This window comes from Scyliorhinus torazame, chromosome 13, assembly GCF_047496885.1.
Source record: "Scyliorhinus torazame isolate Kashiwa2021f chromosome 13, sScyTor2.1, whole genome shotgun sequence".
In the NCBI taxonomy this organism is placed as follows: Eukaryota; Metazoa; Chordata; class Chondrichthyes; order Carcharhiniformes; family Scyliorhinidae; genus Scyliorhinus; species Scyliorhinus torazame.
The window spans coordinates 108916530-108988618 of record NC_092719.1 but is presented as its reverse complement, the minus strand read 5'-3'; the positions used below and the strand labels follow the sequence as shown (position 1 = coordinate 108988618).

Sequence of the window (72089 nt, the reverse complement as noted above, 5' to 3'; positions counted from 1 at the left end):
GTCTGTGTGGATACTGGCCCTGCTCCCTGTGTGTGGATACTGACCCTGATCCCTGTGTGTGGATACTCACCCTGCTGTCTGTGTGTGGATACTGACCATGCTGGCTGTGCGTGGATCCTGACCCTCCTCCCTGTGTGTGGATACTGACCCTGCTGTCTGTGTGTGGATACTGGCCCTGCTGTCTGTGTGTGGATACTGACCCTGCTGTCTGTGTGTGGATACTGACCCTACTGTCTGTGTGGATACTGGCCCTGCTGTCTGTGTGTGGATACTGACCCTGCTGTCTGTGTGTGGATACTGACCCTACTGTCTGTGTGGATACTGGCCCTGCTGTCTGTGTGTGGATACTGACCCTGCTGTCTGTGTGTGGATACTGACCCTACTGTCTGTGTGGATACTGGCCCTGCTCCCTGTGTGTGGATACTGACCCTGCTCCCAGTGTGTGGATACAGACCCTGCCGTCTGTGTGTGGATCCTGATCCTGCTCCCTGTGTGTGGATCCTGATCCTGCTCCCTGTGTGTGGATACTGACCCTTCTCCCTGTGTGTGGATACTGACCCTGCTGTCTGTGTGTGGATCCTGATCCTGCTCCCTGTGTGTGGATACTGACCCTGCTCCCTGTGTGTGGATACTGACCCTGCTCCCAGTGTGTGGATACTGACCCTGCTCCCAGTGTGTGGATACAGACCCTGCCGTCTGTGTGTGGATCCTGATCCTGCTCCCTGTGTGTGGATCCTGATCCTGCTCCCTGTGTGTGGATCCTGATCCTGCTCCCTGTGTGTGGATACTGACCCTGCTGTCTGTGTGTGGATACTGACCCTGCTGTCTGTGTGTGGATACTGACCCTGCTCCCTGTGTGTGGATACTGACCCTGCTGTCTGTGTGTGGATACTGACCCTGCTCCCTGTGTGTGGATACTGACCCTGCTGTCTGTGTGTGGATACTGACCCTGCTCCCTGTGTGTGGATACTGACCCTGCTCCCTGTGTGTGGATACTGACCCTGCTCCCAGTGTGTGGATACAGACCCTGCCGTCTGTGTGTGGATCCTGATCCTGCTCCCTGTGTGTGGATCCTGATCCTGCTCCCTGTGTGTGGATCCTGATCCTGCTGTCTGTGTGTGGATACTGACCCTGCTGTCTGTGTGTGGATACTGACCCTGCTCCCTGTGTGTGGATACTGACCCTGCTCCCTGTGTGTGGATACTGACCCTGCTCCCTGTGTGTGGATACTGACCCTGCTCCCTGTGTGTGGATACTGACCCTGCTGTCTGTGTGTAGATACTGATACTGCTTGTGGTGTTCTTTATGATGCTGAATTCCGGATGGTTGACCTGATGTTCACAATGACGACAAAATAGCTTGAACTTGAACAAAGCTATACGTGTATTAACACTACTAATTTGGATTTGACACATACTTCTAAATAATATACCAATGCTTATTAACATATAAACTACACTCATCTACAACTAATCTCTATACTGTTAGAAACTATGATCTGCTCTTACTCACTATCTTTACCTCAGTCTGTCTCTAGCTAACTCCTGCACTACTCTCTCCCACAAGGCTTAGCATCAATGCCTGTAGCTCACTCTAGTGGCCATTCTAGACATTTCATTAAGCCTTCCAGTTCTTCCATTTATGATAATACCACATCCTCCTTTCTTTGCCAAAGAAAAGTTATTATAAACTTTGGTTGTGACATTTTTCTTTGAACATTACATTAGCTAGTATTGATCATAAACTTGTTATCAGTTTGCACATTCATTTGCAAATAACTATTACATCACTTTGTTTATGAAATGAATAATTATTACTGTCATCACAAATTTAATCTGTCTGGTGGTCTTCTCTTTCTTGTTGATCTTCTCAACGGTGTCTTCAAAGTAGTCCATAACTCTTCCATATCTTCTTGCTGTATTGGTGTCAAGCAAGGATTGGGAAAGGCAATGTCCTTGAAGATGTTATCTGGATCAATAACATTCTGAGGTTTCGACTTAGCATGATGTTTGATGCGCAACAGTGCTCTTCTGATTCGTCTGAACATAGGACCTTGTTCAGTCTGAACTAAGTACGATCTGGGCATGTCTAGTCTTAGAACTTTGGCTGTGTGTTGCCATCCACCATCAGGATTCTGAAAACGGCCAAAGTCTCCTTCTTTCAATCTCGACAGAGGTTTTGTTCGTTTGTCAGAGTCCTTTTTTGTTTTTGTTTTCTTGATATGATTCAGTTGTATATCTCTTGACGATCCATTTCTGGAATGGTTAACTCAGGTAATGTGGTGCAAATTCGTCTACCCATTAGCACCTGAGCAGGTGATAATCCAGATGACTGTGGTGTTGCTCTGTATATCAACAACGCCAATGATAGATCTTTATTATCATCGATTGCTTTATGGAACAAGTCCTACTCCCTTTTCTGCTTTGCCATTTGATTGAGGATAGCAAGGGCTTGATGTTTTGTGATTAAAGTTGATTTTCTCAGAGACAACATGTAAAGGTATCTCATGGCATGCAAAATGGATTTTGCTGCACATATGACAGACCTTGCTGTCGAATCATTCAGTGTCATCACCTCGGGGTAGTTGGAGTAATACTCTATGATGACTAGATAGTCATGACCTTGAAAGTAAAACAAATCCATACCAATTTTGATCCATGGATTGGTGATGAGTGCAGATTCTTCCATACTTTCTCTGCACTGCATAGGCTGATGCATCTGACAGATTATGCATTCTTGTACATATTGATCAACATCTCTGTTGATTCCAGGCCAATATACTGGTCGTCTAGCCTGTCTACGACACTTTTCGATACCCTGAAGACCCTCATGAATCTGTTGCAGAATTCCTTGACGACGACTTGCAGGAATCACTGTCCTATCTCCCATGAGTACGAAACCATCTATTACAGTAAGATCATCTTTTATACTTCGAAAGGCAGATCGACATCCATTGGGCCATTCTTCTTTGAGGGCAGCACGGTAGCACGTGGGCAGCACGGTAGCATAAGTGATTAGCACTGTGGCTTCACAGCGCCAGGGTCCCAGGTTCGATTCCCTGCTGGGTCACTGTCTGTGCGGAGTCTGCACGTTCTCCCTATGTCTGCGTGGGTTTCCTCCGGGTGCTCAGTTTCCTCCCACAGTCCAAAGACGTGCAGGCTAGGTGGATTGGCCATGAAAAATTCCCCTTAGTGACCAAATATATTAGGAGGGGTTATTGGGTTATGGGGATGGGGTGGAAGTGAGTGCTTAAGTGGGTCGGTGCAGACTCAATGGGCCAAATGGCCTCCTTCTGCACTGTATGTTCTATGTATTTCATCATCCCCTGGAGCGTCAAATCCTTTTCTGTTTAGGCTTTGATGATTCGTAGTTCTCGGTCAGACACTGGAAGTATCTCGGCAATGAACGAGGCTTGAGATCCCACTATTTGTGTCTGATGTGTCAACATCAGTGGTCGTCTCTGTGTCTGATGTGTCAGCATCAGTGGTAGCTCTGGATAAGGTATCCTCAACAACTAACGCTTCCCTTGGCTCTTCACATTGGTCAGTCGAAGTCTTGGTTGAGTAAAGCCTTTCAACTAGGCTTAATCTTTCGCAAGCATCCACCCCTATTAGTGATGACTTATCATCTTCCACTATCTCAAAATCGATTGGCATTTCGATGTCACGGCAGGATCCTCTTGTGATTATAGTGTTACCATTGTAATCGGTCAGCCGACAAGTACAAGCCTATAAGCTTGTCTTACATTTTTTTCTGTGATAACATTTGCGTGTGCTCCTGTATCAATTTTAAATGGTATATCTGTGCCATTAATTTCTAATAATACAGTCTACTCCTTAATTATCTGTAAGAGCTGTTGTACTGGTCTGTCATTGCGATCCAGCAAATTAATCCTCGTGACAGATCAATCATGAAATTATCCTTTAGCGTGTACGGTGAGCAATCCTCTCTTATCAGTCAAGATATTAGATTTTTTGTCTTCACTCTGAACACGTTGGATCGTTCTGTAGTCATTGTAGGACTTTTAAAATTTGGTTACTGGAGAAGCTGTTCAAAAACGGCACTGCTGCAAAGCGGTTGAACTTGCAACAATTGGAACAATGTTTGTCTTTTGCTGGACAATTTTGTTTACTGTGGGCATGGCTACAGCGTGTGCACGTCATCACGTTCTTGATGTCACTTTCAAAATGGCCACCATCTGTTGTACACAGTTTTCTTTGATGTGACACATTTCACGTTCTTTTCACTTGCCACGAACTCAGCATATTCAGACGATGCCTGTTCACTGGCTTTGCACATATTAATCGCGTCTTCTAGCGGTTGTGTTATTCCTTGTGTCTGAATAAAGCTCGTAGTCTTACAGTTGAAGTAGATGTTTTATTGTGAGTTTGTTCTCGCTCCAGCGCTTATACTATGTTACATCTGAGCTGCCTGTCTGTGTCCTGCTCACCAGCTGCCGTTCCTGTAAAGAGTCCCTGACTTCCTGTTTGTCTGTCTTTATACATCTCCCGTGCTCCCTCTAGTGATTGCTTAGTTGTAGTGCATCTACATTGACCCCTGATATATATTATACACAGATATGCAGATCACTACACCCCCCCTTTTTCCTTTTACATACTTTCTGTACAGTGGTAAAGAAAATTGTACTAAACAATGAGATTAATTATGATGTGTATATCTGTACAAGTGGCGATGATATTGGTTATTATACAAAGCCAATTAATATTTATGATTCCAATCTTAATAAAAACATTTATGAGTCCAAACTTTATGCACACCCTGTATGTCGATTGTGATCACATTGTCACTGTTTTCACATACAGTGGGTAGACTTACATTGTCTTCTTCTGATTGCTCAGATACGGTGGGTAGACCTTCATGGCCTTGATCATGCATGGCGTTCGCTATGGAGTGTGTGACTGCTTCCATTTTGGAGTCTGTCAACGAGCTGTCTGTGGCTTGCATTGCTCTCTCTGTGGAGTTGTGCAGTGTTCTCTCTGTGGAGTCGTGCAGTGTTCTCTCTGTGGAGTCGCTCTGTGCTCTCTCAATGGAGTCGGTCAGTACTCTCTGTGTGGCGTCGTTTTCTTCTTTGGTATTTGACAGGTTGCTGTCATCCAATGTATCGACGATCTGCCATTGCATCATGGTGTTGGATTCACCTACCATGAGTAGAGTCGTGTTGAGCTTTGCAACTGATGCTGTGATCAGCATATCCGAATAACTCAGCCATGTCTGAGTAGTATTGTTCGATAAACAAATCATCTTTTTTTATTTTGGATTTGTTATCGTTCTCTTCATGTTCAATGAACAAATCATCTTCTTTGGTTTTGGATTTGTCATTGCGCTCTTCACTTTGGATGCTGCAAACTGCTTGTTCCAGGGTGCTGCAAAAGTTATTTTCAACTGCTGGTAGAAGTTCAGGCAATGTTGTACCTTTTGAGGTTGAATTTGGTGGTTTTGTGCCTTTAAAAATCTTGATTGTGATTTTCAGGCATTTCCCCTTTCAGGGGAAATTTGCATGCGCAAATCAATTTTCCTTTACTGTGCGCTTTTTAATAAACTGCCCATGCGCAGATCGATCGGCGAACGGTGTTCGATGTTCTGCTGACTGCGCATGTGCGGCTTGCGCATGTACAGATCGATCTGCGCCCAAAACTTCTTTTTTAAACTGCGCATGCGCATCTTGCGCATGCGTTGAATGGTCTTCGCGCAAACCGGCTGATTTCAACTGCGCATGCGCGGCTGCGATTGCCTGCGCCTGCGCAGACCCAGATTTGCGGCTTTTGTTCCGCGGGCAGTTTAAAATGTGCTCAGATGCCATTTTAACTGCTTTTGACCCGTGGAAAAGAACTTTATCGTCGTTTCTTCTCGGTAAGCACTTAAAGTTACTTTTGTCTTGTGATCTGCACTTGTCATTCGCAATTTCCAGCGTTAAACCTTTCTGTTCTGGTAATGATTGGTTGAGATTCGCATCACTCATTCCCTGTGCAATTTGGTCTCCAAGCACTGAATGTCTTAAAGCAGCATTGTTACTGGTGTTACAGTACTCTTCAAATTTTTTAAGTATTACTTCTAATTTGGTGTTGTCTTCACCTTTTAAGTATTTAAAGTCGTTGTATATTTCTCTGGCTTCATGTCCTGCGAGGAGCAGTGCTATTTTCATTTCTTCTGAGGCTGCTTTCAAATAATAAGCTCTGATATATATGTCGAACATTTGTTGAAAATGAAAATCTTTAAATGTTTAAAACCTTTCCAGCTATGGGAGACTTACCGGTGACGGCGGCTCCCGTTCGGGAACAGCATTTTCGGGGTTTAATGCCCGGTCCCAAGGGCAACAGAGGCGGCAAAAGCAGGGAGAAGGCACACTGAAGGAAAATGTTGAAAATAAGTTTTAAAAATGGCCGTGAAAAAAGCAGCTGAAGGTCTGTCGGGGAGTGGAAAGGTGACCGTGGGGACGGCAAGAAAAGTGGAGGCTGGGGCACCAGGGGAGGCTGCATTGCCCATGGCTGAAGAAGTGACTAAGGTGATGGCCGCGGAACTCGAAAGGCAGTTCACAAAACATATGGAGGCGATGAGGAAGGAGATGGGGGCGGTATTGAAAATGCTGGTGGAGGAGGCAATTGTCCTGGTGACGGCGGCGGTTTTGAGCGCAGTGGCGGAGGTGCGGGAGCAAGATGAGGTGCTGAAGGAAGTGGAAGAGACATTATTGCAGCACGGTGATCAACTTGCCTCGATGGGGAAGGAGATGCGGAAGGTGATAGAGATCAACAAGGGTCTGCGAGCCAAAATGGACGACTTGGAGAACAGATCCAGGCGACAGAATCTGAGGATTGTGAGTCTGTCCGAAATACTGAGTATTTTGCCACAATGTTGGCGAAGCTATTGGGGGAGGGGGATGATCCCTCCCGATATGAACTGGATCGAGCTCATCGGTCGTGGAGGCCTGTACTAAAAGAGAAGCGGGTGGTGCAGTGGGCTGGAGCTGGTATACGCATATATCAGGACTTTACGGTGGAACTGGCGAGGAGGCGGGCTGCCTTCAGCCGGGTGAAGAAGGCACTGTACATCAGTAAGGTGCAGTGCGGCATGATATATCCAGATAAGTTGAGGGTGACCTACAAATCCAAGGACTTTTATTTCGGGACGGCGGAAGCAGCGGAGGAGTTTGCGAAGGCAGAAGGACTGTGGCTGAATTGAGAAATGGTCATGTACCGATGTAGCCTCATGTAACTGTATTTTTTCACTGCGTGCTGGTGTATGTGCGAAATGAGCCAACGTATATATTTGTACAATCGAAGAGGTGGGACTTTCGCTTGCAATGATGATTCTTTGGGGCTTGGGTGTGTATGCGGGGTTTGTGCGCTAAAGGGGATTTCTTGGTTTTCCTGGGACCGGGCAAGGGGGAAGGAGACCCGGGCGGGGGGCTCCACGCTGGCCGGTATAAGCTGGCCAGTGAATGGGAGTGAGGTGGGGGAGCGGCTGCAGCCATCGGAGCCTAGCAGTACGGGTGCCGATGAGTCTAGCCGGGGGGGGGGGGGAATGAACAGAGGTTGGGGGAGGAGTTTTGTAAGAGGAAGTAGAGGGGAGGAGTCGGAGGGGGGGGGGGTTTACAATTCATGGGTGTCATTTACGGTACTCTTTCGGGGATTGGATGACATTGAATGTTAGGGGGAGGTGGGGTGGACTCTATAGGTCAATGGTGACCATAGGCGATTCCTGATTCCTTTTTCTTTTTTTTCCTTTGTTTTTCCCACCGTGGGAGGGTTTGTTTTATTTGATGTTTATATTGTCAGGTGGGCCGTTGTTTGGGGTGGTGGGGGGATGGGATCGTTGTTGTTGATAAGGGGATGGACTTTGTATTTGTTACTGATTACTGCTTGTTGGTGGGGTGTAAATTGTGAAGAAAATGTGGAAATGGAGAATAAAAATATTTTACAAAAAAAAAACACTTTTCCACCTATGACTTAAACTACCGGTTGTGTTCAGCTGCGGTGGAGTTCCAACAAATTCCATTAAGTCAGCGAAGTCTTCCCACGTTGAATGTCCGGTACAGGTTTTCTTGTCATTTCGATCATTCTTTGTCTGCATCTTGTGTAATCTTATAGTAAGCGTTCTGACGTCTCCTGGTACCATGTGTTATTCCTTGTGTCTGAATAAAGCTCGTAGTCTTACAGTTGAAGTAGATGCTTTATTGTGAGTTTGTTCTCTCTCCATCGCTTATACTATGTTACATCTGAGCTGCCTGTCTGTGTCCTGCTCACCAGCTTCCGTTCCTGTGAAGAGTCCCTGACTTCCTGTTTGTCTGTCTTTATACATCTCCCGTGCTCCCTCTAGTGATTGCTTAGTTGTAGTGCATCTACATTGACCCCTGATATATATATATATATATATACACACAGATATGCAGATTACTACAGCGGTAAAATTGGTCATTTTAGCATTTTTTCATGCAAGCGTTCATCATTTATCCCAAATACAACTTGATTGAATCGGAAGCTAACGAAAAGTTACAAAACTGCGCTCTTAACTTTAAAGCTGTTATAAAAGAACCTACCGACTCCCCTCTTAACTGCAGCCTTTTTCTGAACATGTTGCGCTCATAGGTCTCAACCACCTGCTTTATGCAGTGTGTATCGAACTTCTGTAGTACTATGTTATATTTAGTTTTTATCCTCATCAGCAGAAAATTCGAAGGAATTATAGAGTTCTAAAGCTTGCGTTACAGCCAAATTTAATAGGAGTGTTATTTTTCTTTGATCGGAAGCATCTTCTAGTGCGGAGGCAGATAGAAAAACTTCAAACTGCTGTTTAAAGAATGTCCAGTTTTGACATAGTTTACCATTTGTCCTGAAGTGGCCAGGCGTCTTGAGAGTTTCCATCTTCCGATTTGTCTTCGATGTAGATTTTCAGAGTGTTGTAGCGTCTTGATTGTTTTCTTCAATCTTCTTATGCTAATCTTTTCTAATCTAACTGCTTCTTACTTGTAGAAATAAACTCCAGGTACCATGTGGTGTTCTTTGTGTTGCTGAATTCAGGATGGTTGGCCTAGTGTTCACGAAGACCACAAAATAGCTTGAACTTGAACAACACTATAAATTTATTAACACTAATTTGGATTCAACATATATTTTTAAATAATACTGTTGATTTTTAACATATAAAGTACACTGATCTACAACTAATCTCTATATTGTAATACACTATGATCTGCTCTTCTCACACTATCTTTACTTCAGTCTGTCTCGAACTAGCTCCTGCACTACTCTCTCCCACAAGGCGTAGCATCTATGCCTTACATACTTGTAACTGTAGCTCCTTCTAGTGGCTATTCTGGACACTTCATTAACCCTTGCAGTTCTAATATTTATGATAATACCACACTGCAGTCTGTGTGTGGATACTGACCCTGGAGTCTGTGTGTGGATACTGACCCTGTTCCCTGTGTGTGGATACTGACCCTGCTGTCTGTGTGTCGATGCTGACCTTTCTGTCTGTGTGTGGATACTGACCCTGCTGTCTGTGTGTGGATACTGACCTTTCTGTCTGTGTGTGGTTACTGACCCTGCAGTCTGTGTGTGGATACTGACCCTGCTGTCTGTGTGTGGATACTGACCCTGCCGTCTGTGTGCAGATAATGACCCTGCAGCCTGTGTGTGGATACTGACCCTGCTGTCTGTGTGTGGATACTGATCCTGCTGTCTGTGTGTGGATACTAACCTTTCTGTCTGTGTGTGGATACTGACCCTGCTGTCTGTGTGTGGATACTGACCATGCTGGCTGTGCGTGGATCCTGACCCTCCTCCCTGTGTGTGGATACTGACCTTGCTCCCTGTTTGTGGATACTGGCCCTGCTGTCTGTGTGCGGATACTAACCTTTCTGTCTGTGTGTGGATACTGACCCTGCTGTCTGTGTGTGGATACTGACCCTGCAGTCTGTGTGTGGATACTGACCCTGCTGTCTGTGTGTGGATACTGACCTTTCTGTCTGTGTGTGGATACTGACCCTGCTGTCTGTGTGTGGATACTGACCTTTCTGTCTGTGTGTGGATACTGACCCTGCTGTCTGTGTGTGGATACTGACCCTGCTGTCTGTGTGTGGCTACTGACCCTGCCGTCTGTGTGCAGATAATGACCCTGCTGCCTGTGTGTGGATACTGACCCTGCTGTCTGTGTGTGGATACTGATCCTGCTGTCTGTGTGTGGATACTAACCTTTCTGTCTGTGTGTGGATACTGACCCTGCTGTCTGTGTGTGGATACTGACCATGCTGGCTGTGCGTGGATCCTGACCCTCCTCCCTGTGTGTGGATACTGACCTTGCTCCCTGTTTGTGGATACTGGCCCTGCTGTCTGTGTGTGGATACTGACCCTGCTGTCTGTGTGCGGATACTAACCTTTCTGTCTGTGTGTGGATACTGACCCTGCTGTCTGTGTGTGGATACTGACCCTGCAGTCTGTGTGTGGATACTGACCCTGCTGTCTGTGTGTGGATACTGACCTTTCTGTCTGTGTGTGGATACTGACCCTGCTGTCTGTGTGTGGATACTGACCTTTCTGTCTGTGTGTGGATACTGACCCTGCTGTCTGTGTGTGGATACTGACCCTGCTGTCTGTGTGTGGCTACTGACCCTGCCGTCTGTGTGCAGATAATGACTCTGCTGCCTGTGTGCGGATACTGACCTTGCTCTGTATGAGGATACTGACCAGCATGGGTGACAAAGGTCGGACGGTTGGCAGCAGTGGGTCCTGGGAAAACAAGTTTGAAAAACACTGATCTGGAAGGGCAATGGAAACACCACCACCTGCATTTTCCCCTCCAAGCCGCAGTGGGCTGCAGTGCTTCAAGACGGCAGCTCACCACTATCTGACATCTTTTGATGGGCTTTCTATGCGAGAATTTTGCAGCTGGAACATGTCCTGACTCCATCCTGTCTGTCCTCTTTACCTGAGGTACTCGCCAAGCATAAACTTATAGCTAAGTTCCGCACACATGAGTGCGGCCTCAACCGGGACCTGGGATTCATGTCACATTACATTCATCCCCCACCATCTGGCCTGCGAAATCCTACCAACTGTCCTGGCTTGACACAATTCACACCTCTTTAACCTGGGGTTACCCCATCTCTGGATCTGTAAAGATTTAATCACCTGCTAATGCTCGCATTCCAAGCATTGTCTGGCATCTTTGAATCTGTCTATATATATGTTTCTGGAACATACCTCTTCATTTACCTGAGGAAGGAGCAGCGCTCCGAAAGCTAGTGACATCGAAACAAACCTGTTGGACTTTAAACTAATAATGATTGTTTGCAGGGTCCGGAACCATTGCCTCGGTCTTTACTCTCCAGGGGACTCACAACCAGCGTAACACTGATAGAGCGTCTGCTGATTGATCAATCAGCTGGACGAATCAGGTAGCAGCAAGGCAGGCGAGAGCGCCTTGCTGCTGTCTGAGGTAGCGAGGCAGGGGGGGGAACACTGAATGCTGATGAGGGGCGGAAGGAGGACGTTGATTGGTGAAGAGGTGGGGAGAGCGCTGATTGGTGTAGCGGGGAGGAGGCCGCTGATTGGTGGACGGGAACCGCTCGGGTTGCAGTGTGCGCCAGTTGCCATGCGGATCGGGGAGACTGGGATGGCGGCGACAGGATCGTTCTTCGTCCGGAAGAAGAAGAAGGCGGCTGAGGGCCGAGGCCGCAAACGGAAGGTGAGCGGGCGGGGATGGAGCATTTGCCTGGGTTGGTGTCGGGTGTCTGATCCCCGTGTCCAGCCCGAGCAGGAGATAACCCCCCCCCCCCCCCCCCCCCCAAAAACTGGAGTCAGCCTCATTAAGGTGATCTCCCCCCATAGCCCTACCCCCCCCCAATAACCCTACCCCCCCCCAATAACCCTACCCCCCCCCATATCCACCTCCACCCCCCCCATATCCACCTCCACCCCCCCCCATATCCACCTCCACCCCCCCCCATATCCACCTCCACCCCCCCCATAACCACCTCCACCCCCCCCCCATAACCACCTCCACCTCCACCCCCTCCCATAACCACCTCCACCCCCCCTCCCATAACCACCTCCACCCCCCCTCCCATAACCACCTCCACCCCCCCTCCCATAACCACCTCCACCCCCCCTCCCATAACCACCTCCACCCCCCCTCCCATAACCACCTCCACCCCCCCCCCATAACCACCTCCACCCCCCCATAACCACCTCCACCCCCCCCCCATAACCACCTCCACCCCCCCCATAACCACCTCCACCCCCCCCATATCCACCTCCACCCCCCCCCCCATATCCACCTCCACCCCCCCCCCATATCCACCTCCACCCCCCCCCCATATCCACCTCCACCCCCCCCATATCCACCTCCACCCCCCCCCCATATCCACCTCCACCCCCCCCCATATCCACCTCCACCCCCCCCCCATATCCACCTCCACCCCCCCCCCATATCCACCTCCACCCCCCCCCATATCCACCTCCACCCCCCCCCCATATCCACCTCCACCCCCCCCCATATCCACCTCCACCCCCCCCCATATCCACCTCCACCCCCCCCCCCCATAACCACCTCCACCCCCCCCATAACCACCTCCACCCCCCCCCCATAACCACCTCCACCCCCCCCATAACCACCTCCACCCCCCCATAACCACCTCCACCCCCCCATAACCACCTCCACCCCCCCCATAACCACCTCCACCCCCCCATAACCACCTACACCCCCCCCATAACCACCTACACCCCCCCCCCCCATAACCACCTACACCCCCCCATAACCACCTACACCCCCCCATAACCACCTACACCCCCCCATAACCACCTCCACCCCCCCCCCCATAACCACCTCCACCCCCCCCCATAACCACCTCCACCCCCCCCCATAACCACCTCCACCCCCCCATAACCACCTCCACCCCCCCATAACCACCTCCACCCCCCCATAACCACCTCCACCCCCCCATAACCACCTCCACCCCCATATCCACCTCCACCCCGCCACATCCACCTCCACCCTGCCCCATAACCACCTCCACCCCCCCCCCCCATAACCACCTCCACCCCCCCCATAACCACCTCCACCCCCCACCATAACCACCCCCACCATAACCACCTCCACCCCCCCATAACCACCTCCACCCCCCCCATAACCACCTCCACCCCCCCCCCCATAACCATCTCCACCCCCCCCCCCATAACCACCTCCACCCCCCCCCCATAACCACCTCCACCCCCCCCCCATAACCACCTCCACCCCCCCATAACCACCTCCACCCCCCCATAACCACCTCCACCCCCCCATAACCACCTCCACCCCCCCATAACCACCTCCACCCCCCCATAACCACCTCCACCCCCCCATAACCACCTCCACCCCCCCCATAACCACCTCCACCCCCCCATAACCACCTCCACCCCCCCATAACCACCTCCACCCCCCCATAACCACCTCCACCCCCCCATAACCACCTCCACCCCCCCCATAACCACCTCCACCCCCCCATAACCACCTCCACCCCCCCATAACCACCTCCACCCCCCCATAACCACCTCCACCCCCCCATAACCACCTCCACCCCCCCATAACCACCTCACCCCCCCCATTACCACCACCACACCCCCATAACCACCACCCCCCCCCATAACCACCACCACCCCCCCCATAACCACCCCCCCCCCCATAACCACCCCCCCCCCCCCATAACCACCACCACCCCCCCCATAACCACCACCACCCCCCCCCCCATAACCACCACCCCCCCCCCATAACCACCACCACCCCCCCCATAACCACCTCCACCCCCCCATAACCACCTCCACCCCCCCATAACCACCTCCACCCCCCCATAACCACCTCCACCCCCCCATAACCACCTCCACCCCCCCATAACCACCTCCACCCCCCCATAACCACCTCCACCCCCCCATAACCACCTCCACCCCCCCATAACCACCTCCACCCCCCCATAACCACCTCCACCCCCCCATAACCACCTCCACCCCCCCATAACCACCTCCACCCCCCCATAACCACCTCCACCCCAACCTGTAGAGCCAACCGCATACCCCCCCATAACTTCCCCAACAATCATCTCCAACCCCTGTAACCACCTCCGCCCATCACAGACACCCAGCCCCCCACAGCCATCAATCCACACATGCCCCACCTCACATCCAATATCCCGATATGTCCACAATATTATAATGACAGAAGTTGACATTCCAGACCAGTTTAGTATCTGAAGAGAGTATCTTTGTAAAGTGCAGGTTGTTTTAGCTTTCACTAATAGGATTAATTTGTATTTATATGATGTGGAGCTGTCAGCGTTGGACTGGGGTGAGCTCAGTAAGAAGTCTTACAACACCAGATTAAAGTCCAACAGGTTTGTTTCAAATCACTAGCTTTCGGAGCACTGCTTCGTTCACCTGTGGAAGGAGCAGTGCTCTGAAATCAGTGATTTGAAATAAACCTGTTGGACTTTAACCTGGTGTTGTAAGACTTCTTATTGTATTTATATGATGTCTTTAAAAACCTCAAGATGCCTAAAATGCTGCACAGTCAAGTACTTGGGTCACTGTTTGTGCCGAGTCTGCACATTCTCCCCATGCCTGCGTGGATTTCCTCCGGGTGCTCCGGTTTCCTCCCACAAGTCCCCAAAGACGTGCTTGTTAGGTGAATTGGACATTTGGAATTCTCCCAGTGCACCCGAAGAGGCACCGGAGTGTGGCGACTGGGGGATTTTCATAGTAACTTCATTGCAGTGTAAAGGTTAAGGTAGCCTGCCTCAATGACTACTGACTGGTGGCCCTGACGTCTGTTATCATGAAATGCTTTGAGTAGCTAGTCATGAGACCGAGCAACGCCAGCCTCCCAGATGGTCTTGATCCACTGCAGTTTGCCTATCACCGCAACCGGTCCACAGCAGATGCTATCTCCCTGGCTCTACAATCAACACTCGAACACCTTGACAACAAGGACACCTATGTAAGACTGCTCCGCCTTCAACACCATTATCCCGACAAGACTAATAACCAAACTCTGCAATCTTGGACTTGACCCCTCCCTGTGCAGTTGGATACTTGACTTCCTCATCAACAGACCGCAATCTGTCCTCCACAATAGTCTTCAACACCAGGGCCCCGCAAGGATGTGTGCTCAGTCCTCTACTGTACTCCCTATACACGCATGACTGTGTGGCAAGATTTAACTCCCAACTCAATCGATACGTTTGCGGATGACACAATTGTGATGGGCCGTATCTCAAACAACGATGAATCAGACTACAGAAGGGAGATGTATCACTTGGTTGCATGATATACCGAAAACAACCTCTCTAAATGTCGGAAAGACCAAGGAACTGATTATCAACTTCAGGAAGTATAGCGCAACTCTCTCCCTGCAATCGATTGTCTGCATCAATCAAGTGGAGGCTGTTGATAGCTTTAAGTTCTGTGGGGTTACCATCACCAACAGTCTGTCCTGGTCCACTCGCATTGATACAACAGTCAAGAAAGCCCAACAGCATCTCTACTTCCTGAGGAAGCTAAAGAAATTCCGCATGTCTGCATCAACTCTCTCAAACGTCCACAGATGTGCCATAGAGAGCATCCTAACCGGCTGCATCACAGCCTGGTATGGCAACTGCTCGGTCCAAGATCGCAAGAAACTGCAGAGTGTGGTGAACTCAGCCCAACACGTCACACAAGCTTGCCACCCTCACATTGATTCTGTATACACCTCCCGCTGCCTCAGGAAGGCAGACAGCATTATCAGAGATCCCTCCCACCCAGGCATTGCCTTCTTCCACACCCTTCCATCAGGCAGAAGGTACAGAAGTCTGAAGACCTGCACATCCAGACATAGGAATAGCTACTTCCCTACAGCTACAAGATTCCTCAACGACTCACCCTCGGACTGATCTGTTCCCTGTAAGAACACTATTCACGACGCCCTATGGTGCTCTTGCTCATGTATTTGCTTTGTTTGGCCCCTTGTTCTGCACTGCAACCAATCACTTGTTTGTCGATGTACCATTTGTCAATGTTCTCTGTTGATTATTCTTTTTGTCTACTATGTACGTACTGTGTACGTTCCCTTGGCTGCAGAAAAATACTTTCCACTATATGTTGTACATGTGACAATAAAAAAAAAAATCAAATCATCAATCATCAAATCATGTAAGCCTACTTGTGACACTAATAAAGATCATGACTTTTGAAGTGGTCATTTGGTCATTTTTGTAATGTAGGAAATGCAGAGGCCAAACTGCGCACAACTAGATTTCCCCTCCCAAAACAGTAACATGTGAATCATAGAATTTGCAGTGCAGAAGGAGACCATTCGGCCCATTGAGTCTGCACCGGCCCTTGGAAGGAGCACCCTTCCTAAGCCCACACCTGCACCCTTTTCCCTAACCCAGTAACTCAACCTAACATTTTTGGACACCAAGGGGCAATTTATCGTGGCCAATCCACCTCACCACATCTTTGGACTTTGGGAGGAAACCGGAGCACCCAGAGGAAACCCACGCAGACGCTGGGAGAACGTGCAGACTGCACACAGACAATGGCCCAAGCCGGGAATCGAACCAGGGACATTGGAGCTGTGAAGCAACTGTGCTAACCACTATGCTACCATGCTGCCCTTGTGTGGATAATCGATTTTAGTGATGTACGTTGAGGAATAAATATTGGTCAAGATGTCTGCTCCGTCGCTCGTCATTGAAATTGTGATATGAGATTTTCTACCTTGCCTGAGAAGGCAGACGGTGTGTTAGTTTAATATCATATCTAACGTCCAGCTCCTGGTCATGGATATCTAATTTTCTATCTCTTCGCAGGCTGAAGATGGAGAAGCTAAAGTCCACAAGAGGTTCACTCCGAAGCTGAATGAAGAGATTTCCAGTGACTCGGAAACGGAAAGGTGACCAAGTGTTCACATTGTGATTATGCATCTTTGCACACTGAAGCATAATGATATCTTACTGGATCAGACTTGAAACCAGAGCCATGGAGCTAGCAGACCCATGTTACATTGCAGTCTGAGTATGTCCGTTTACAGATGCAGACATGAGCATTGCTTTGTTCCATGCAGCTGTCAGCTTCCCTTGTCCTTAGTATCATCTCCAGCCCCTATCCATCTGATGCTGCCTATTACACTGCTCTTCCCGCCCCCCCCCCCCCCCCAATTCCTTCCCCCGTAAGTATCTTTTTCAAATAAATTTAGAGTATCCAATTTTTTTTTTTCCAATTGAGGGGCAATTTAGTGTGGCCAATCTACCTAACCTGCACATCTTTGGGTTGTGGGGGTGAAACCCACGCGGACACGGGGAGAATGTGCAAACTCCACACGGACAGTAACCCGGTCCTCAGCGCTCGAGCAGCAGTGCTAACCAATTGTCACCGGGCTGCCCACTCCTCCCTGTAAATAATCTGAAGGTACTGAACTAATTTACATTAGGATCACAGTGAGCGTTCACTTGGAGGTGGTCTCCGGGTGCGTGCGGCCGTAGGGAGGGGGCGGTACGAGTGGCCGCGGGCAGGGGGGTGGTGTAAGCAGCCATGGGGAGGGGGTGATGCGGGCGGTCCGCAACTTTACAATGTTGAGTTATGACAAACAGCACTTGTTTTGACTTTCCAACATTGGTTTTAACTTTTCGAAGCCACATCAACCAACAGGTTTAAATGTTCGTATGTGTGCAACTTGGGGGTAACGTGCGGTGTACAGTACTTTTTGTCTGTTACCCATTTTTACTTTGTGATTTTTTGATTTCAATGTTGTTGCTGTTTACACTATAAATACATTCATGTTGTTATATTGCTTGTCTATAATAGATTGAGTGCAAAATTCTGGGTTATATTGGTGAAAATAGCATATTGGTTCAGGAACCAATCCCCTGCATTTATTACTCTGTTCTTCGGTGAAATCGATTCCGAGTTACGTTTCGAGTTAAGGTGAGGTTTTCAGGAACCAGTTCGCCCCAAGTCCAAGGACTACCTGTACTAAACCAGTGGCTCAGCTTGAAAAAGTATAAAGGTCAGGCATCTGCCTGGATGTTTGAAGGTGGTAATACATGATGAAAATGTAGTTCGGAATGCAGATATCTTGGGCTTCATAAATACAGGTATTGAGTCTAAAAGCAGGGGAGTTAGGCTGAATCGTTACAAAAATTCGGGTTTGGCCACAAGAGGATTGCATCCAATTCTAGTCACCCCACTTTAGGAAGGATGTCGCGGTCCTCGAGAGATTGCCGAGATTTACCTGAACGGTTCCATGGATGCGGGACTTTACCCAGGTTAGGTAGAAGAAGCTGAGGCTATTCTCCTTGGAGTAAAGGAGATTTGTTCGAGATATACAGGATTATGATGGGTTTGGGTAAGATCAACAGGAAAAATTTCCCAATAGTCGATGGCACAAGGACCAGGAGACACAGAGTTTGGACAAGATGCAGGGGAAATGTGAGGAAGAATAATGAGTGGTAATAATCTGAAGTGCACTGTCTGACTGTGGTGGAAGAGGCGACAGTGAAAGATTTTGAAAGGAAATTGGCAAGGCATTTGAAGGAAATAAACCTGCAAGACGACAGGGATAGTGCGAGGCAATGGGACTGACTGGGTTGCTCTGCATGGAGTCAGTATGGGTTCGATGGGCTGAATGGCCTCCTCTGTGCCAGAAATTGCCCTGATGTGTACATATAATGAAACACTGTTTAGGATTGCCAGTGTCAATCTGGCTGTTGCATGGGCAGAGTTCCCATTTTAAACATGGGTGCACCAGGCATATCTTCATGTCCCGTCCCTGCCTCACTGCATCCCCAGCCCGTGTATGGTGCTGTGGGTCAAACCGATCACTGAGTGGAGGCCTGAATATTGTTGCAGCTTAAGTAGTGGCTGACAGGTCCTGACAATCTGTCACTCTCCCGGTGTTCGGTGCGTATGAATTGTTGGGGAATGGAGTCCTTGTTCTGAATCCGGTGGATGGGGAGGAAGAGGCTGCGTTTGGCCTGACCTTAGAGGTGCTCTTATGTCAGTAATGGACTGACCTGCTCAAATGGTATTGCAGCTAAGCAATTGCTCTGCTCATTGTGCCAGTATTTAATTTTACTCGCAAGCTAAAGCGTAGGCTTCTTTCACAGAACAATTTACAAAAAACAGTTGTCAAGAACACTTTGAGGGTGTTTCCCCAAAGTAGTGCGCACCAATCTTTTTACTTCAAATGGAAAAAGTTTATTTTCACACTATTGTTCTGGAAATTACTTAAGAAAAGATCACAAATATATTCACACATAAACATTCATTACAGAGGAAGATAAAAGGCAACAATTACAAACATGAATCAATACGAGTACATATTCGGTGCAGACCTGGTGTGTTTCAAAGTTGGGTGTTTCATTGCCTGTAGTGAAGATCTTGATAGTGATCTTGACTAGTGAGCTTGATAGGTCGAATCAGAGCAGGAACTCTGCTTGATTTTTCCTCCCTTTCAACCCACATTCAGTTCAAATGTATTGAGCCTAAATGCAAACCCATTACCCTCCAAAACCACCTGAGCAAAGAACTAACAAACCTTTTGTACCACTGCATACCTCTTTAAAATTAAAGACCATTTCAACTCTTCTCTGATAGTGTTGGGCGCAATAAGAAAGATGCAGAGGATTTGGAGATCGAGGAGACAGCACAAGAGAAGAAGTTACGGCTCGCCAAGCTCTATCTGGAACAGCTCCGAAGGGAAGGTACGGATAACCGGCTGCAAAAGGTGCCAGTTAATAACTACTGTTCAGCGATGAGGGGCCAACCAGTGTCAGCTAATTCTGGAAGTGGCAATTTCCAAAGAATCTTCCTCCATTCATTATCACTGCCAGTACATCAAATCATGCTTCACTGGGGCTATCACAACGGGATGGGGAGACACACAGCCTGGCCTGGTACGGAGTCATAAACATCGGCTCCAGGTTTGGTCCATGTTGAGCTGGCTGGACAGAACTCGGATTGCAAGTTAGTCTCAGTGCCTTGTGCTAAGGAGCCAAAGATAATATCTTGTTTCGAGTGGGCACGGGTGCTGTGAAGTTGATCTGAGTGATCCCATCCCATTCGCAGAGGCTTTCTGTACCTCTGATTTCAGAGCAAATTGACTGTTTGTTTATAGTCTTGGCATTGGAGCTGGTGTGTTACTGTTTCCTTGCCTTTGAATAGCCCTGACATCAGTTGCCATAATTCTGATTGATTTTTATTTTGCAGAAGAGGAGAAGGCAGAAGAGGAGCAGCTTGAGAGTGACCTGATTGGAGGCAGACTGCAGGAAGAAGTGGTAAAAAAAAAATCAATGCTGCGTGTTTAAAGCGAAATAAATGAATTGTGCCACACGGTAGCTCCATCTAACCCAACTGTTGGGTTTAAATTTTCTGTACAGATTTTGTCCTTTTCGGTATCTGGATCCTTTGCTGGCTGTCCATTTGAAACCAGGAGCTCACTGCACTGGAATCACTGGCAGGAACCCATGTGTAAGATCTCTTATTTACCTTCTAATAAGAGTCGGCTGTCCAGTTGATTGGAGTCCAAAATACAACTTTATTGCAAATGATTCACTTCAGAACACTACATTAGAACTAAATCAATACGCAGAAACAAAATATTCAAATACATGGCAAAATGTTCATTAATCAAGAAACGTAAAGAAATCACTTTTAAAATAAATGAATGGAATGATTCATGAACTTGAAAAGGTAGGAACTCGGGGACGAACTTTTGACCACACGGTCTTGCTCTTAAGGGAATCTCTACCTATGGACCAGTCCTTCATTTACTCTCATTGGTTTCTAATTCTCAGCTGGGACCTCCTGGTTTGTTCAAATACATGTCTGTTATTTAGAGGGGAATTTACTAATTAAACATTGCCCATTACTTAAGATTGATTAGTGTCTGTCAGGAATAATTTAATGTCTTGTGTGCTGCTTTACGAGGAGGGGATTCTCCGGCCACAGCTAGGCATTAAACTTGCTTTAGCAACTTAATTGATACATTCCCATACTGCATGCACTGGAATACAATGGTCCATTCATTATATGGCACATTTGTTGCTGAATTTCTGCAGACATGGCTCTAAAGTTCACTAGTTTATTCATTATCTGAAACAATGACTATCTTTCCACAGTCATGTCTTTTGAATAATTTTATTCCTTAGCTATGCACTCAATCAATACCCAAGGCATCCAATAAATCAATAATTTATTGAACTAACGCCATGTCACGTTACTGTTGCAGCATTGATTGCGATTGTGGCACTTTATTTACACCAGCAATACTGTATGTTTACCAAACAAGGACCAGTGGAGATTGTGTTCAGAATGAATCTGCACCGCCTGATGCTAAATTGTACAGTGACCACTGAAGACTTCAAAAAAAGAGCTCAGCAGTAGCTCCCATATCAAGAATTACAATTTTTCCATAATCCCTAAGGCTCCTCCAGATGGGCAGTTCACTATTACTTTGTGCTGATTTGCACTTTTATGCTGCCCCTCTGAAGTTACTTGTAGAGATTTCCTGTCAGAACAAATTTTATTCCAATCTACATTGGCAGTGTTCCTGAGGAGAGAGTTTGCAGCCCAGGGTCGGCTTAAAAGTTTATCAACCAATTGTTAATCTTTGGTTTTCTATCTGGTTGGTTTTTTATACTGTAAAGATGTAGCCTCGACAGTGTTTTTGATTTTTGTCATCTCTTTGCAGCTTGAACAGAAGGGAAAACTTAAACGACTTCTCGCCAAAGATGTGAGTATAAGTTTAAAGGCCTTTGGGTTGATTTTCCTCACAAACCTAAGCATAAAGCCCAAACTTCAGCCTTTGTGCAACAAACTTTTCTCATGTGAGTGTCGGTTTCTACAAGTAGCCTGTTTTAAACCTGTATCTTTTACTCTCATCCTGGTCTAAAAGTTAAACCTAATCATGTCAAATTGCATACTGGACAAAAAGGTGTTACATTCTCATAGTAGAAACTGTTGACTTCAGATTCCTAGTTATCTCTGTTATTAACTGAAAGAATTACACCTCAAAATTTCATATTTAAAATATATATACTGTACAAACGTTAAAGTACTAATTTAACACATTTTTATAAACATTGTAAAATCTCAACACAACTCTCCCAGTTCTCCTTTAATTTCCACCCAAGAGTTCCCCTGTGCTTTACAAACCTGGAGAGTTGCTTTACCACCGTCTGGGACCAATCAAAAGTGTGCCACAGCTCTCAGGAATTCACTTTGATTCTACTCCATGTTTCTCATATTCCCCAAGGTATGAAATTTCTTGGGTCCTTCCATCATCATCCGGCTTGGTGAGCTCTCGAACAGAAACTCAGATTTGCAAGCATCCCACCCCAAGTATGGGCCTCAGTGCATTCTTGCTTGGTGACTTCAAATGAGTAAAACTCTTGGTTTCTGATAACTCTCTGTTACTGGCTACAGCTGCTTTACAGCCCAGCAGATTCTCTTGTGTCTCCAAACTGCTCCCTGGCCAGCTGACTGACTGACTCTGTTTCTGTGAACAATCACCCAACAAAAAAAAATAATAATAATACCCCCCCCCCCCCCCCGCAATCTATCCCCATGGCAATGTAGCATACCTTGGTTGTCCCAGATAGAAATTTACTAATTCTCTTCAATCCCGATCTCTCTCTGTACTGAGAAACCATATGAATAGTTAAACCCCTTATTGAGACATATCAAATCTCTGCCAAGTAGCTCAAGAAAGGTGGCCCATGGTTTAGTTTCCACTCCTTGCCACTTGACTTTATAAAATAAACATAGGCCATCCGTTGATTGGCAATTACTTCAGTTCCAGCTTCTCAAGCAAGGTGTTTTCATTTATCTTGCATTTCGAAATTTCAATTCCCGAACTAAAAGTTCTGCATGAATCCGAAATGACGTATTTGTAACAGTAAGTTGCTCATTACTTTCATTTCCAGTTTGGAAGACCGAAAAGATTTACATAGTTTAAACGCTTTGTGCAGGCTAATCTACTACAATCAGATTTAATATAAATAACATAATTCCCAGGAGTAGAAACCTGAAGAAAATGTTTTACAGTGCAATTGATTGTTGCAATTTCTGCAACTGGGATGACTTGAGTTTACTGTTTATCCAGTTGCTTCTGGCACTTTATTTACAAAAAAAATCAGCCTAACAAAGTGTTTGTTTTACAATGAAACAATGCCTTATAATCCGTTTTTGTTTAACTTTCTGTCTCTTCACTAGGCTATTTTGCCAAGTGACAATTGTCTGCTGCATATATTAATATTGTAATCAGGCTGTTGGATTTCAATTTATTTGTTAACTTGTGGACAATAGCCCACTCTGTTTCTTGCATTTAGCAATGGTACTGTTTTTAAATCCAGCTATTTAAAGTCTAGATTGTAATGTGCTCTTATTGGTAAGATAAAATCTCTTTTCAGTCACAGAGTGGAGGCGGCATATTGACTTGCTGGTTTCTCCTCAGTGTTTCATTTTGTTGGTGTAAGTGCTGACTCACTGGGCTTGAGTTCTGGCCCTGTCAACAAGAGCAATCCTTGCTGTGTGGTGAGCTGCGCACCCTATCCCTCATGAATGCCCATTGTTGGGGGCAGCATGGGGGCGCAGTGGTTAACATTGCTGCCTCACTGCGCCGAGGTCCCAGGTTCGATCCCGGCTCTGGGTCACTGTCCGTGTGGAGTTTGCATATTCTCCCCGTGTTTGCGTGGGTTTCGCCCCCACAACCCAAAGATGTGCACGCTAGGTGAATTGGCCATGCTAAATTGCCCCTTAATTGGAAAAGGTGAATTGGGTACTCTAAATTTATTTAAAAAAAATTAATGCCCATTGTTGGTGTGTGGGCAGTATTTATTTCCCCATCCTTGGTGTGTTTCTCTGTCACTGGATTTTTGTACTTGCCGCCACCACCCCCCTCAACATATCTCCCTTCCTTTCATTGCCAATGTACTGTGTACTATCTACAGGGTGCACTGCAGCAATTCTTAGCTACGTCAGCTCCAGCATGCAGGAAACGAGCAGCAATATTGTGGGAGCTCTGTTACCTACAACTTCCCCTCCAGCTTGTACGCCATCCTGCCTTGGCTGTACATCATTGTAATTGGGTGAATATCCTGGATCTCCTATTGAACACCATTAAGAACCATCACTTGGTGACTAAGGATGGGTACATTACCCGCATCTTAAAAAGAAATGTTAAATCTATTCTTTTCCCTTTGATTTCTGAAACAGTGTTTCCTCCCAGTATCGGGTAGATCATGTTTATCCCTCTTGTTGTATTTTGAAAGTGACCATAACTGTTGTTTTCTTTCAGTATCTCCCTCCTGATCTATCTGAGATTCGCCTGTTACGAGGCCATCAACTTCCAGTCACGTGTCTGGTCCTGTCCTCTGATGATAAATACATTTTCTCAGCCTCTAAAGATGGCTCCATCATTAAATGTAAGTTTCCACAGCCTGAGTGAAGGCAGCTGATCTGGGCTGCTGAGGGAATGCTGGTAGGCTGTGATCTGACCACAGTTACACCTGAGTTTTGTTGCTGCTTGTACCTAGATTTGCTGTGCTCAAAGGGCAGTGCTTCTCACCCATGTTTCTAGGGGACCTTAGCTGTGGGAAAAAGATTCACACGATCCACGGAGGGCGCAAGGGCACAGAAGATCGGCACGTGGGGCCCATCCTCTCCATGGCAATATCATCAGATGGCAAGTACCTGGTGAGTGGCTCCATCTCCTGTACCAGCTGAGTTAGGATTTTGTCAAACTACTTTTCTGAGACAACAACACAAAATGCTGGACAATCTCAACATGTCTGATAACATCTGTAGTGAGAGAACGGAGCTAATGTTTCTAGTCTGGGTGACTCTTTGTCATCCTCGGTAATTTGCTTTTATTCTCTTACTGCGAGATCGGTGCACTAGCTGAATGCATTTGAAATTTCAAGCAGCAGCATCAAAATGTTTGTATTTCTGTAGCGCCTTTCTTGATCTCGGCACATCTCGGAGCATTTTTCAGGCAATTAGCTACCTTTTCAACTGAAGTCACTGTTGTAATGTAGGAAATGCACAGGCAATTTATGCCGAGATTAGTCCCAGAAGCAAATTGAAACATAATTTATCTACAGTTGGATGAGGGATCATTACTGTGAGGACACCGGAGAGAATGCTACTCTTCGGAATAGTGCCAAAATATTTTGATATGCACTCGAGGACGGACAGGTTTAACATCTTCTCTGAAAGGTGGCGCCTCCAATAGTGCAGCATTGCGTCACTACTGCACAAGTGTGTCAGCCTCAATGTGTGCTCAAGTTTCTGGCATGGAACTTGCAACCCGCAACCATGTCTACCACTGAACAATGGGAGACATCCCCTATCAGGTACAGAACAGGCTAGACGCGCAACGTGAAGCAGCTTCTGTGTTTTAACAGCATTTTCAAGCCCCTAATTGATAAGAGTGTCCCCTACTACACAAGTATGATTTGCTGTGACCCACACCCATCACCCTGGGGTTATTTGAAGTAGTCTATTCAGTGCTAAGTTCTCACTAAAATTATGTTCCACTGAAATTGATTTAAGATGGGTTCGTTCACTTCTCCAATGGACATGAAATGTCAGTACCTGGACATTGTCGGTGTGGTGGCCACCATTGAGTTATACAATCAGCATGCGTATGATTTGTCTGGTTCCCACTGTAACAGGGATAGGAGTTATGGGGATGTGGGGGGAGCTGAGATAGGGTGCTCTTTCCAAGATGGGGTTGGTGCAGACTCGAGGACTGAATGACCTCCTGCACTGTTGAGATTCAATGGATTCTTACTGGGTGCAGATGCGCACATCTCGCCAGTTCTATGATGGGGTTTAAAGCATATGATGCTATTTGTGACTGGAACTGGAACCTGGTAGGTAGTGCAGATGTGATAATATAGTGTGGGTGGCCTCTGCAGTGCCAGATCTAACTACCTTTCCCCATAGGCTACTGGAGACAAAAACAAGCTGATCTTGATCTGGGATCCTGCCAAGTGCCAACATCTTCACACATTCAAAGGACATAAAGATGCAGTATCGGTGAGTGAGCTCGGGCAGGGAAGGGGTACTGTCGGGTAAGGATTACTTTTTTTGTGCAAGGAACGGGACCTTTCAAGGAGTTACATAGCAGCACGGGGGCGATCCTCTGCTCATTCCTTTTAGCCCTACAAGTTTTTCCACTTCAGTTATTTATCCAATTTCCTTTAAAAGGTATTTTTTTTGAGTCACTTTCCATCACCCTTTCGGGGAAAGCTTTCCAAATCACAACAACTCGCTGTGTTTTTTTATTTAAAAAAAAAAAGCAAATTCCTTGTGTCCCCGCTGTTTCCCTTGGTTATCATCATCTAGCTGTGTCCTCTGGTTAATCAGTCCCTTGACATGAGACACCGTTTTTCAGATCAAAATTCTTCATGGTTTTACATTCCTCAAATTCCCACCGAAACCTCTCTGCTGTCAGGACAGTTCTAGCTTCTACGGCCTCTCCATATAGCTAAGCCCCTTCATTCCTGGTACTGTTTTAATAAATCTCTTCTGAAGTCTGTCCAGTCTCTTTGAACTTCTTAAAGTGTTGTGTCCGGAATGTTCCAGAGGGAAGTGAACTAGTAATTTTCAAATGTTTAACGTAGCTTCCTCGCTTTTGAATTCTATGCCTGTTTATCAGTCTAAGAATGCCTGCGTCTTTTTGCCATTCTTCTCTACTTGTCCTGGCCCCTCCTCCAGAGGTCCCTAATATGACAGGTGTCAGTCTTCAGCCAATTCGATTCACTCCACCTGACATCATGATATGCAAACATGCAACCAATGAACACTCCGAATAGGCCACAATCAATGGGCAGTCAGGACACTCAGAGGTGGCATCACAAGGGGGCATGACATAAACACTATAAGAGGGATGAGGCACTCGCACCCTGCCTCTTTCCACAGACAGACATCTAGAGAGTTAGACAGGGTTGACCAGCAGCATCACACCCCAGCACGTGGCTTAGAGCAAGCTGGTACAGTAAGACTGAGTTACTATAGTTAGATTAGCAGAGAGTCAAACTCATTTGAGAACTGTGTTAATAGTTCAATAAACACGTTGAACTCATTTCAGAGTCTGGAGCATCCTTTAGTTAAGACTGCATCAAGTAGCAGCCTCTGTTATCCAAAGCAGCATAACACAACATGATACCAGGAGTGACTGTTCAATCTATTTAGTTCAACTCCACAAGATCCGTGACAACCAGCTACTGAATACAGGCACAATGGACAAGATTCAGGCTCCTCATCAGCTCAGGACCACCGGCAATCTTGGTGCCAACTGCCGACCATTCAAGCAGAAATTTCAACTACGTGGATGCATCCGACCTCAATTGCGCGACCGATTTTCGGAAGATAGCTCTTCTATCACCACTGCGGGTGACCATGCGATAGAGGTCTTCAACTCCTTTCACTTTTCCGAAGGGCAGGACAAAATGAAGTACCAAACCACCCTGAAGAAATTCGACAGCCACTGCGAGGTGGACACCCAACAAAATCTTCGAGCGCTACATCTTCAAGCAGAGGATGCAAGGTAAAGACGAATCCTTCAACTCCTATCTGACTAACCTTAGACTGCTAGCGCAATCCTGCAACTTCGGTGATATTACTGACTATGATCAGAGACCAAATCGTTTTTGGAGTCCACTCTGATCCTCTGCGAGAGCAGTTGAAAATCAAGCACATGACCCTGCCAGTCGCGATTGAAACGTGTATTGTGCATGAGCACTCTAAAAATCGCTATGCCCAGTACAAAACGGCAGAAAGTGAAAAACAAGTCTCCCACGAGGTGGAAAGCGGCCATTTCGCACGCTCTTCCTGGGGCCCGATCGGGAACACTAAGAGGCCAAAAACCGCACTGTGCAGGTGCAAGCGTCCGAGAACCGCAACGACGCACTGAGCGCCATGACGCTGATGTCATGACGTGTGCGAACTGCGGCACCGCCCACTTTTTATAAAACTGCCCTGCAAGAGGCAAACACTGTTTAAACTGTGGGAAACCAAACCACTATCCAGCCCAGTGCAGATCTGCACCACCAATCAGGAGCCAGCGCTCCCAATTCCAACAGCGGCGCATCAGAAGTGTGCAACACCGAATGCATGACTCTGATCCAGGCAGTGCGACGGATCTAGATGATGAATACCTGGGCGGCACTTAACGAGTGGGCATTATTACGAACACACCGGACACATCGCGAGTCCAAACAATCCTGGCCGTGGATTCAGAGGACGACTGGCGAGCAGTGATGAAGGTCAACCACTGCCCCATCCAGTTCAAACTGGACACCGGTGCCTCCGCCAACCTTAATTCGCAGGTGGACTTCAGGAGAATCAAGACGACCCCCACAATCCCCACAATCCTTCCAGCTGCCTGCAAACTCCTGGATGGCAATCAAGACACTGGGGTCCTGCCATCTGCAGGTGTCCAGCCGACACACACAAGCAAGCTTACGCTTCGCGATTGTTAAACCAGACAGGGTGTCCCTGCTAGGTGCGCACGCCTGCAAGCAACTGAACCTTATTCAAAGGGTCTACACCACGACGCCGTCCCATTCGGATCTTCAGGCCAGCATCGACGACATCCTAACCCAGTATCCAGATGTATTTAGCGGGATGGGCACGCTGCCGTACGAGTACAAGATTCTACTGCGGCCTGATGCCAAGCCAGTGGTCCACGCACCACGACGTGTCCCTGCTCCACTGAGAGAGCGCCTGAAGGCAGAGTTCACAAGTCTACAACAAAAAGGCATCATCTCCAAGGTCACTGAACCAACCGACTGGGTCAGTTCGATGGTGTGCGTAAAGAAGCCTCCGGGGGACCTAAACATCTGCATTGACCCCAAGGATCTAAACAAAAACATTATGCGGAAACATTACCCCACCCCGATGAGGGAAGAAATCACGAGTGAGATGGCACACGCGCGCTTCTTAACAAAATTGGATGCATCCCAAGGATTTTGGCAAATCCAGCTTGAAGAATCCAGCAGAAGGCTCTGCACCTTCAACACGCCTTTTGGTAGATTTTGCTCCAACCGAATGCCATTTGGCATCATCTCGGCATCAGAGATTTTCCATCGTATCATGGAACAGATGATGGAGGGAATAGAAGGAGTTCATGTCTACGTTGACGATATCATAATCTGGTCCACAACCCCAGAGGGACATGTGTCGCGACTCAAGAAAGTATTCCAACGCATACATGAACATGGCCTCAAGCTAAACCGGTCCAAGTGCTGTTTTGGGACATCCACGCTGAAGTTCCTGAGCGATCAGATTTCGCAACGCAGTGTGCGCCCGGACACAGACAAAATTAAAGCCATCGAGGCAGTGAAAGACCCCGAGGACAAGAAGGCAGTACTGCGCTTCCTGGGAATGGTCAATTTCCTTGGCAAGTTCATCCCGAATTTGACCACACACACCACGGCCCTACGCAACCTGGTGAAAAAAATCAACCGCCTTTGAGTGGCAGGCAGAGCACCGAACAGAGTGGCTGGAGCTGAAAGCCAAGCTCACCACTGCACCCATCCTTGCATTCTTTGACCCAGACCGAGAGACCAAGATATCCACAGATGCGAGTCAGGATGACATTGGGGCGGTGTTGCTTCAAAGAGACGATACGTCATCCTGGGTACCAGTAGCATATGCGTCACGGACAATGACACTCACTGAGACCAGATATGCGCAGATTGAGAAGGAGTGTTTAGGTCTTCTCATCGGCATCCTCAAATTTCATGATTATGTCTATGGCTTGCCAACATTTACTGTTGAGACGGATCATAGGCCTCTGTTCCACATCATCCAAAAGGACCTGAAAGACATGACAAAGAACAAAGAAAAGTACAGCACAGGAACAGGCACTTCGGCTCTCCAAGCCCGTGCCGACCATGCTGCCCGACTAAACTAAAATCTTCGACGCGCCTCGTTTGCAGAGAATTCTGCTCAAACTCCGGAGGTATGATTTCAATTTGGTGTACACACCTGGCAAGAAGCTCATCATACCGATGCATTGTCCCGCTCCGTCAACTCACCCAAGGAACCACTGGAGATCATCCAGCGCATTGAATTGCCGGTACAACTGTGTGCAAGCACTCTCCCGGCAACAGATGAGCAGTTCGTTCTCATCCGAGAAGAGACGGACAAAGACCCCTGATGCAGCGAGTCAGCCACAACCCCAGCAATGGCTGGCAGAAAGGGCAATGCCCTCAATTCCACAACATCAAGGATGACCTGACGCTGATCGGCATCCTGCTCAAGCTGGACAGAATAGTCATCCCGCTACGTCTCCAGAGCATGGTGCTGCGGCAGATTCATGAGGGACACCTGGGTGTAGAAAGGTGCAGACGCAGGGCCCGGCAAGCTGTCTACTTGCCCAGCATCAACCAGGACATCACGGACATGGTCCTGAACTGTGAAACCTGTCGGAGGTTCCAACCAGCGCAGAGCAAGGAGACGCTCCAACCACATGACCTAGAGACCTCAGGGTGGTCCAAGGTTGGCATTGATCTATTCCACACGAATGGTTGCGACTATATCTTAATCATCGATTACTTTTCAAACTATCCTGAGGTGCTGAAGGTGCCAGACCTCACCTCACAGACCGTCAGCGTGTAAAGAGACATGCTCACGGCATGGCATCCCGAACACCGTCATGAGCGACAATGGCCCGTGCTTCCACAGTCAAGAATGATCCACGTTTGCCAAGAGCTACAATTTCAGGCATGTCACCTCCAGTCCGCACTATCCACAGTCCAATGGCAAAGTCGAAAAAGGGGTGCACATTGTTAAGCAGCACATCCGCAAGGCCTCGGACTCCGCTTCCGACATACACCTTGCACTACTTGCGTACCGGACGACTCACTTGTCCACTGACATGTCGCCAGCTCAACTGCTGATTAACTGGGACCTGCGGACGACGCTTCCAGCCTTACACCTGCCCAATCTTGATCACCTCCCGGTGCTGCAGAAGATGTAGCAGCTTTGCGACAGCCAGAAGCAGGGCTATGACGCACATGCCACCGACCTGGACGTGCTATCACGTCAGGATCAAGATACCGGATGGGGGGTGGTCTGCTCCGGCTGTTGTTGTTCGACAGGCCGCGCCCAGATCCCATGTCATACGTATGGCTGATGGCTCCATTGTGCGAAGGAATCAAAGGGCACTGCGAAAAGTCGCTTCCCCACAACCACTTTCCCCTCCATTTCCACATGTCGAATTGCCACCTCCAGACACCTCGGACCACGAGGCCACCAGTCGGGCCTCCCACTCACCTGTCAAGGCACCATCATCCCCTCCACCACCACTCCGGCGGTCGACGAGGATCAGACGCGGGCCTCAGAGACTGGACTTCGCATTTATTTTGTTCTGTTCTGTACTCCTCAGTCAGTCACATTAGACAGACACCATTCACATGTATATACATCTTTTAAAAAAATTTAAAAAAAGAGGGGGAGATGTCATATGCAAACATGCAACCAATGAACACTCAGAATAGGACACAACCAATGAACAGTCAGGACACTCAGAGATGGCATCACCACAAGGAGGCATGACATAAATACTAAAGGGATGAAACACTCACAACCTGCCTCTTTCCACAGACAGACATCTAGAGAGTTAGACAGGGTTGACCAGCAGCATCACACCCCAGCACGTGGCTTAGAGCAAGCTGGTACAGTAAGACTGAGTTACTACAGTTAGATTAGCAGAGAGTCGAACTCATTTGAGAACTGTGTTAATAGTTCAATAAACACGTTGAACTCATTTCAGAGTCTCGAGCATCCTTTAGTTAAGACTGCATCAAGTAGCAACCTATGTTATCCGAAGCAGCATAACACAACAGAAACAGCTGAAGGCATTGGACACTGCAAAGGCTTTGGGCCCTGACAATATCCCAGCAATAGTAATAAAGACTTATACTCAAGAACTTTCCACGCCCCTAGCCAAGTTGTTCCAGTATGCTGCAACACTGGCACCTACCCGGCAATGTGGAAAATTGCCCAGGAATGTCCTGTACTTAAGAAACAGGGCAAATCCAACCCAACCAATTATCGCCCTATCCATTGATGTGGAGATGCCGGTGTTGGACTGGGTGAACACAATAAGAAGTCTTACAGCACCAGGTTAAAGACAACAGGTTTGTTTCAAATCACTAGCTTTCGGAGCACAGCTCCTTCCTCAGGTGAATCAGTATCAGTAAATTGGTGGAAGGGATCGTCAACCGTGCTATCAAGCAGCACTAACTTAGCAATAACCTGCTCACTGATGCTCAGTTTGTGTTCCGCCAGGGTTACTCAGCTCCTGGCGTCATTACAGCCTTGGTTCAAACATGGACAAAAGAGCTGAATGCCAGAGGTGAGCTGAGCGTGACTGCACTTGACATCCAAGGAAGCATTTGAACGAGTGTAGCATCAAGGAGCCCTAGATAAACTGGAATCAGGGAAAACTTTCCACTGGTTAGAATCATACCTGGCACAAAGGAAGATGGTTGTGATGGTTGGGGGTCCGTCATCTCAGTCCCGGGACATCACTGGATGAGTTCCTCGGGGTAGTGTCCTAGGCCCAAACATCTTCAGCTGCTTCATCAGTGACCATCCTTCTTTCATGAGATTAGAAGTGGGTATATTTAGTTTGCTCAGGGGATCGGGATTGAAAGCACTAGCAACAGCGCCGCTCCCGATGGCCCCGGGGAAATACTCAGGGAGTCCGGTAATAATAGCTTCATTGAGAATTTGGAGGCAGTTTCGCTAACACTTCGGGTTGGGGGCAGGGTCAAGGGAAATGCCGAGTCGGGAGAACCACAGATTTGAGCCAGGGAGGTGGGAATGGACATTTTCAGAAATGGGAGGAGAAGGGGATTAAGACACTAAAAGATTTGTTTCTTAGGGGTCGGTTTGCAGGTCTGAAGGAGCTGGAAGCTAAGTATGGGCTGGAGCGGGGGAAATGTTTAGATACATGCAGGTTCGAGATTTTGCCAGAAAGGAGATACAGAGCTTCCCGGTGGAGCCGGCCTCCATATTGCTGGAGAACGTGCTGACGACAGGGGGACTGGAGAAGGGGATAGTGTCAGCACTTTACGGGGCTATTTTGGAAGAGGAGAAGGCACTACTGGAAGGGATCAAAGCAAAGTGTGAGTAAGAGTTGGGAGAGGATATGGAGGAGGGGTTCTGGTGTGAGGTGCTCCGGAGAGTGAATGCCTCCACCTCATGCACAAGGTTGGGGCTGATACAGCTGAAGGTGGTATACAGAGCACATCTCGCGAGGATGAGCCGATTCTTTGAAGGAGTAGAAGATGTGTGTGAACGTTGTGGGGCGGGGCCCGCTAATCACGTTCATATGTTTTGGTCCTGTCCAAAGCTAGAGGATTACTGGAAGGAGGTTTTTAGGGTAATTTCTAAAGTGGTGCACGTGAAACTAGACCCGGGCCCCCGGGAGGCCATATTCGGGGTGTCTGACCAGCCAGGATTGGAAACTGGTGCGGAGGCAGATGTTGCAGCCTTCGCCTCGTTGATCGCCTGAAGGTGGATCTTGATGGGTTGGAGAGCAACCTCTCCACCCTGTGCCCTGGCATGGCGGGGGTACCTGTTGGAATTCTTGTCTCTTGAGAAGGTTAAGTTTGAACTGAGGGGAAGGGTGGAGGGGTTCTACAATTCATGGGCATTATTCATCATGCACTTTCAAGAACTGGATAACATCGAACATTAGTTGGGGCGTGTGGGTGGGTGGGGGGGGAGATTGTGTGTGTTAATGGCGACTATGGGTGAACCTTAATTCCTTTTGGTCAGTTGTTTGTGTGAACTTGTGGGCTAATGTTTGTGGTTTGGTGGGAGGATGGGATCTTTGTTACTGATATGGGGATTGACATATTTGTTACTGATTATTGTTTATTGTTGGTGGGTGTAAATGTGGGAGAAAATGTGAAAAAGGAGAATAAAAAATATTTAAAAAAAGAAGTGGGTATATTTGCTGATGACTGCACAATGTTCAGCACCATTTGCGAATCCTCAGATGATGAAGCAGTCCGTGTCCAAATGCAGCATGATCTGGATAATATCCAGGCTTGGGCTGGCAAGTGACAAGTTACTTTCGCGCCATATATGTGCTCGACAATGACCATCTCCAAAGAGATCGAATCTAATCATCGCCCCCTGACATTCAATGAATTACTGAATCCCCCGCTATCAATATTCTAGGGTTTGCCATTAACCAGAAACTGAACTGGACTTGCCACATTAATATTGTGGCTACAAGAACAGGTCACAGACTAGGAATCTTGTGAAGGGCAATTTGCCTCCTGAATCCCCAAAGCCTGTCGCCACCTCCAAGGCACAAGCCAGGAGTGTAATGGAATACTCTCCACTTGCCTGGATGAGTGCAGCTCCAACAACACTCAAGAAGCCCAACACCATCCAGGACAAAACAACCCGCTTGATTGCTTCCCCAACCATTCCATCCCTCCACCACCGACAAACTGGCAGCCGTGTGTACCATCCACAAGATGTACATGGGAAATCAGCAAGGCTCCTTACGCAGCATCTTCCAAAACCCATGACCACGACCATCAGAAAAGACAAGAGCAGCAGGTACCTGGGAACCCCACCACCTGGCGATTCCCCTCCAAATCACTCACCATCCTGACTTGGAAATATATCGCCGATCCTTCACTGTTGCTGGGTCAAAATCCTGGAACTCCCTCTCCAACAGTACTGTGGGTGTGCCTACCTCGGAATCACCACCTTCTCGAGGGCAATTAGGGATAGGCAATAAATGCTGACCTAGCCAGCAACACACAGCAATGAATTATTTTTTAAAAACAATCAAATTAGGATTAGGCCATTCAGCCCCTCTGGTCTGCTCTGTAATTAAATAAGATCATGGCTGATCTGATTGTTGCCTCAACTTGATTCTATTCTATGTTAGTTAAGAGTTCATCTACCTCATTGACCTGGTCTTCACCGCTCTCTGAGAAAGAGATTCCAAAATTCATGACCCACAGAGAGAATCTTAGCCTTAAATTGGAGACCCCTTTTTTGTGGGGAAATATTTTTATTTGGGCTTTTGATATTTTAAACACCTAACATAGCAAAGATAAAACACCATAAATCCCCAACACTCCTCCCCCTTAACAGCTGACAGTAACCAGCTCCTTGAAATGTAACAAACAGACCCCATCTCCTGTGGTACCCTTCACTCACCTCCCTCAAAGCAAGTTTAACCTTTTCCAGATACGAAAGCTCCATAAGATCCCCCAGCTACACCAAAGCACAGGGCAGAGAAGCTGACCTCCGCCCCAATAGGACCCACGTGCGAGCAATCATCGACCTGAAGGCTAAAACATTGCTCCTGCTCCAGTCTTCAGCTCCGACAAGTGACACTCCAAATATGGCCCCCAGGGGACTGGGCTCCAAATTCACATGCAAGATCGCCGACGTGCTGAAGAGCGACCTCTAAATTTTCTCCAACTTCAGGCAGGACGAGAACATATGCGCAAGATTGCCTGGGTCCCTACCACACTGCTCACAAGCACGGCAGCACAGTGGTTAGCACAGTTGCTTCACAGCTCCAGGGTCCCAGGTTCGATTCCCGGCTTGGTTCACTGTCTGTGCGGAGTCTGCACGTTCTCCCTGTGTCTGCGTGGGTTTCACCCGGTGCTCCGGTTTCTCCCCTCAGTCCAAAGATGTGCAGGTTAGGTGGATTGGCCATGATAAATTGCCCTGAGTGTCCAAAAAAAAAGGTTAAGTTGGGGTTACTGGGTTACGGGGAGAGGTTGGAAGTGTGGACTTACATGGGGTCGGTGCAGACTTGGATGGGCCGAATGGCCTCCTTCTGCACTGTAAATTCTATGATCCTCCACGGCTTCAAACAACCGGCTCATCCTTGACTTTGTATGGTGCGCTCCATGGACTACCTTTAGCTGTGTCAACCCCAGCCTCGCCCCCTCTGCAGCACCTCGCCCTACTACCCCTCCTGTAGCGCCATCCCCACTTGACTCTCTCCAGAGATACCCTTTCCTCCTCCAAAATCCTCCCACAGATTGCCGAGATGTCCGCCACCACCCCCTCCCAACCCCACCCCCTGCAAAAACCGGAAAAGTGGAAAAAACATTTTTTGTGAAATCCTACACCTGCATATACCTACAAACCTCACCCATATGATCCCAAACTTCTCCAAACTCGCAAACCACCCTTCTAGAAATAGGTCCGACATTTCCATCTCCCCTCGCTCCTCCCATCCCTGAAACCTAACCTCCAGCCTGGCTGGCTCAAACCCATGGTTCCCTCGGATCGGCATCAATATCGTCCCTGCCTCTAACCTAAAGTACAGCCGAAGTTGCCTCCGTGGTTTCAACGTGGCCACCACCACTGGACTCCCCGGATATTTCCCTGGGGCAAACTGGAGTAGCGCCGTTGCCTGCACCCCCGACCCCGTACAAGAGCCTGCCTCCATCCTCGCCCACAAAGCCACCGGCTCCCTGCTCCAGCCCCTCACCTTCTCCATGTTCACCACGCAATAATAATACTTCAGGTTTGGCCAAGCCCCATGGCTGTCGCCCTCTCTGAAGCACCATCCTCCTAATCCTTGCCAGCTTACCTGCCCACACAAACAATGAAATCAACCGTTCCACACCATTAAAAACCATTTTCGGCAAAAAGACCAGTAGGCACTGAAATAAAAACAAAAAGCACGGCAAAATGTTCATCTTAATCGCCTGCACCCAGCCTGCCAACTATAGGGGAAAGCTGATCCATCTCCGCAAATCCACCTTGACCTTACCCATGAGGCTCGTAAAATTCAACTTACGGAACTGGGCCCAATCCAGATCCACCTGTGCCAAGTGGGCAGTTGCCACCCAGGACCACCACCAGCTCTGGTTCCCTCCCTTCTGCCAGAGAGCACCACATTCAACAGACAGTGTTTTCGGCGACAACTCTCTGCCCTTTACAAACCCTGTCTGATCTTCCCCAATCACCTTCAGGAGGCGCCAGCACCTTTAGCAAAATTCTTGACATCCATATTCAGCAGAGATATAAGCCTATACGACCCACTCCATCGGGTCCTTATCCTTTTTTAGCAGCGTTGAAATGGATGCCTGCTCATCATCTCTGGCATCCCTTGACCACCGTGTCCTCCGACATCTCCACCAACAGCAGCTCCAGCTTATCCAAAACTTTTCATATAACTCCACCGGGAAACCATCTGACCCCAGTGCCTTACCCGTCTACATCCTCCTTACGGCCACCCGCACCTCTTCCTTCCCCAATGGCTCTTCCAACCCTGTTCTCTCCTCCTTAAGACACACCAACCACCCCCAAAACTTCCTCATGTCTGACGTCACCAGAAGATCCGGAGTATGCTTTCCATCCACCCCAAGATTTCCTCAACGAGCCACTGCCGCTCCTCTCTTGCCTCCCTGTCCACCTGAGCCTTAAACGAGATGATTTCACCGCTTACTACCACCTTCAATACTCCCACACCACTGATGGCGAAACCTTCTCATTCCTGTTGAACCCCACATAATCCTCAATTACCTTTCCCATCTTTTCATAAAATTTTGGGTCTGCCAACAGCCCCACATCCAACTGCACGCCGGTCTCTGTGCTGGTCCCCTCTCCAGGACCACATTCACCCAATGTGGAGCATGGTCTGAGATAACAATCGCCAAATATTCTGCTTTCCTCACCCTGGCCAACAGCATCTTCCCCATAATAAAAAAGTCAGTCCCTGAATACACATTGTGCACTGACAAAAAGAACGAAGATGCAAAATCCTCCAAGCCCCCCCAACCACACACACACACACACACACACACACACACGAGGGTCAGCGAACGCGGCTTGGACATATCCACCTTTGGAATCAGCACTGTATTCAAGTCCCCCCCCTCCCAGTATTAATTGGTATCCACATTCTGTATGGCAGCCAACATCATCTTCATAATTCCTACGTTATCCCAATTCGGGACACACATGCTAACCAGCACCACCAACCTCCCCTCTAAACATACATTACCATAACACACACACCCTGGTCAGCCACCACCTTCTCCATCTGAAACTTCACTCTTGTACCCACCAATATCGCTAATCTACAGGCCTGAGTGGAAGACCTGACTCGCCCAGCTCTTCCGAAGCCTCACCTGGTCATTCACCCTCCGATGGATCTGATGCAACAGCACCACGTTGGCTTCAAGCTCTTCAAATATGAAAAAACACTTGCTCGCTTTGCCACCCTCACCAACCCTCGCATAATCCACATTGCCAAACGGATTGGGAGGTCTCTCACCCCTCCCACCCCCGCTACTCCTGGCACAACCCAGCCATGCCCCTGGTCACCATCAGCTGTATACTAACTTCTTGTGACTCATATACCAGGATACCTTGATCTCTGCACCACAAGTTCTGCAATCTCACTGTTTTTCTTTTCTTCCTGCCAAAGTGGACAAAATTCTTATACTTGATAGCCTCTTTGGTCTTGATATTAAATGTGTTATTTAGTTTATAGTGCCTCATTCATCCTACCAAAACACTTTTCTATGAAATTACATTTGCCACAAGTCTGCGCACTTCACCAGTCAGAGTCTGTCCTCTTGAAATCTCTTACTATTGTTCTCATTGCTACATTGCTGAGTTCCATTTAATCTGCGTATTTTGAAATGATGCCCTGTCTGCCCACATTTGAATACAAAGAGGGACTTGTTACAGCAGTGCTCCAGGTTAAAACCCTGGGTAATTATGGGGAAAGGAAACACTTTTGTGTCCAGTTTTGTTCCCGGTTCTTCCTCCTGGTTCTGAATCAAAGAGCAGGCGGGTTGTTGGTGGCGAGACTGCATAAGGAAGCAACTGGGTTTCGGGACCCCTTTTTGAATTGTTAAATTGGCAGCCCTGATCAGTAGAGCAATGTGTTTAATAAGGGTGGGAGCTAGCGGGGCTCCAGGACAGTCTGCTGCGCTGCTGAGCATTGAAATGGAAATCGCTCCATGTATATTTTGAGTTCTGAAGTGGTTTTCAGATGCCCCCTGGTGGCAGAGAACAATAATAACTTCACAAGAACTGTACAGAAAGAGAACCAGAGATTACATAGAACATACAGTGCAGGATGTCTCTTGGCCCTGTGGTTTGTCTGTGTTTTCTTTTGGTGCAAGTTCTGGTCGTTGAGGCACTCTCACTGATGCTGCGCTCTTGTGATTTTTGAACCTGCACGTTACCGTGCGTGCAACATTGTCCCAATGAACAAACTGACACACCTGCATTGTAAATGGCAGCCCAGGCATGGGAGAAGCAGTGAGCTGGAAGGATATTCAGTGACATTGCCATGGTGGTATGGATGGGTTTTTGGGGTGAGAGGCGGAATGATCAGAGGATCAAAAGTAGACAAAAACACGTGAACCCATCTGCTTGTGTGAGGATTGTCTTCGGAATGTAAGATATTACGGTAGACATGTTGAGGAGGGAAGGGAGACGATATGAGAAACTACACTGAGTACTTTAGACTTTAAAAGGGGGATGGGAGAGGAGGCCACATTGCAATTTTTATCACAAATGGCCTTCAGAAAAAGTTTCAAACCTGTGATTTTTAAAAAATAAAACAGAGGGAGTCCCTCATTGGTAAAAGTTGTTTCCCGCCTGTAGCTGCTTGTACTGTCAACTCGTCATGAGGCTTCTTTTAAATACTCTGTCCTTCCCTCAGGGCCTGTCCTTTCGGAAAAGCACACATCAGTTATTTAGTGCCTCACATGACCGCTCAGTGAAGGTATGGAATGTCGACCAGAACGCCTACGTTGAAACTCTGTGAGTATCGCAGCCTTAGTGTGGCAGCCACGGCTTAACATGCAGTGATTTATCATCAGGCTGCGATTGTTAGATGCCAGTTCTGATCGACAACTGAGACATCAGTTCAACCTATTACTTTATTAGTTACAAAATCCATGCAAGCTTTATTAGACACAACATTAATAGGCAATTAATAAGAGTTCATCAGACTTATTCTACGAGTCATCTTCTCGTATGAGGCACCCAGCTGGGTTCGGGTACTTGCCCAAAAGTGACATTTTCCAGCAACTTTCCCCCCTTTTTTATACCCACTTCGTTGCTTGAGACTTCTACAAATTCACTTCACTGTAAATCTCCACTTGTGGAGCTTCGGTAAAGGTTAAACTTGCTGGACACTTTATGACCCATGGGTTGTTAAACAGATTGCTGAGCATAAACAATTCTCGAGCTCTGACCTCCCCAATATCCTGATCAGTGTCAGATATATTTCATTATCGTGTCTCTGCTGCAGTACCTTCCTGCTTAATAGGAGAATAAGAAAATTCTATTTGTTAGTTTTATGGTATTGTATCCTGTGTCAATGATTTTAGAAAGACCCATTTCATCTGCTCATTCTTATACTCTTAACTGTTTCAGTAAAAGAAAATCTGCAAGTGCAAATATCTATACTGTACCAGGGATACAGGGTGCTGGGGTCACCAAAGCTTCAAGTTCAGTTTTTTTTCTCTTCCTCACAGGCAGTTCTGAGGAGGGCAGACTGACTCCCAGTTCAGACGTCAGCACAGTGGTTAGCACTGCCGCCTCACAGCACCAGAGACCCGTGTTCAATTTCAGCCTTGGGAGATTGTCTGTGGAGTTAGTACTCTCTCCCCGTGTGTGCGTGGGTTTCCTCCGGGTGCTCCAGTTTCCTCCCACAGTCCAAAGATGTGCAGGTTAGGTAGATTGGCCTTGGTCAATGCACGGGGGTTACAAGGATAGGGCGGGGCAGTGGGCCTAGGTAGAGTGCTCTTTCGGAGGGTCGGTGTAGTCGTGATGGGCTGAATGCCTCCTGCACTATGGACTGTCCCTGACTTCCCTATTCCCAGCTGAAGTGCAGTTGTTTGAATGTTGTAACTTTATTTTGTGGATCATTCAACTGATGGACCAATATCGGGCATTGCTCCTGGTGGAGGGGCCCTCCGCTGGCTAGGTCCCAATACCTTCCTGAGCTAATGCCATTTATCTTGCAGACTGCTAACAGTAAAGTAAAAACACCATAAATTAGCTTGAGTGAAACACTGCATGGATCCGAAGTCTTGGAAAAGAGTTTAGAGCAGGATGTGGTCTGACAAGTCTTGATTTAAACGCACAGAGAATGCAGGAAGAAGGAATTCCTGTAAAGAAAGAGAGATTAGTGCCTTTTATAATCTCCAAACATTCCAAAGTCCTTTGCAGACAATGAAGTACTTTTATGAAATGTTATCACTGCTGCAAAGCAGGAAATGTGGCAGCTAATAGGCATCAACAGCTCCCACAAACAGTAATGGAACAACAGACCAGATACTCTGTTTTCAGACGGGACAAGTATTTGCCGGCCCTTGTGAACTTTCCGGCTCCTGGCTCTTCGAATAGCACCTCGGTATATCATTCTGTTCACCTGAAAAGTCAAACAGGGCCTTGATTTAGCCTCGCAATCAAAAGATGGCACCTCTTAGAATGTAGCACTCCCAGCATCAGCCTTAATTTTGTGTGTGTCACTAGGGTGTCTTTTGAATCCGCGACCTTCTGATTCGGGTGAATTGGCTGGTTTTAGTGAAGCTCGGTGGTGCAAATTGGTGCTTGGTGCTGTCCTTGATTTCCTTTTCTCCAATTTAAACAGGTTTGGTCACCAAGATGCCATCACAGGACTGGACAGCCTTAGTCGAGAACGCTGTGTCACAGCTGGAGGGAGAGACCGGACTGTCCGTGTTTGGAAGATTGTTGAAGAAGCACAGCTTGTATTTCATGGTCACGAGTGAGTAATGACATTGCGCAAACGGTAATGTGTAAGTTATGAGCTTGCATGTGCATCCTTTCCGCCGCATGGCACCGAGAATGTGGTTCTTTGTCCCAACACCTCACTAATATCACTGTGCTACTCCTGTATTGTAAAGAAGAGCACTGATAAAAAGACATCTCACTTCTGTGCAAGAATCAGTCAGTCGACAGATTTCAGAGTAGCTGCCGAAAGCAGGATTCGATAAATAGGCAAAGTTTTATTCCAGCGGTAACTTTCAGTTCCATGTTGATTATTATTTGCTTTCTGGTTCGTACTCCCTTATCTTCCATTCTCTCATTTACAAGTGGCTGTCTGTCACTTTTGCTCTCGATACAGAATGTTCATCAGTTTCACACTTGCTGGCTCCCTGAGCTCTCTGGTGTAATGTGAAAATTCTCTACTTTGCACCTGTCATTTAAAGATTAACACTGCATTCGCCATCCGCTGACAGCTCCTACCTTGCGGGTTGATAAATAGACATATCAATTCTGCCTCCCTGACCCACGCCAATGCTGCCATTTTCCAATTGCCCTGTTATCTGCGAGAAGTTCAAGGTCAGAAAAACAGTTACCAAATTGTGAGCTTCAAACAACTCAATTGTGTCTCCTTTCTGTCCAGTAAATGCAGCGATTTAGAGGTATTTGATAGTCTAAACACTGCGGCTTCATCGTAACCTGGATTATCTGAAAAGGAAGAATGTGCAAAAATACGAGGAGAATCAGGGAATGGCACTAGGTGATTTGCTCTTTTGGTGAACCAGCACAGACTTGATGGACTGAGTGGCCTCCAACTATTTTGATTGAACCAAATAAACTAAATTAAATAAACTGAAGGACAAATTAAAAGGGACCAGCCCCTTAACGTAGGGCTGAAACTTAAAACATCGATCTCAATGTGATTAAAAGGGTCAGTAAAGCACCCCACAGCGCGAATGGAAGGCGCATGTGGCCTCCATTCTGTGATCTTTTAGTGGCTTTATTTGAATGCACGTGCTCCGGGGGGTTCACAGACTGATACAATTACTGAGCACTGACTGTCTGAATTAACATCAACATATACAATCAACCCGAGGATGCTTCACTATCTGCGGTCTGTGTTAATTCAGCCCTGCTTTCGAGCACTGTAACCGTGCCGAATCCATGCTGCCAATCTTGTCCTCAGCACTTGGTTTTCTTCTTTCAGCTTCCGTGACTGACTCCTGGCAGACACTGAATTTTCCTGTACAAGGTTCATGTCAGTGAATCGGTGCCAGGTGGCTGCTTAACTCTGATGGGCATCGTAGCCAAGTCAGATCCTGCCTTCTGTTAAGGCGCTATTTCTACCTCTTTCTCCTCCCTTCCCCCAGGGGTTTTCCGAGAAGTGAACAGGATCACTGTTCGGGGTGTTACTCCATATACCAAAGTCTGTGGAGATGCTTTGTTTAAACTCCACTTCTGACAGCGGCATGATGCTGGAGGTATAAAGCTGTAACAATAAAGCTTTTGGTGCTGAATGGGTTTTGTTGAAAATCTTTCGATCGGCTAATGCCAGTGAAAGAGAGGCATTGAGGAGATGCCCAAGGATGAAAGTGCTGGCATTTATACTGTGAAATCTATTCTCACCTCTGATTGAGTTGATTATCACTTTGACTTATCTCTCCCATGCTTCACAGAAAAATAATTTTCTCGGCTCGCTCAACCCCTTTCCTTGCCCTGTATCCAAGTTTGAGCCTGATTAGCTTTTCTTAAAACACTGCATTCCAATGAGCTGTCCAGATTAAAGTGGAGCCTGACAGGTTTTCCAGATGTATCCTGTTAATGTGTCTTTTGCATCTAAGGTGCAGATGACCAGTGACTTGCCTCCTCCATTAGCCACTATTGATACTCTAAACACACCCCTGCTCTTGTCCTGAGGGTCTTGTCAACTCTTGAAGATATCACACTTTGACTGCAGTTGAGATCAGACTTTAGTTATGAAGGTGTAGAGGAATGGGAACACTAGGAATCCTTGAACTTAGCTTTTCATTGACCTCTAGCTGAAAACCGTGAAGCTCTCCATCTGAACATAATGGAGAAATAGTATCCAAGCGTCTCACTCCTGGTACAGATTGGAATGCTATTATCAAGTGAATTTTGCAGCTAAAGGAAACCAGGGGATCTAACCTTAAACAGCAACAAAGCAGGAATCGCTGTTGAAAAGGGGAAGAGTCTGGCAGCCGGAGCCAAAAATTGTGGCTCACTTTTAAACAGCTGCAGCTGTTTTCTCTGTTATCTCCTGAGTTTTGAAATTGCTTCCAATTGATTGGTTTGGAACATGGGAATTGAGAGGTCCATCGAGTGCACCCTCTACTGTCCTGGTAGGTGCATGATACAGTGAGGATGGAGCTGTTGGCTAATTGCAATCAGTTACTCTGCAGTTCATCCAGAAATGAGATATGGGGAACAGCTGTGTTGGAAAACTTTGAAAAATCTTTTCCTCTCTAACCTACTTCAAATAAAAATAACGTTCAAATTATGTACTGCATCCCAAGATAGTATTTCCTGCAAGAGCTGTCTCTAATGTACATTTGAATAAGGGGTAATATTCTTAGAGGTGCAGGAGCAGAGGGAGCTGGGTGTAAATGTACATCATTTTTTTTTTTAGAAAATATTTTATTGAAGCATTTAAAATTTTCACAGTTTAACACATTAACATTTCTTAAAACAGTCGTGTGGGCCGACACGTGTATATAAATAGATATTTTTTTAAAAGAACCCAAAAAATACACTGTCTCCAACTGCCTGGGCCCTATTTCCTAGCTACCCGTACTGAGTTCACTGTCCTTATTTAACACTGCCATGCCTCCTATTTCATTCTCTCCACCCCCCCCCCCCCCTTACTGCTGACGTTCAATTTTCTTTTAAGAGGTCTATGAACGGTTGCCATCTCCGGGCGAACTCCTGAGTTGATCCTCTCAAGGCGAACTTGATTTTTTTTCCAGGCTGAGAAACCCTGCCATATCGCTGACCCACACCCCTGACTTCAGGGCCTCCGAGTCCCTCAATCCCAGCAAAATCCATCTCCGGGCCACCAGGGAGGAGAAGGCCAGGGCATCGACCTCCCTCCCCTCCCCTTGGCCCCTGGATCAGCCGATACCCCAAATATTGCCAGTTCTGTACTCTGGGTCCCTTCCAAGTCTGCTGACATAACGTCTGCAAATCCCTGCCAGAATCTCCTCAACTTCGGACATGCCCAGAACATATGCAGATGGTTAGCCGGACTACCCCCACACTGCCCACGTATATCCTCCACCTCCTCAAAGAACCTGCTCTTCCGGGCTACCTTCATGTGAGCCCTGTGGACCACTTTGAACTGGATCAGGCTAAGTCTGGCACAGGATGAATTCAAAGATGAATTAACTCTCCAAGGCTTTTTCCCACTTTTCCATTTCCAGCTCCTCTTCCCACTTCCGCTTTACCGCCCTGATCGGGGCTCCCTCCCAATCCATCAACTCCTTGTATATCTCCGAAGTCCTTCCCCCTCCAACCCCAGTTTTTGACATCACCTTATCCTGTAGTTCCCTCAGAGGGATGCAAGGGAAGCTTGGAACCTGCCTCCGGACAAAGTCCCGGACCTGAAGATATCGAAGCCCATTCCCACCCGGTAACTCAGACTCCTCCTCTAGTGCCTCCAAGGTCGGAAAGCCCTCCTGGATAAATAAGACTCCAAATCTCTCGTTCCCTGCCTGCTGCCATCTCCTGAAGCCCCATCCAGCCTCCCCGGGATAAACCGATGATTGTTACAGATCGGAGACCACACTGACGCCCCCTCTAATCCCATGTGCTACCTCCATTGCCCTCACACACTTTGGGCTGCCACCACCCCAGGGCTTTAAGAGTACCTAGCCGGTGAAAACGGCAGGGGCGTCGTTAGTAAAGCCTCCAAACTCGTGCCCTTACAGGATGCCGCTTCCACTCGCTGCCAGGCCGACCCCTCCCCCACTACCCACTTCCTGACCATCAATGTTGGCCGCCCAGTAATAATTAATAAAGCTCGGGAGGGCCAGGCCCCCCTCTTCGTGACCCCGCTCCAGACGTGCCCTCTTTCCTCTGTGTTTTCCCCACCCGTTCAAAACGCTTTTATTTTTATTAAAAAAGCCTTTGGGACAAAAATCAGATGGCATTGAAAAAAGAAAAGCAGTCTTGGGAGGCCGGTCATCTTCACCGTCTGGACCCTTCCCGCTAGCGTCAGCGGGAGTATGTCCCATCTGTGGAAATCCCTTTTCATTTGGTCGACCGCTTTGCCCAGATTTAACTTGTGCAGCTGCCCCCACTCTTCAGCCACTTGAATCCCTAAATATCTGAAACTCCCCACCATCACTTTAAAAGGTAACTCCCTCAGTCTCCTTTCCTGTCCCCGTGCCTGGGTGAGAGCGGGCATCCCTGCCTTGTCCCTCTCCCGAGATTAAGATATTCTGACCGGGTTAGGTTGGTTCTCACATTTGCCACCGGATACAGCAGCCGGACCCAGTCCACAAATCCCTGCCCGAGCCCGAACTTGCCTAAAATGTCCCATAGGTACTTCCGCTCCACCCGGTCGAAAGCTTTCTCCGCGTCCATGGCTACTACTACCTCAGCCTTACCCCCCTCGGCTGGCATCATAACATTGAGAAGCCGCCTAATATTAGACGTCAGGTGCCTGCTCTTCACAAATCCCGTCTGATCCTCACCTATTACCTCCGGGACACACTCCTCTATTCTAGTGGCCAAGATCTTTGCCAGTAATTTAGCATCCACATTCAAAAGGGAAATTGGTCTGTACGATCCACAGCTCTCCGGGTCCTTGTCTTGTTTCAGGATGAGAGAGATTGATACCTGTGATTGCGTTGGTGGAAGCATTCCTAACTCCTTGGATTCATTGAAAGCCTTGACTAACAGCGGTCCCACTAGCCCCGAAAACATTTTGTAAAAATTCCACGGGGAATCCGTCAGGTCCCAGGGCCTTACCCATTTGCATTGCCCCCAATCCGTCTATCAGGGGTTCAGACTCGTATAAACGGCTATAAAATTCACGGAACACGTCATTAACCGCCCCGGGTCTCTCACTACATTCCTCCTCACATCCTTAATTTTCCCTATCTCTCTTGCCGCCTCCTGCTTTCTTAGCTGTTGCGCCAACAACCTACTGGCTTTCTCCCCATATTCGTACACTGCCCCTTTTACCCTCCTCAGCTGTCCCTCCGCCTTGCCTGTGGAAAGGAGCCCAAAATCCATTTGAAGTCTCTGGCGCTCCTTATTCGGGGACTCCGCATATCTCCTATCCAAACGCAAGATTTCTCCTACTAGCCTATTGAGCTCCGCCCGTTCAGCCCTCTCCCTATGGGCCCGAATCAAAATTCCCCTCTGATGACCACTTTCAATGCCTCCCACACCACCCCAGCCTCAGTCTCTCCCGTCTCGTTGGTGTTTATATACCCCCGAAATGGCCTCCCTCACTCGCTCACATATCTTATCATCTGCTAACAACCCTGCATCTAGCCTCCACTGTGGGCGCTGAGAGTTTCCCGTGTTCACCTGTAGGTCTAGCCAATGTGGCGCATGGTCCGATACTATGATTGCTGAATACTCTGTGTCCACTACCTCTGCTAATGATGTTTTGTCCAATATAAACAAATCCTGGAGTACACCTTGTGAACATGGGAGTAGAATGAATATTCCTTAATCCTTAGCTTCTCAAATCGCCACGGATCAGCACCTCCCATGTGCTCCATGAACCCTTGCAATTTTTTTGCCATTGCTGACACTTTCCCCGACCTAGAACTCGACCGGTCCATCCTAGGATGCTGGATCTTTTACACCCCAGCTCTTAACAAGTTTTCAGAACAATAGAACCGAGTGCAAAAAGCAAACACACCCTCCACTTAAGGCCCAAACTCAATGGCAAACATCTTATCAATCCCATCATCTTCAAACAGAGCCCCAAACAATAGAAGTGTAAACAAACGGGGTAAGTGGAGAGACAGAAAAAATTATATATGTAAAAACTCGAACAGATGTCTTTCCCTCCTCGACCATCTTAATTTGAAAACTCTTCTTCTCCTTCTCCCTCTCCATTCTTTTTTTTTTCCTTTATTTTTTTTTTGCCAACACAAACAAAAAGGAAGAAACTGTACCTGAGTACATACACTGAAAGGTCAAAGTTAGGTAACTCAAAAAAGAAAAAACAACCCCCCCCCCTTCTCTTCCCGGTCATCGCAACTCAAGTTACAGTGCTGCACAGAACCTTTTGATGTAAATCGCCACCGACCAGTTTTCTCTTTTTATTAAGTCCTTATGGGTCCCCCAGGTTGTTGTCTTTCATAAAGCCCACTACTTCTTCCGGCGAGCCAAAATACAGTTCCCGTTCCTCGTAGGTTACCCAAAGACGGGTCAGGTAGAGAAGTCCAAATTTTATTCCCTTTGCACCACTTTAACTTTATTGAAACTCACCCTCCTCTTAGCAAGTTCTGCTCTCAAGTCCTGGTAGACCCGGATCTCAGCTTCCCATACGAACTGTTTCGTCTCCCTCGCCCATCTCATGATGCGTTCCTTGTCTAGGAATCGGTGCAGCCTCACCACCAACGCCCTCGAGGGCTCATGACCCTGGGGCTTGCGCGTGGTGGACCTGTGAGCCCGGTCCACCACCAATGGCCTGTCGAACGCCTCTGCCCCATCATTTTCTCGACCATCCTCACAACATATGCACCGGCTTCCGATCCTGTCCCTCTGGCAGACCGACGATCTGAACGTTCTGCCTGCGGCAGCGATTCTCCCGGTCCTCCACCTTTTCCAGCAGCCGCTTTTGCTGATCTTGTAAAATACCAATTTGCAGTGCCACCCCAGTGGACTGCTCCTCTTGCTCCATCGCCTGCTCCTGCAGCTTTTGGATCGACTGTCCCTGGGTCTTCACTGTCACCTCCATCCGGTCGACAGCCTCCTTAATCGAGGCAACCACCTTGGTCAGGTCCTCCGCACACTCCTTACGGTGCCTGGCGAACTTCTCATCCAGGTATGCAACCAACTGGTCTGTCAACCATTGGGCTGACGGGGCAGGATTTCGCTTCTCTACCATTGCAGCCACCAAGCTCAGCTCCTCGCTTCCAACCAACTTTTGATTCCTCGTTTTGCGATTATTTTTTGAGCGTAATTCCATAGGATAGGGGTCGCCTTTTCCGCCTCTTGCTTTTATCCACTTATGTTAGAAAAAATTTCCCCGAAAATCCAGCTTAAAAGCCGTCAAAAAACTACCAAGAGCAGGAGCTGCTAAATGTGCGACTGTTCACAGCATAGTCGCCACTGGAAGTCATGTACATAGATCATTGATGGTGACAGGAAAGGTGGAGATAGCACATAGTGTCCTGGGCTCTATTAACAGGGGCATAAGGTAAAAGAGCAAGGAAGTTAAGCTGAATTTATACAAGGCATTAGTTAGACCTCGGGTGGAATATTGTGTACAGTTCTGGGAACCTCACGATAGGAATGATGTGAACACATTGGAGTGAGTGCAGAAGAGGTTTACAAGAATGATTCCAGGGATGAGAAACTTCAGTTATGTGTATAGATTGGAGAGATTGGGACTGTTCTCCTTGGAGAGAAGGTGGCTGAGGTGATTTGACAGAAATGTTCACAATCATGCGGGGGGGACAGAATAGATAGAGAGAAACTTGCCACTCGTGAAAGGGTCATAGAATTTACGGTGCTGAAGGAGGCCATTCAGCCCATCGAGTCTGTACCGGCCCTTGGAAAGAGCACTCTATCCCCGTAACCTAGTAACCCCACTTAACCTTTTTTTGGACACTTGAGGGCAATTTAGCATGGCCAATGCACCGAACCTGCACATCTTTGGACTGTGGGAGGAAACTCCCGGAGCACCCGGAGGAAACCCACGCAGACACTGGGAGAACGTGCAGACTCCGCACTTCGCACAGACAGTGACCCAAGCCGGGAATCGAACCTGGAACCCTGGAACTGTGAAGCAACTGTGCTGACCACTATGCTACTGTGCTGCCCCGGTCAAGAATGAGCGGGCATAGATTTAAAGTGATTTGCAGAAGAAGCAAATGTGATGTGCGAAAAAGCATCCACAGAAGAATTGTTCGTGTCTGGAATGCACTGCCTGGAAATGTGGTGGAGACAGATTCAGTTGAGGCATTCAGAAGGGTAGTAGATGATTGTTGTGCAGGAGTACAGGGAAAAGGCAGAGGAATAGCACAAAGGCATACAGTCATGGGGGGCCAAATGGCCTCCTTGTGCACCATAACAATTCTGTGATTCTGAATGAATTAGTGCTTGTACCATCCCTTGGGAGAGTGAAATGTTTCTGTAGATGCATTTGAAACTGATTCTGTTTAAGTGTAGGTCATGTTCTCTAGAATGAACAAAAGGAAATTGCTGCTAATGAAATGAATGAAAATCGTTTATTGTCACAAGTAGGCTTCAATGCAGTTACTGTGAAAAGCCCCTAGTCGCCACATTCCGGCGCCTGTTCGGGGAGGCTGTTACGGGAATTGAAACGTGCTGCTGGCCTGCCTTGGCCTGCCTTCAAAGCCAGCGATTTAGCCCTGTGCTAAACAGCCCCTTGTCATTGTCCACATTCTCCAGTTACTTAAGAATTACCTCCCCTCCAGTGAGCACACTGCCCATCCCATGTACCTCTCCAGTGAGCACACTGCCCAGCACTTGTAACTGTCCAGTGAACACACTGCCCATCCCATGTACCTCTCCAGTGAGCACACTGCCCATCCCATGTGCCTGTCCAGTGAACACACTGCCCATCCCATGTGCCTCTCCAGTGAGCACACTGCCCATCTCATGTGCCTCTCCAGTGAACACACTGCCCAGCACATGTACATCTCCAGTGAACACACTGCTCAGCACATGTACCTCCAGTGAACACACTGCCCATCCCATGCACCTCTCCAGTGAACACACTGCCCAGCACATGCACCTCTCCAGTGGCCAAACTGCCCAGCGCATGTACCCCTCCAGTTAGCACACTGCCCATCCCATGCACCTATCCAGTGAACACACTGCCCAGCACATGTACACCTCCAGTGAACACACTGCCCATCCATTGCACCTCTCCAGTGACCAAACTGCCCAGCGCATGTACCTCTCCAGTGAGCACACTGCCCATCCCATGCACCTATCCAGTGAGCACACTGCCCATCCCATGCACCTATCCAGTGAACACACTGCCTAGCACATGTACCTCTCCAGTGAGCACACTGCCCATCCATTGCACCTCTCCAGTGACCAAACTGCCCAGCGCATGTACCTCTCCAGTGAGCACACTGCCCCTCCCATGCACCTATCCAGTGAACACACTGCCCATCCCATGTATATCTCCAGTGAACACACTGCTCAGCACATGTACCTCTAGTGAACACACTGCCCATCCCATGCACCCCTCCAGTGAACACACTGCCCATCCCATGCACCTCTCCAGTGAACGCACTGCCCAGCTCATGCACCTCTCCAGTGAACGCACTGCCCAGCTCATGCACCTCTCCAGCGAATGCACTGCCCAGCTCATGCACTGCCCAGCTCATGCACCTCTCCAGTGAAAGCACTGCCCAGCTCATGCACCTCTCCAGTGAAAGCACTGCCCAGCTCATGCACCTCTCCAGTGAAAGCACTGCCCAGCTCATGCACCTCTCCAGTGAAAGCACTGCCCAGCCCACACACCACTCTTCGGGGACGCCCAGCCCAGGCACCGCTCCGGTACACTGAACAAAGGAGAGCACTGTAATTTTAAACACATGTCACTTTTATGGAGAGTCGGTCAATTTAGGCTGTGCGACTTCAGATGTGTTTGTTTTATTCTGGTATGAACTTTCTAACAGTAATTCTCTTCAGTTATGTGCAAACCCCCATGACAAGTTACATTTGAAGCAATTTGCACAGTATAAACCTTCATGTTGTTAAAATGTTTTTTGCCAGCAGGGGGGTAGTTTTTCCACTACTTTTATCCTTCAGAACCTGTCAGTATAAAAAGAGACATGCTCCATACCTCCATTAAAGTCAAAGCCCTAAATTTATTTTTGTTTCAGTTTGTATCCGTCCGAAGCGTGGTAATCATAAGCAGCATGAAACAACAGCCCTCCAATAACCCCTCCACCTGATAGCTGACTCGAGGGCACAGCTTTGCAGCTGAATGCTGCTCTCCCAGTGCCCAACATTGATGTGAAAGCCCTAAAAACTGACTTCTCCCGATGATAATTTCCTATGCTGAGAGTCAGCATTGCTAATTGTACAACTCTGTTTGTTCCCCAGGAGTTCCATTGACTGCATACAACTGATAAACGAGGAATACATGATTTCTGGAGCTGATGATGGGTGTGTTTATTGCCTCAAGTGTTGACTTTCTGTCCTGCTTTTAATTTTTTTTTGCAAACAAATATTTGAAGCAAATACTTTTGCTTGTATAGAGGACCATTAAATGTTGACCTTGCTGTGTTCCAGCTCTTTGGCTCTTTGGACAGTTACTAAGAAGAAGCCTCTGGTGATGGTCAGGACAGCTCATGGTATCCATGGAGACCCAGGGATACAACAGCCAAATTGGATTACCTCTGTGACAGCATTACTGAACAGTGACTTGGTTGCCTCAGGTGCTTCAAGCTGTGACTTACTGTTTAATGTTCCTTGTGTCTTCGCTTTCATCTGCTGCAAGTGACTCAAGCCGCATTGTGCAGATAATCCAGCAACCAGTTGCTTTATTCAGAATATATAAAATTCCCCATCACATCATCTCATTCCACATTGCTTCATTCAGAATGTATAAAATTCCCCAACCACCATTTCGTTCCATTTTCATCACCACATTTTCCTAGTGAAGTAGTGCTACAAAGCTGCGTCTGTGACAGGCCTCCGTGCATTTGAGTAAGTTAAAGGCTCTATATCAATGCAAGTTGTTGCTGACATCAGATTTCTGCATCACCACCAATATAGTGATCAAAAGAATGGTGAATTTTCCTGATCTTAGACTTCACTTGTCCTGAGCCTGGATTTAGTCCCTCAGACCAGGGGCCAGTGAGTGTATTAAAAGGTTGATAGCTGGAATACAAGCCAGGCAATTCAGCACCTGAAAGATACTGGCATGGTCAGCTTTTGAGTCAATGTCGATCTCTCTCTCTCTCTCTCTCTCTCTCTCTCTCTCTCTCTCTCTCTCTCTCTCTCTCTCTCTGCGCCTGGTAATGCTCTAATCTAGTTTAATTTGATGATTTCAGGTTCACATGATTCCAAAATCAGACTCTGGAAGTGTGGAGAAGGTTTTAAGACGTTGGAGCCACTATTCGACATTCCCATGGTAAGGCAGAGACTGCACTGGATCTTGTGCGTCTGGTCTGACTAACTGGATGAATTGTAGTGAAGTTTCTAGCTAAAACCCAGGGATCCATAAGCTGATAACATTCCTTTACCTTGATAACCTGTGCACCTCTCCTGAAGCAAGAAGCGATATAGGGTCAGAATCCATAGAATCTGTGGGTAGAATCGCAAAGGAAAAAACCCCGATGGGAGTTGTGTAAAGATCCCTAGGAGTAGTCGGGTTGTGGGGCAGAAAATAAATCAGGAGATAGAAAAGGCATGTAAAAAAAGAATATTACAATAATCATGGGTGCCTTCAATATGCAGGTGGACTGGGAAAATCAGGTTGGTAGCAGATCCCGAGAAAAGGAACATCTACGAGATGGTTTTTTGGAGCAGCTTGTGGTAGAGCCCACTAGGGAACAGGCAATTCTGGATTTGGTGATGTGTAATGAGGCAGACTTGATTGGGGACTTAAGGTGAAGAAACCCTTAGAGGACAGTGACCATAATATTATAGACATTGCCCTGCAGTTTGAGAGGGAGAAGCTGGAATCGGATGCAACAGTATTACAATTGAGTAAAGATAACTACAAAGACATGAGGGAAGAGCTGGCCAGAGTCGATTGGAAGGGGAGCCTAGCAGGGAAGATGGTGGAACAGCAATGGCAGTCATTTTGGGGGATTATTCGGGAGGCGCAACAGAAATTCATCTAAAGGAGGAGGAAACATGCTAAGAGGAAGACGAGGCAATCATGGCTGACAAGGGAAGTCAAGGACAGCATAAAAGAAAAATATGCAATTTGGTGAGGATTAGTGGAAAGCCAGAGGATTGAGAAGCCTTTTAAAGCAAGCAGAGGAAAAGCAATAGGGAGGTAGAAGATGAAATATGAGTGTAAGCTGGCTAGTAATATAAAATAATTGCAAAAGATTTTTTCGATATATAAGTTAAGAGGGAGGCAAGATTGGACATTGGACCACTGAAAAATAAGGCTGGAGAAGTAGTGATAGCTACAAAGAAATGGCTGAGGAACTGAATAGGTACGTTTCATCAGTCTTCACAGTGGACGACACCAGTGGCATACCAGAACTTCAAGAGAGTCGGGGGGCCGAAGGTAATGGGGAAACGGAAAGATCTGAACATGGATAAATCACCCGGATTGGATAAACAAACATAGAACACACAGTGCAGAAGGAGGCCATTCGGCCCATCGAGTCTGCACCAACCGGGCAGCATGGTAGCATAGTGGCTAGCACAATTGCTTCACAGCTCCAGGGTCCCAGATTTGATTCCTGGCTTGGGTCACTGTCTGTGCGGAGTCTGCACGTCCTCCCTGTGTGCGCGTGGGTTTCCTCCCACAGTCCAAAGATGTGCAGGTTAGGTGGATTGGCCATGCTAAATTGTCCTTGGTGTCCAAAATTGCCCTTAGTTTTAAGAGGGATGACTGGGTTATGGGGATTGGGTGGAGGTGTGGGCTTGGGTAGGGTGCTCTTTCCGAGAGCCGGTGCAGACTCGATGGGCTGAATGGCCTTCTTCTGCACTGTAAATTCTATGATTCTGTGACCCACTTAAGCCCTCACTTTCACCCTATCCCTGTAACCCAATAACCCCTCCTAACCTTTTTGGTCACCAAGGGCAATTTATCATGGCCAATCCACCTAACCTGCACGTCTTTGGACTGTGGGAGGAAACGGGAGCACTCAGAGGAAACCCACGCAAACACGGGGAGAATGTGCAGACTCCGCACAGACAGTGACCCAGCAGGAAATTGAACCTGGGACCCTGGCGCTGTGAAGCCACAGTGCTTATCACTTGTGCTACCGTGCTGCCAAATGGATGGACTACACCCCCAATTCTGAAGGACATAGCTGAGGAGATTTGGAGGCATTGGTGGTGATCTTTCAGGGATAATCGGAGTCGGGAGTGTCCCAGAGGACGAGTAAATGGCTTATGTAACACCCCTGTAAAAGAAGGGAGGGAGGCAGAAGTCGAGAAATTATAGGTCATTTAGCCTGACTTTGGTTGTTGGTAAGATTTTAGAGTATTATTAAGGATGAGATTGCAACGTACTTGGAAGTGCATGGCAAAATAGGACTGAGCCAGCATGGATTCAACGGGAAGGTCACGCCTGTCCAGTCTGTTCAATTCTTTGAGGGGGTAATGAGGAAGTTAGACAAAGGAGAGCCAGTGGATGTGATCAATTTGGATTTGCAGAAGGTCTTTGACAAGGTGCTGTATTGGAGGCTGCTAAATAAAATAAGAGCCCATGGTGTTAGGGGCAAGGTACTGGCATGGATAGAGGACTGGCAGAAGGCAGAGAGTGGGGATGAAGGGGTCTTTTTTGAATGGTAGCCAGTGACTAGTGATGTTCCGTGGGGGTCAATGTTGGGATCACAACTATTCACAATATACATTAACGATCTGGAAGAAGGAACTGGGGACATTGTTGCTAAACTTGCAGGTGATACAAAGGTATGTAAAGGGACAGGGGAGTGTTGAGGAAGCAGGCAAGCTGCAGAAGGACTTGGACAGGCTAGGAGAGTGGGCAAAGAAGTGGCAGATGGAATGCAATGTGGAAAAGTGAGAGGTTATGCACTTTGGAAGGAGAAATGGAAGCATAGACTATTTTCTAAATGGGGAAATGCTTAGGAAATCAGAAGCACAAAGGGACTTGGAAGTCCTTGTTCATGATTCTCTAAAGGTTACTATGCAGGTTCAGTCGGCAGTTAGGAAGACAAATGCAATGTTAGCATTAATTTTGAGAGGTCTAGAATACAAGAGCAGGGATGTATTGCTGAGACTGTATAATGCTCTGTTCAGACCCCATTTGGAATATAATGAGCAGTTTTGGGCCCTGTATGCAAGGAAGGATGTGCTGGCCTTGGGGAGGGTCCTGAGGAGGTTCACAAGAATGATGCCCGGAATGAAGGGCTCGTCATTTGAGGAACGGTTGAGAAATACTGAGAGAGCTGGATAGAGTGTATGTAGAGAAGATGTTACCACCAGTAGGAGAGACTAGAACTTGAGGGCATAGTGTCCTACTGAAGGGATGATCCTTTAAAACTGTGATGAGGAGGAATTTCTTCAGCCAGAGGGTGGTGAATCTGTGGAACTCTTCGCCGCAGAAGGCTGTGTAGGCCAAATCGCTGAGTGTCTTGCGACCGAGATTGTGGGTTACGGGGAGAGGGCAGGAGAATAGCAATGGGAAACACATCTGCCATGATCGAATGGCGGAGCAGACTCGATGGACCGAATGCCTATGATCTTATGAAGTGCTTCCTTTTTTTTTTTTTAACCCCTTTTTCTGAATGGAGGGATTGGGTGGTGGTTCAGGCCTGTACAACCCTGCTTGAAATCAACTCACTCCGTGCTGACCAGATATCTTTCTGGGACCCTTTCTGGTCAAAATTATCAAATACCTCACTATCTCTGGTTGCCGGGATGAGTGGTTGACATTTGAAGAATTTTAAAGAGTTGCACGTTTTATGTAGGGTGTGGTACTGTGGACAGAACGTCCTGGACTCTCCTTCCCCTTTAACCCTGCATTCTGGCTTGTTTCTCTTGCACAATTTCAGGCTGGATTTGGATCCAATTAGAAACGAGTGCTGATTACATTCACACTGTCTGTTCTCCAATGGAGCGCTGCTTAAACAGGGCTGCAGTTAATGCTGGGAGAGCCCCTGCTGTCACTTGACATTAAAGTAACAATGCCAGTACAGTTAATTAATTCAGTTAATTAATGCAGCAAGCACATTCCAAGTTTGTTACTGCATTATGGTTTCTGCGCTTTCAGCCGTGACTGGTAAGGCCTGGTTGCCCTTGTTACACATCTGCTGTGTTTCCCAGGTTACTGAGTTGCTGTCAGCTCTTGCAATTAAATCTTCGTCAGAACCAGAAAATGTGGCCGTGTAAGGTCACTTCAACAGTTCCTCAAGATCCAAGCCACACAATAGATTTCCCTGCTCATCACAATATGGTGCAGGCATCAGCCAACTCTCTCTTCCTCGCCTCACCTCACCTCGGTCGAGTGTAGTCTCTGTTTGTTGAATAATTTAGATATTAATTATGATGGTATTTTAAGCATAGGGGAGTTGCAGAGGAGGGTGGAAAGTGGCCCCTGGAAAGGAGGGGAGAGCTAGCCTTTTGCACTGGTGACAAGGCTAATGCTGAAAGGAAGGTTACTTTCAAAATCTTTGGCAAAGTGGCCACCATCACTCGTGAGACATGGGTGTGTTTGTTCCCTTGATTCCTGACCTTCCTCGGGCCACCCTTGCCATGATCCATGGGGTGAGGTGTTTGCTAATGCTGGCAAACAGCTACAAATGGCAGATCCACAAAACCCGCCCGAGGTGACACAATCAAATATAACACAGGACTGAGCTTCAAGAGATTGCCAGGTTGCCCCCCCCCCACCCAAAGCCACATATTCTTTGGCCACCTTGCAACCATGTCTCTGTATTGACCATCAGTTCAAACCCATTTCTTTTGCCACCAGTTTGTCTGATTGTTATAACTGCTTCATCATTCAGTTAAAAGGCCTGCTTTTAAATTGCTGTTTTTCACACTGACTTTATTCACTTATGCACTGTTCTCATTAAACGGTATGTCCTTGTCCCCCTCTCCTTATTTGCCCAGGCTGCTGCACGGCACTAATAACTCCACTTTCCTCTTTACATTTCACAATTTCCTTTAACCTGACCCGTCCCAATCCACGTTTCTTTAATTTGAAGCCCAATCCATATCCCTCGATATACAATTTCCCAGGAAACTGATCCCAGCCTGAGGGCACTAATGCCAGTGTCCAATAAATCAAAATGCCGACTCCCCATGTCGCTGCAGATGTGATTGTCCGACAATGCACTGCTGTCTACAAACACAAAATCACACATGTTGCGGTTAAAGCACGCCATCTGCTCTGTCATCTGATTCTAAACTCTTACTTATTTTAATAATTAATTTTGGTTGTAAATTGGCTAGTCAAGGTCTACTAATTAATTAGTTAAACTGGTTCATTGATCTAATAAAATAATAGTAGATTACATTTTCTGAGTTTGACACACCTCCCTATCTTTAAAAACAAGATAAAATGGCAATACTCAACAATTCATCACCCATTCAGTGATGACACTCCTTGATATTGTTCCTTTGAATCTTGATTGAGCGCCAACTCCACCTCTCAGCTCGCTCCCCATGTCCCAACTCCACCTCTCAGCTCGCTCCCCATGTCCCAACTCCACCTCTCAGCTCGCTCCCCATGTCCAAACTCCACCCCTCAGCTCGCTCCCCATGTCCCAACTCCACCTCTCAGCTCGCTCCCCATGTCCCAACTCCACCTCTCAGCTCGCTCCCCATGTCCCAACTCCACCTCTCAGCTCGCTCCCCATGTCCCAACTCCACCTCTCAGCTCGCTCCCCATGTCCAAACTCCACCCCTCAGCTCGCTCCCCATGTCCCAACTCCACCTCTCAGCTCGCTCCCCATGTCCAAACTCCACCCCTCAGCTCGCTCCCCATGTCCCAACTCCACCTCTCAGCTCGCTCCCCATGTCCCAACTCCACTTCAGCTCACTCCCCATGTCCCAACTCCACCTCTCAGCTCGCTCCCCATATCCCAACTCCACCTCTCAGCTCGCTCCCCATGTCCAAACTCCACCCCTCAGCTCGCTCCTCATGTCCCAGCTCCCCCCTATCTCAGCCCACTCTCTGCCCGTGCCCTAGCTCCCTTCCACTCTCTGCCCACCCACCTTGCCCCAACTCCCTCCCACTCTGCCCGTTCTCCGGCTCCAGCCTTCCCTCTCTGCCCACTCCCCATGCTCCCTCTCCCACTCTCTGCCCGTTCCCCAGCTCCCCCTCCCACTCTCTGCCCGTTCCCCAGCTCCCCCTCCCACTCTCTGCCCGTTCCCCAGCTCCCCCTCCAAACTCCCTGCCGGTGCCCCAGCTCCCACTCCCACTCTCTGCCCGTTCCCCAGCTCCCCCTCCCACTCTCTGCCCGTTCCCCAGCTCCCCCTCCAACTCCCTGCCGGTGCCCCAGCTCCCCCTCCCACTCTCTGCCCGTTCCCCAGTCCTGCCCCTCTCTGCCAGCTTCCCCTTCCACTCTCTGCCCGTTCCCCAGTACTGTCCCTCTCTGCCAGCTCCCCCTTCCACTCTCTGCCCGTGTCCCCAGCTCCCCCTCCCACTCCCTGCCGGTGCCCCAGCTCCCCCTCCCACTCTCTGCCCGTGTCACAGCTCCCCCTCCCACTCCCTGCCAGTACCCCAGCTCCACCTCCCACTCTCTGCCCGTGCCACAGCTCCCCCTCCCACTCTCTGCCCGCTCCCCGTGTCCCCAGCTCCCCCTCCCACTCCCTGCCGGTACCCCAGCTCCCCCTCCCACTCTCTGCCCATGCCCCAGCTCCCCCTCCCTCTCTCTGCCCATGCCCCAGCTCCCCCTCCCTCTCTCTGCCCATGCCCCAGTTCTCCTCTCTCTCTCTGCCCATGCCCCAGCTCCCCTCCCTCGCTCTGCCCGTTCCCCAGCTCCCCCTCCCTCGCTCTACCCATGCCCCAGCTCCCTCCCTACCTCAGCCCACTCTCTGCCCATGCCCTAGCTCCCTTCCACTCTCTGCCCACCCCCCGTACCCCAGCACCCTCCCACTCTCTGCCCGTTCTCCGGCTCCAGCCCTCCCTCTCTGCCCACTCCCCATGCTCCCTCTCCCACTCTCTGCCCGTTCCCCAGCTCCCCCTCCCACTCTCTGCCCGCTCCCCGTGTCCCCAGCTCCCCCTCCCACTCCCTGCCGGTGCCCCAGCTCACTCTCCCACTCTCTGCCGGTGCCCCAGCTCCCCCTCCCACTCACTGCTCGTTCCCCAGCTCCCCCTACCACTCTCTGCCTGTTCCCCAGTCCTGTCCCTCTCTGCCAGCTTCCCCTTCCACTCTCTGCCCGTTCCCCAGTACTGTCCCCCTCTGCCAGCTCCCCCTCCCACTCCCTGCAGGTGCCCCAGCTCCCCCTCCCACTCTCTGCCCGTGTCCCCAGCTCCCCCTCCCACTCTCTGCCCGTGTCCCCAGCACCCCCTCCCACTCCCTGCCGGTGCCCCAGCTCCCCCTCCAACTCTCTGCCCGTTCCCCAGCTCCCCCTCCCACTCTCTGCCCGTTCCCCAGCTCCCCCTCCCACTCCCTGCCGGTGCCCCAGCTCACCCTCCCACTCTCTGCCGGTGCCCAAGCTCCCCCTCCCACTCTCTGCCCGTTCCCCAGCTCCCCCTCCCACTCTCTGCCCGTTCCCCAGTCCTGTCCCTCTCTGCCAGCTCCCCCTCCCACTCCCTGCTGGTGCCCCAGCTCCCCCTCCCACTCTCTGCCCGTGTCACAGCTCCCCCTCCCTCTCCCTGCTGGTGCCCCAGCACCCCCTCCCACTCTCTGCCCGTGTCACAGCTCCCCCTCCCACTCCCTGCCAGTACCCCAGCTCCCCCTCCCACTCTCTGCCCGTGCCACAGCTCCCCCTCCCACTCTCTGCCCGCTCCCCGTGTCCCAAGCTCCCCCTCCCACTCCCTGCCGGTGCCCCAGCTCCCACTCCCACTCTCTGCCCGTGCCACAGCTCCCCCTCCCACTCTCTGCCCGCTCTCCGTGTCCCAAGCTCCCCCTCCCACTCCCTGCCGGTGCCCCAGCTCCCCCTCCCACTCTCTGCCCGTGCCACAGCTCCCCCTCCCACTCTCTGCCCGCTCTCCGTGTCCCCAGCATCCCCTCCCACTCCCTGCCGGTACCCCAGCTCCCCCTCCCACTCTCTGCCCGTGCGCCAGCTGCCCCTCCCACTCTCTGCCGATTCCCCAGTCCTGTCCCTCTCTGCCAGCTTCCCCTCCCACTCTCTGCTCATGCCACAGCTCCCCCTTCCACTCTGCCTGCTCCCCCTCCTACTCTCTGCCCATGCCCAAGCTCTCCCTCCCACTCTCTGTCCACTCCCCGTGCCCCAGCTCCCCCTCCCTCTCTCTGCCCATGCCCCAGCTCTCCTCTCTCTCTCTCTCTCTGCCCATGCCCCAGCTCCCCTCCCTCGCTCTGCCCGTTCCCCAGCTCCCCCTCCCTCTCTCTACCCATGCCCCAGCTCCCCTCCCTCTCTCTGCCCATGCCCCAGCTCCATCTCTCTGCCCGCTCCCCCTTGCTCCAGCTCCCACCCTCCCTCTCTGCCCGCTCCTCCTGTCCCAGCTCCCTCCCACTCTCTGCCCGCTCCCCGTGCTCCAGCTCCCGCCCTTCCACTCTGCCCACTCCCGAACCCCAGCTCCCTTCCCGGTGCTATCTCTCTTGCCCTCTCCCCTGCATGCTCCTCCCAGTCCCGTGAGTCTGTTCCTGGAGACCTGCTGACAAGTGCATTGTGCTGTGACATTTCAAATTCCATAAATGTCTGGGATCATTCAGAATCTGTTTGCTGAAAGCAAGAGATCCCTTTGAGGAAGATGACTCTGGTGATTATGTATCCCCATATCAGACTGGGTATTAAATATCAGTATGGTGCCGCTTCCCATCAGTGATCTGTGCTGAGGGGACCTCGGCTGTTTGTTTTTCTTCTGTCTACTCTGTTTCTCCATCTACATACACGTGATCCAGGGACACACAGCATCACCTTTACTGCTGCCCCAGTTGTGAGCAGTTCGCCCACCAGAGAACAGTGGCAGCAAATTGAGAACATTGCCTGAGGAAAGCATGGCCCTGTTCAGGGGCAAATCCAGACCTGTGGTGAGCTGATAATTTCCTTGGAAAAGAGAAGTGTGAGAGGAAATTTGATGAAGGCATTCAAAATCATGATGAGTCTGGACTGAGTAGATGGCGAGAATCTATCCCACTTATCAGATTGAGAACGCGAGGGCACAGATTTAAGATAATTGACAAATGTCAATGGCGACATGAGGAAAGGCTTTTTCCCGCAGCAAGTGGTTAGGATGCGGAATATGCTGCCCAGCAGTGTGATAGAGGCAGCTTCAATTGAGACATTCACCAGGGAAATGGATTGTTATCTGAAAATGTAGAATGTACATGGTCACAGGCGAAGGTGGGGGAGTGACACTAGTTAATTGCTTCATTGGTGAGCTAACACAGACTTCACAGACCGAGTGGCCTCAGCAATAACTGACTGTGAAAGCTAACAACCTCTTTTCTATCTTCCCCGTTCATAGGTTGGATTTGTGAACAGTTTGAAGTTTTCCGGTTCAGGAGATTTTTTGGTAGCTGGCATGGGACAGGAACACAGGTAATGCTATGGGTCACGAGGTTCGGCTGGCCCCCAGCTCGATTGCGCCGTCACCCCCCCCCCCCCCCCCCCCTCCCCCCCGCGATCGTGTCACTGCAGTGCCCCCCGCCCCCGAGCACGACTGCGCCCTGCGGCGGCCCCGAGTGCCCCCATGGCGGTCCCTGTCAGCGACTTTGGTTTTTCTCAGGGGATACTCTGGTGGAAACCAATGGAATGCCAAAGAATTGGAGTGAATTGCTTAAAAATATCATTCTGTGTACATCAATTCAGGGGTTAATCTGGCTTTGTAGAAATTCAGGCCTGGCAAGTTTTTTTTTAAAAAAAAAAATCTTTATTGTCACAAGTAGGCTTACATTAACACTGCAATGAAGTTACTGTGAAAAGCCCCTAGTCACCACATTCCAGCGCCTGTTCGGGGACACCAGAGGGAGAATTCAGAATGTCCAAATTACCTAACGGCACGTCTTTCAGGACTTGTGGGAGGAAAATGGAGCACCCGGAGGAATGAAATGAAATGAAAATCGCTTATTGTCACAAGTGGGCTTCAATGAAGTTACTGTGAAAAGCCCTTAGTCGCCACATTCCAGCGCCTGTTCGAGGAGGCTGGTACAGGAATTGAACCCGCGCTGCTGGCCTGCCGTGGTCTGCTTTAAAAGCCAGCTATTTAGCCCTGTGCTAAACCAGCCCCTTTCTGCTCATGTGGAATTGTGTCATTTAAAACCGCGCACTCTAAATGTGAAACACTTATTTATTCATTGTTGGGATCCCCACTTGTTTGCTTGTTATTTGTTTGTGACCTTTGATCTTTGAAAACATGCTAATCAATGAACATTGGGGTGGCACAGTGGTTGGCACCGCTGTCTCACAGCACCATGGACACGAGATCAAATCCGGCCTCGGGTGACTGTGGAGTTTGCACTTTCTCCCCCTGTCTGTGTGGGTTTCCTCTGGATGCTCCGGATTCCTCCCACAGTCCAAAGATGTGCAGGTTAGGTGGAGTGGCCATGCTAAAATTGTCCTTTAGTGTTCAAAAGTTAGTTGGGGTTGCAGGGATGGGGCCAGGTGGAGTGCTCTTTCAGAGGATCAGTGCGGACTTGATCGGCCGAATAGCTTCCTTCTGCACTGTAAGGATTCTATGAATAGGTTGTCTGTCTGGAAATGTGTCAAAGTGTAAGATCAACTGGTAACTAGCGTTGTGGCAGGTAATGAACACAATGGAAGGTTTGTGGAAAGGCCGTATATGAGAATGGGTGCACACACACATTGAGCAGGGCCTGACTTGTTGCTGATCATTGACTAAAAGCCAGTGAAGCTGTTATCAGCAAAAAGGATGTGACTTTTAGGTGACAGCGCAGTCCACATCAGCAAGTCTGATGAATAGTTGCTATTGATGACCCACTTTCCCACCCCCTCCCAAGGTTTTTCCCTACCCGAGTATTGTGTGTTGATGAGCGAGCCATCTACTGGATACATTTGATGGGCGTGCAGTGTTTCTAACCCATCAACCAAACTCTGCCGCTGCTGTGTCGTTTTTCTACAGACTACAATTAAACTCTCACCAATATGATTCCTCCCCTTAACGCTTGAGCAATGCCAGGGTCAACTTCTCTGGATTTCTGTGCTGCATTGATTCAAATAGATGCACCTCCCTCACAATCGACTTACAGGACAGCACTCTGATCAGCAAGATCCCATGTCCAGGGATTTCCCTGAGCACAGACTAGTTCCTCAAGCCCATGTGTTTTGGATGTGGGAGTGGTGTGAGGGAGGAATTGGCCAAGGTTCCCACTGGACATGTACACGGCAGGTGGCTGGGCTGTGATGCTGCAATGTTGAATAGCCTGGCACCTTCCACAGTGTCGGGCATGTGTATGAAACAACCATTTGGGCAAGCAAGTTAGAGAGCAGTTAGTAATAGTCATCCACATTGCTGTGGGTCTGGGGTCACCTGTAGGCCAGACCAGGTAAGGACGGCATATTTTTACAATTGTTTCAATGGTCACCATTTCTGAGACTAGCTTTTTCAAATTCCAGATTTCTAAATTGAATTTAAATTCCACCAGCTGCCAAGACGAGATTTGAACCCATGTTCCTCAGATCATTAGCCTGGATTACTTCTCCAGTAACATTGCCACCATGCCAACACCTCCCCTCAGTCGCTGTCCATATTGGGACTGGAAAGGGCCATTTGTCTCAAGCCTGCCCCATCATTCTATTTGATCCGTGCCTCCATTCCTTTGCTTCATATATCGTGGTAGCCTGACAACGAAATGCCATCAAATAAGTGTTTGCACAAGGAAAGGGGACGTTCATTTTAATAGAAAGGTTTTCGTGAAAGAGGAGCTTTAAGTTGTTTGTCAGTTTGTGTAGCTATGTTGTGCAGTAATACTGAGTGACAAGCTTCCAAGAGTTTCACGCGCAACCTCCCAACATTAGCTGCTGAATTTACATTTTATTTTAAATCCCACGAGAGTAATTATTGATGAGAGGGTAGCAGATTGTGTTCAGGAGTTGCCAAGATTGTCTGGCCCCTCAGCAGGAGGATACTGCCACTGAACATTTATTACTGGATGTTGTTGGTTATGATCTGTGCTTTTGATCTTTTTGGAGTGTTTATTGCATACTGCCATTGTAATTATTTGTTTCTGACTTTAAAGTGATTACTTGCAAGCCACCATTACCAGATGTGTTGAGACCTGTGCCTTGGGGCCTTTTTGTGTGTTTCACTTGCAGTTATAAAGTGTTTTGATTTTAATGAATGCTACAAGTAAGGATTTCTATAACACCTCTCCCAACTTCCATCCAATTAACTTATTCTGACTGGTTGGCAGTGGTGGGGGGTGGTTTCTTGTAGCATCGATCAGCCAATGTGACCTGCTGACAGATGATTGCGTCAGGTTGGCTTCTGGGGCTGACGTGTCTGCCAGCATTAGCAATGCAAGCTTGTGTAAAGAGTGAACCAGTTGATAAAGATAGCAGAGGAATAACCCTGTCTATGGAAACCATGCCATTACAAGAGTACATGTGGAAATGGCATCAGTTTAAATTTAGCACTCTGATGAGATTGCCAATACCTGGGAGTTTTGCTTGTTTGGCTGCATCTGAACTGCTCTTAAATTCTGTACAACTGAATAAAAGTTGTTTAATTGAATAAAATTTCGACTTTAATTTGCAGGTTAGGCCGCTGGTGGAGACTAAAAGAAGCTAAGAATGGAATCTATATTATCCCATTGAAGAAGATGGAGAACAAACAACAATCTGGGGACAGCAAATAGCTGTGGTGTGATTAACCAATGTTTAGACTGGATCACCCATACTCCACCTTGGTGACTTTGAGAGCCTATATTTTGTAAATAAAATTGTGGTGAAAATCCCTCTGTTTGCTGTGATGTTCACACTGCTACACTCAGCCCTTTTCTAGAAAAGCTTGTGGCACTCCCTCCTGACACCGTCTACCAATCCTTGTTCAGTCTCCAATTTTTGTCTAGACTTGACTTTTCATCAGCTTCCAATCACGCATGGAATTGGGACTGGACTAGCAACGCAGAAGACATCAGGAGCACTTTGGACCTCAGGCAAAAGATAACTTTTTTATTTGATATTAGATATTTTGATAGTAGATATTGATATTTGTTTTCTGGATTCTGCATCTTGAGAATAGCTTATTTAAACAAAGGCACTTTGAAATGGGGCAAACTGTTCAACACACAAGTTTGTGTTCAAAATCAAAGAGGAACAAGATTCAAGCTTTGGTCAAGCACGGTGAACTCCGGTCTTTGGAGAGATGCAGGCCAGCAGATTAAAACCAGGTGATTCTGCAGTCATTGGGCTTTATCTAGTGTGTAGGAGAGGCAGCGCTCTCTAATGTGTGATGTGTTCTGTGTGTGGTGCTCTGAATTCACCCCGACTTGCTTATCACTGCTAAATATATCCAATGTTAAACCTGTCCCATTGGAGAATCTACCATTCTTCACTTAACATTTTGGAGATCACAGTGTCAAAGGAGGGGTGATCTGTCACCATTATATTCCATAGACCTGCCTTCTCAACCTTCCATCTCACCTGAGGTGTGGTGATCTCAGGTTAAATCACCACCAGTAGCTCTCCCCCTCAAAGGGGAAAGCAGCCTCTGGTCATCTGGGAATCCAGATCTTCCCTTCCTTGGAGGGCCAGATCAGGGAGACAGAGGGGTGGGGGAGGTGGGTGGGGGGAGACCCCTCTGAGGTCCCCAAGGACTGCATGGGATTTGTCTTGGAAGTTCCATTGGGCAATTCCACTCCGTCTGGAAATCTCCAATACTGAATCAAAGTTGGAGACTTTATGTAGCTACCCAGGAATGGTTCGAAGGATTGAAACCAGACCTAACTTCTAGGTAAGTATACTACTGGCTCCAGAGACAACCTACCCCCTCACCCACTTACCTTCTCTCCTTGCTTGGCATGGTGGATGACACTTTTTTTATACTTGCTGGGATATGGTACCTAGTGCTATAAAAAGTGGGGGAGGTGGGGGCGCATGACTTTGTTTACTCCCGATTCTCCTACACTACACTGAAGGACTCCAGGAGCATCTATACTTTCCATTTCTCAGCAAGCACGCGTCGAGATTCTGGGTGAGAAATGTGTAACTGCAGGCTAAGCTAAGAAGATAAGATGCGGAGTGGCAATCAAATGTCACTACAGGAAGGATTCACCCATCGTGCCATTTTTCACCCACCATTACTTTGCAATGGAGGTGTGCACTATAGGGACAATGATGCCATAACCCAGTCGACTGTTCTGATCCACAGTGACATTACTGGGAGCAGGTTGCAAGGATTTGAGAGGTTTACTTTATCACTATTCCTTTCATGGATGGAATATCTCATTATTTGAGGAGCTGCAAATGGGTGTAAGGGCTGCGATCATCAGTGAACAGCCCTCGTTCTAATGGAGAGAAGCTGAGGATGTTTGAGCCTAGGACACCACACTGAAGTCCTGTCGAGTTGCCTTGATGCCGTACAGGAGTATGCATTTGCCAGCATGCTTCTCAGAAGAAGCATCATCCTCATTGGTGAACCATGGCTGGAGTTGCTCTGTATGTCCTCCATACCTCTTTAAGGGAGGGTTTGGTATCTGGTGGTTTTTGAGCTCTCCACTGCTGCTGTTTCATTGACTTGCTCTCCTGCAGCTATGTCGTGATTTGTAAGACATGGACACCATCACGTGTTTCAAGAATTGACTTGAGCATCTTCTGATGACATTTTCTCTACTTCACCAGAGACTCCTCTTTCTGAAACTGATGATTCCTCCTGACTCTTAACCATCCCACCTGGCACTGACTGGCTGCACGAGCAGATTTTAAAACTGAACTGGTGCCACAGGAGAAGCTGAGCTCATGTATTTCAGTGTTTGTCATCTGTGCACATTATTACTTCTAAATGTCAGTCCTACAATCATATTGGTGTTGACAGCTTGGCAGTATCATTGTACAGTTCAAGTAGGAGATGATTTTCATCTGATATGAAGCTGAAAGAAGTGAAGCCCAGGGGATAATTATTATTTTTCTCAAAGCTAGTCCAATCTCTAGCATCAGCTGAGAAAGCAATCTCCAGGCGCAGTTAGAAAAAGTGTTGCTGATTTCTGAGTGTACAGGGCTGACCAAGGCAGCTTCGGTTAACTATTGTAACCCATATCTGGTCAATTTTAAATCCATGTCCTAGCACTGAATTACCTGTTTCCAGTGTTACGGGCGCCTGGTAGGCTCTCAACGATGGCTAAGAGACTGGACGAGATGCCATAACCTTTTTGTGTTCATTGATACATTCCAGGAGTAATATAAGAAATAGGGTTTGGTTATTTTAAAAACAAATTTTATTAAAATCAAAGAAAAGAATATTTAAGATTTTACTTCATCTCTATCGCTGACAGATTATATGCAGTTTCTTAACCTTAACACACTAGTTCCTATTGAGCATCACTTTAAACAACCATGCCGCTCTCATGCCGCTTACACAGACAGGCCAAGGCAATACTTGCATTTACGAAGCAATTTGTCTTCTGTTTGGGACATTTGTTCAGAACCCATTTTCAAAACCTGCTTCAATGGCAACTTTAATGACCTCTGTAGTTGATTTCCACAGCCTTCTGCCTGTAACTGTAACACTAAAATAGCCTTCCTTTGCTCGCTCCCTCTCTCTCAGCTCTGCCTCGAGACTCACTTTTTGGTTTCCAGACTTGACTTGAACCTATTGTATCTTGTCTGATAACCCACTCCCGTTTATACAAAAGAACACAGCTATGCAATTTATATGCAACTAAGCTGCATTGACGGACAAATAGGTCATCAGATTCTATGATGGGCTAATGGCTGGTTAAACAAGGTTGCCCATCTTTTCTCTCAGTCTGCTTATCCTTCAAATTGCCTGCAGCATCTTGGGATCCCATTTCTGGACCCAAGTTCCTAATATCTCCCTGTTATGACAACAACCCATCATATGCACATGATGGGACACAACAGGAGAAACTATGGCAGCTAATTTTGGGCATAGCAAATTCCCACAAATTGATGTGATGATGATCATGAAATCCGTTTTGTGTAGTTGAATGCGAGATAAATACTGTCTAAGATAACTCTTCAAAATAATGCTCCTTTGGTGATGCCACATAGAATCCCTACAATACAGAAGAAGGCCATTGCACCAGCCCTCTGAAATTGCACCCCACCTAGGCCCAATCCCCCATCCTATCCACATACCCTCACCTAGGGGCAATTTAGCATCGCCAATCCATGTAACTAGCACATCTTCGGACTGGGAGGAAACCGACGGAAAGAATGTGCAAACCCCACACATACAGTCAGACGAGGTCGGAATCAAACTGGGGTGTCTGACGTGAGGCAGCAGTGCTAACCACAGTTTTGATTTCCTTATTTAGGAAAGGATGTAAATGTTTTAGAATCAGTTTAGAATATTATGATTTAATCTCTACAATGCAGAAAGAGGCTATTCGGGGCATCAAGCCTGTACTAACCCTCTAAAAGAGCCTCCCCCCCCGGACCCCATGCCTGTAACCCCACCTAATCTTTGGACACCAGGGGGAAATTTAAGCATGGTCAGTTCACCTAACCTGCACATCTTTGGCCTGTGGCAGGAAGCCGGAACACCTGGAGGAAACCCACACAGACACTGGGTGAATGTGGAAAACTCCAGATGGTCACCCAAAGTTGCAATCAAATCCAGGTCCCTGATGTGAGGCAGCAGTACTAACCACTGTGCCACCATGAGAAGGTTCACTCTACAATGTATCAGGTACTGATACATGGGGGGGGGGAGGGGTGCTGGCGAAAATGATTTAAAAAAAAAAAAAAAAAAAAAAATATTTTATTAAAAATTTTTGGTCAACCAACACAGTACATTGTGCATCCTTTACACAATATAACAACAATGACCTATTTTATAAACAGAAAATGAATAAATAATAATTAACAAAAATGAAAACTAACCCTAATTGGCAACTGCCTTATCACAAGTAACACTCTCCAAAAATATAATTTAACAGTCCAATATATAATTATCTGTAGCAATGACCTATACATATTATACAGTATATATTAACAACCCTGAGAGTCCTTCTGGTTCCTCCCCCCCCCCCCCCCCCCCGATCCTGGGCTGCTGCTGCTGCCTTTTTTCCCATTCCATCTATCTTTCTACGAGGTATTCGACGAACGGTTGCCACCGCCTGGTGAACCCTTGAGCCGACCCCCTTAGGACGAACTTAATCCGCTCTAACTTTATAAACCCTGCCATGTCATTTATCCAGGTCTCCACCCCCGGGGGCTTGGCTTCTTTCCACATTAGCAATATCCTACGCCGGGCTACTAGGGACGCAAAGGCCAAAACATCGGCCTCTCTCGCCTCCTGCACTCCCGGCTCTTGTGCAACCCCAAATATAGCCAACCCCCAGCTTGGTTCGACCCGGACCCCTACTACTTTTGAAAGCACCTTTGTCACCCCCATCCAAAACCCCTGTAGTGCCGGGCATGACCAAAACATATGGGTATGATTCGCTGGGCTTCTTGAGCACCTCGCACACCTATCCTCCACCCCAAAAAATTTACTGAGCCGTGCTCCAGTCATATGCGCCCTGTGTAATACCTTAAACTGAATCAGGCTTAGCCTGGCACACGAGGACGACGAGTTTACCCTGCTTAGGGCATCTGCCCACAGCCCCTCCTCGATCTCCTCCCCCAGCTCTTCTTCCCATTTCCCTTTTAGTTCATCTACCATAGTCTCCCCTTCGTCCCTCATTTCCCTATATATATCTGACACCTTACCATCCCCCACCCATGTCTTTGAGATCACTCTGTCCTGCACCTCTTGTGTCGGGAGCTGCGGGAATTCCCTCACCTGTTGCCTCGCAAAGGCCCTCAGTTGCATATACCTGAATGCATTCCCTTGGGGCAACCCATATTTCTCGGTCAGTGCTCCCAGACTCGCGAACTTCCCATCCACAAACAGATCTTTCAGTTGCGTTATTCCTGCTCTTTGCCACATTCCATATCCCCCATCCATTCCCCCCGGGGCAAACCTATGGTTGTTTCTTATCGGGGAACCCCCAAAGGCTCCAGTCTTTCCCCTATGCCGTCTCCACTGTCCCCAAATCTTCAGTGTAACCACCACCACCGGGCTTGTGGTGTAGTTCCTCGGTGAGAACGGCAATGGAGCTGTCACCATAGCCTGTAGGCTAGTCCCCCTACAGGACGCCCTCTCTAATCTCTTCCACGCCGCTCCCTCCTCCTCTCCCATCCACTTACTCACCATTGAAATATTAGCGGCCCAATAATACTCACTTAGGCTCGGTAGTGCCAGCCCCCCCCTATCCCTGCTACGCTGTAAGAATCCCTTTCTCACTCTCGGAGTCTTCCCGGCCCACACACAACCCATGATGCTCTTTTCGATCCTTTTTTTAAAAAAGCCTTCGTGATCACCACCGGGAGGCACTGAAACACAAAGAGGAATCTCGGGAGGACCACCATCTTAACCGCCTGCACCCTCCCTGCCAGTGACAGGGATACCATATCGCATCTCTTGAAATCCTCCTCCATTTGTTCCACCAACCGCGTTAAATTTAACCTATGCAATGTGCCCCAATTCTTGGCTATCTGGATCCCCAGGTAACAAAAGTCCCTTGTTACCTTCCTCAACGGTAGGTCCTCTATTTCTCTACTCTGCTCCCCTGGATGCACCACAAACAACTCACTTTTCCCCATGTTCAATTTATACCCTGAAAAATCCCCAAACTCCCCAAGTATCCGCATTATTTCTGGCATCCCCTCCGCCGGGTCTGCCACATATAGTAACAAATCGTCCGCATACAAAGATACCCGGTGTTCTTCTCCTCCTCTAAGTACTCCCCTCCACTTCTTGGAACCCCTCAATGCTATCGCCAGGGGCTAAATCGCCAGTGCAAACAATAATGGGGACAGAGGGCATCCCTGCCTTGTCCCTCTATGGAGCCGGAAATATGCAGATCCCCGTCCATTCGTGACCACGCTCGCCATCGGGGCCCTATACAACAGCTGCACCCATCTAACATACCCCTCTCAAAACCAAATCTCCTCAACACCTCCCACAAATAATCCCACTCCACTCTATCAAATGCTTTCTCGGCATCCATCGCCACTACTATCTCCGTTTCCCCCTCTGGTGGGGGCATCATCATTACCCCTAACAGCCTCCGTATATTCGTGTTCAGCTGTCTCCCCTTCACAAACCCA

The 72089-nt window shown here is 48.2% G+C and overlaps 1 protein-coding gene across 1 annotated transcript; it reads left to right on the top strand.

The window, feature by feature from the left end:
* The first annotated feature begins 11550 nt into the window (after positions 1-11550).
* rrp9 (ribosomal RNA processing 9, U3 small nucleolar RNA binding protein) lies at positions 11551-65706 on the top strand. The gene is made up of 15 exons (XM_072472039.1): positions 11551-11703; positions 16838-16920; positions 19623-19729; positions 20235-20302; positions 21718-21759; positions 24325-24451; positions 24607-24722; positions 25977-26069; positions 39733-39833; positions 41674-41808; positions 52104-52166; positions 52293-52438; positions 53057-53136; positions 62260-62333; positions 65509-65706. The coding sequence occupies exons 1-15, from the start codon at positions 11611-11613 to the stop codon at positions 65606-65608; spliced, it is 1428 nt and encodes a 475-aa protein (XP_072328140.1). The 5' UTR covers positions 11551-11610; the 3' UTR covers positions 65609-65706.
* The last annotated feature ends 6383 nt before the right edge of the window (positions 65707-72089 follow it).

Coding starts and splice junctions, on each gene's coding strand:
- rrp9 (XM_072472039.1), top strand. CDS start 11,611: ATGCGGATCGGGGAGACTGGGATGGCGGCGACAGGATCGTTCTTCGTC. Junction 19,730..20,234: donor GGAACAGCTCCGAAGGGAAG/GTACGGATAACC, acceptor TTTATTTTGCAG/AAGAGGAGAAGGCAGAAGAG. Junction 26,070..39,732: donor GACATAAAGATGCAGTATCG/GTGAGTGAGCTC, acceptor TCCTTCCCTCAG/GGCCTGTCCTTTCGGAAAAG.